General features: G+C 43.2%; 2 protein-coding genes across 2 annotated transcripts in view; one reads left to right on the top strand and one right to left on the bottom strand.

Annotated features, from left to right (window-relative positions):
* Positions 1-34,858: 34,858 nt before the first annotated feature.
* Positions 34,859-49,503, bottom strand: LOC136098825 (mycocerosic acid synthase-like). The gene is made up of 7 exons (XM_065832543.2): positions 49,488-49,503; positions 46,524-46,592; positions 44,660-44,813; positions 43,068-43,228; positions 41,307-41,510; positions 41,022-41,203; positions 34,859-40,735 (listed from the first exon to the last, which is right to left on the bottom strand). The coding sequence occupies exons 1-7, from the start codon at positions 49,501-49,503 to the stop codon at positions 35,177-35,179; spliced, it is 6,345 nt and encodes a 2,114-aa protein (XP_065688615.2). The 3' UTR covers positions 34,859-35,176.
* Positions 49,504-64,617: 15,114 nt separating this feature from the next.
* Positions 64,618-72,089, top strand: part of LOC136098304 (patched domain-containing protein 3-like) — a 7,482-nt gene continuing 10 nt past the window's right edge. Inside the window, exons 1-4 of the mRNA XM_065831590.2 lie at positions 64,618-65,469; positions 65,707-65,828; positions 67,625-67,770; positions 69,462-72,089. The exon at positions 69,462-72,089 is cut by the window's right edge and continues 10 nt beyond it. Of these exons, the coding sequence (XP_065687662.1) occupies positions 64,750-65,469; positions 65,707-65,828; positions 67,625-67,770; positions 69,462-71,068 (2,595 nt within the window). The 5' untranslated portion in view covers positions 64,618-64,749 and the 3' untranslated portion in view covers positions 71,069-72,089. The remainder of the gene's footprint in view (positions 65,470-65,706; positions 65,829-67,624; positions 67,771-69,461) is intronic.

The following is a 72,089-nucleotide window of genomic DNA, read 5'->3' as shown; positions in this document are numbered from 1 at the left end:
AATACTGCCAAAAACGGGGACTTATCTTTGTTCCCACTCTCAGCTCCATGCTCCCACTGCTGCCTGATCGTGTGGTAGGGGGAAAGCTCCAGTTCCTGGGTGAGAATAAACCTCGCAGAAGGAGGGTTTCTGTCAGTCTCACTGCCCCATGGCTGCACAATATGGGTAGATCTGGGCAGGTGAAGTGGCAGCAGCACAGCCCCAGAGGGGTGACAGGTTCCCCCACTCTCAGTGGTAGCAGCACAGCCTCAGAGAGGTGACAGGTCTCCTCGCTCCCAGTGGCACAGCAGCACAGCCCCAGGGGTGACAGGTCCCCCCACTCTCAGTGGCAGCAGCACAGCCCCAGAGGGGTGACAGGTCCCCCCGCTCTCAGTGGCACAGCAGCCGTAGGTCAGCTTGAGCCACTCCTGCAGTTCTCTCAGTATCACTCTAGAGGTTATGCAGGCAATGGGAAATTGGTAAGCTCTATGTCAACAAGAAAATACCTTTATTTCCAGCAGTCTGCTCACAGGGTAGCTTGCACTTCTCCATCTTAATGATGTAAATCAAGCACAAAAAATAACTTTTTATCTCTACCAATTTTCTTCCATTTTTACTGTAGCTTTATTTCTGGGAAAGTTTCTGCAAATACTTAAGTTTCTGAGCAAATAGTTAACTCTGAGACCTATCTTGATTCAGAAATAGAATTTCTGTCTTGTGACAAAAAGTTTAGCCATCTGCTTGGAGTACCGCTATTTTAGACTCAGCAGACAAGTGATAAAAACAACTTCTTCTAATGGGAGAGATTAATTCAACCACGCAAAGGTAATTTCAGCCTAGGAATTCCACCCACCAAAACTGAGGAAACAGGATAGAAAATTGCAAACATTACATCATCAAAATTAAATTGCCAAATGATACCCTTGTGTACATGAAACAGGAACCAGCAGCTTTGGGCAGTGGATGACATCTTCTCTAGACATCACATACACTGCTGGGCTCATTGCAGTGAGCAGATCATATTAATATATCCACAGGTGATGTAATCTGCCATTGTTTTTAAATTGCTTCAAGGGTATATACAACTCCAAGCTTTTCGTCTAGTTTAATTTTTCTTGAGTGGTGATGTGGACATCGATACAATCCAAGTAAAAACAGGTTTGTTTAAGGAAAAAAAGAAAAGTTTTTTAAAAAAAATTGTTCAAAGACTGATAAAATCTGACCACTTGCTAACAACACAGATCCTTTTCACCACTGTGTACTAAATCATTAACTGTCGTTTTAATAATAGATGTCAGAAGAAGAATTTCACATTGACTGTTCAAATATTTCAGGTTTAGCAAGCATCCAGAATTCAGAAACTTTGAACTAATAAACCTCTGTAAAGGATCACAGATTATTTTCTGCTACAGCAGAACTCCAAAAGTATTGGAAGTATAGAAATAGCTTGAACTTTTTGAACTCTTGAGGGGTAAATTGAGGAATGAATAACAAGTACAATCAAAATTGTCATCTTGTAGTGTTTTATTTATTGTTTCTACAGCTTTTGGACTTTGTGCTTCCCTTCCAAAGCTGGTTCAGCATGCATATTGATCATGCCACAGAATACATCTTCGATTGGTCTGGATATGTTATGGCTGTGTGTGTCTGAATGAATGACAGAAAAGTACATTGCCCGAAATGAGATGTGGTCTGTGTATAAATTCTATAATAATTCTTCTAAGTGAGCAATTAAGGGCTGAATGGACCTCTTTCCATAGTTCCTCTAGCTTCATTACAGATTCAATACAACACAAAATATTTCAGTAAAAATATATGGGCTTTTCCTCCTAATTCTGTGAAGTCTATGCTGCTTCCTTTTATCAAAAATATTGTCTTTTTCTACCCTATCTTTTAAAAGTCTGAGTGCATAGTCCTCACTCAGTGAACCTTTCACTGTATAAACAGTATCATCTTTATGTTTTTTTCTGCCCTAAACCTTTGCACATCTGAAATCCGGCTGCTGGGCACATCACCGTCCATCACATCAAGCGATACGTATGGATGTGTGGGTGAAGAAACCTGACCACATGCTGTCTGTTCACTCAGCATTCAGTCTAGTGGAAAACTGAACATGATAGGTTCATAAATTGTTTCCTATGATCTAAACTGATCTGTCTGAAGTCTGCTCTTTGGGATTGTTTTATAATTGCTGTCTGGAAGCTTCTTTCCTGTTTGCTTCCTCCTCAGCCCTGGCGTGAGCCCCGTTTCCTGACAAATGTCCTCCCAGTAGAGAAACATTGAAGAGTCTTTCACCTTTTTCTCTCAGCTTAGTGCTAAGCACAGAAGGTTGGCGGAGGCCGCTGCGGGGGAATAGAAGCCCTTTCTTCTCCCCGGTTGTGTCCTGTCCCTGCAGTGCTCCCACTGGCTGGCATCCGGGAAAAATCAATGGCTCCGCTGTGCATCATGGCACAGGGGTGCAAATACTGAGCTGCAGCTATGTGAGTCTAATCCTGTGTAATTTACCCTGTCTTCTCGCCCTTTTGTCTGCAGATCAAGCTAGGCTCCTGCAGACTCTGCATGCTTATAGTGTACGTACAGATAACCTCTGAACTCAGCTGCCAGGCCCCGTGCCTGGTTTCACACTGGCAGAAGCTTGGAGTCATTTTACTGAAGCTAAGGAGACACTGAGCAGCAGCTAAAGAGGCAGCTTGGGCAGCCACAAGACCTGTGTGCTTCTCTGGGGAGCTCAGTTCTCTGCACTGCACCAGGGCTGACCAGACAACCTGTAACACCCGAGTCCAGATGGCTAATTGTCCTCTACTGCAATCTCAGCCTGAATTTCCATAGATCAAAATTTTTTCTCTATATTAAGCATTCAGCCCTATGGGCAAAAATTCCACAAGTTCTTTATGCATGTGCTGGGCCCTCTGCCTTATGGAAATTCATGATGCATTATGAAATTACTAGCGGAAGCCATCCAGAATCAACAAGAACAACAGGTGTAACTCACTATTTCCCTTGTTTTACTGCTCTCTTATGATCTCTCCTTACTTTCGTGATTAACACTGCTATTGATCTCTTACTGGTTAGCATGAAGAAAACACTATTGGAGCTGGCAGGTTCTAGCGATATATTTGTCAGTCTGCCAAAAGCTCTGCAATAGAGCAAACCTACCAAGTTTGGGGTTCGTAGTGGTTTTTTACAGTGGTGCTACCCCATGCCCCATCAGTGTGGTACCAGTAGGACAATAGTAACGATAATGCTGGGGAAGAGCACATCGACTAGAGGCTAGAGTAGGAATCATTTTTATATCAGTTGCCTTTTCTGCAGTCCTGCTTGTGAGGTCCTCAGCTGGTAGCAAAGGGCTCTGCTGGGGACCTGATGGCAGCGGTGTTGCCGGTAGAGAGTGAAGCCATGGAGCTCAGCAGCAGTGGGTGCAGAGCTCACTTCTGCAGCACCCACTGGGTCAGCCCCCATCACTGCTCAGATAAATCTGTTTACAGGCTAAAACTTTGCAAAGTCCTTCTTCCTACAGGAAGGAGCTCAACAACTTGACGGGTGTGCACTGACCTTCATCTGGGGTTTTCTTTCCTGCCATCCTTCTGGTAGTTCAAAAAATCAAATGCCAAGACATAAATCCTTTTGTAGGATTGGAAGTTCACAGAAATCTGTGTTCTCCATACTCCATAATCTGGGTGTGATGGAGCTGCTCAGGCTGTGCAGGCTGCAAAACAAGTGCCATGAATGCAGGAAGGTGCTGTCAGAGCATGTTTTCAGGCAAGGCTGTTTGTCTCCTCGTGATTCCCAGGATGTACCTCAGTATCTCCCATTTCTTTCTTACATTCACTTGTGCCACAGAGAAGGTCTTGGCTGGGCCAGCTTTGAGATCAGGATGAGGCTTTTACACTCACTTCCTTGTCCTTCTCCATTGAGAAGCAGGACACTAGTCCAGCTTTTAAACAAGCAAGATGAAATTATGGCTCATTATCACAATTCTCAATATATTATTCAGTATAAGGTAACATTACTGAAGTTGTTGCACTGAGGAGGAATATATGTGTGATTTTTTGATGCCCAAAGCAAACCAAGACAGAGACACATGGCTGGATGATTGAGAACTTCTGCTTTCTTAGAGCAGCGGTGTCTTAAGCAGCTACTTCCCCCAGAACCATTCGTGATCCACCTCCCCGGCTACATTTTGGTGGTAAGGGTTTGTTATGGCTGACAGCTGACAGAAAGGAATGAGGAGAGGTCTGTGTAAAGGAAAAGCCAGACAGCACGTTTACAACACTGCTTTTAGAGTGCTACCTCCCTTATACACTTTCTGCATTGAAAAGGCCCAAATTTGCCCAATACAGCAACATCCAGCTAGCACCAAAAAAAAAAAAAAAAAAAGTTTTAGCCCTAATCATCAGTCATACATTATAATATTTACCGTCATATATCATCATCATACCTCTTAGAAGCTTGTGAATAGAAAAGTCCAGCAACATCATAGAAACCCTTTTACCACAGCAACAGGAAAACTGTTAATAGATGTGTGCTCCAGAAGGTTCTACAGACCATCTGCTCCACTATGTGATACAAGAACAGTACTAAGCAGAGGAGGCTTCCCCATCAGGGTGGCCAGGTGAGGGGTTACTGTGGATTTCTCCTGCTGCCATAGACTTTGTATCAAAGATGTTGTGGTATAGAATGAGGTCCCGCTGTCATCAGTCGGTCCCAGTGCCCCTGATAGCTTTGATAGCTTGCTGATGTCAGCTTTAAAATGTGACATGAAGGTGATTCCACAAGTGGTCCAGCCTGTTCCAATACAAACAGGTGGCTTCAAAGCACTCAGAGGTCTGGTTTCATCCTTGGCTGTCTCATAGATTGAGAGTGCCTTCATGAGATACTCTTGAAGTAGCACGGATTTGTGCACCAGGTGTGACATTCCTCAGCTTTTCATTTCACCCCTTCAGTGGTTCTTCACAAAGGCACCCTGAATACCCACTTTTTTCCAGAACGCACATTGTGCCAGGCCTCTGTGTTGCTGTTGGTAGAGATGAGTGGCATGGCGATCCTGGTAGTGCTCGCTGACAGGTTCGAGTGTGCTCTGATACGACGCTAAGAGCACACCACTGCCAACAGGCTGATCCGAACCCTGCACCAGCGTTTACACAGGGAACTGTCATCTGCTCAGCCTCACCTCAGCGCGGCGTTGGGCACAAAGGGCAAGCACATGGGGCAGTCCTGGTGCAACGCTCACGGGGCCAATCAGCAGCTGGAAATGCATCTCCTGAGCCAGGAAAGTTGGAGTAGCCTTAATGTGCTTTGAAAGATTAACATTAAACACATACTGCCTTGCCAGCTAACAGCATTGTGCTGCCGCAGTGTCATTTCAACACCGCAGAACTGGGCTGAGTACACCCTCTGCCACCCATGCAGGAGAGCTGAGGAGGTTGGCTTTGGAGAAGCTGTAAAAAAGTGCATCTTTGGAAAGGTGTAACAGATTTACTCATGATCAGCATTTTTGATATAGTAACAATTTGCTTGCATTTTTTTTTTACACTACTCAAGCTCTAATTCTCACAATTTGTTGCAGGCTTTTTAATCAGCTTGTAGAAATAACCAGCTCTGGACCCTTGGTGTTCCTCAGGCAATGAATGGCATTACAACAGAGACAACATCACTGATAAAATCTAAGCCATGATCAGCTTCTGACATACTACGTAAATGTTTGTCTATAGAAATATATTAATCTGTAGTAGTAAAACATTGCTTTGTACAGCCCAATATTCAGGATTATTTAAAAAATTCATAAAAGCAGGATTGATGCAAGGAGGAAAACTACACTCACTTCTTTGGAAATACTATGAAAGTTAAATTTTACTTTCCTGGGCTTTTGTTTGTTTGTTTTTTAAAAGACTGGGGGATTTTTATTCTTTATTTAGACCTTAATATTGAACCACAGAGAACCAAGGGATCAAGCCATTATTGCCTGGTGAATCAGTTCTGTACAGACAGATTTTTTTAATACAGTTAATTTTCTTTTTGCAGAAGCTACTTATGTCTCTCCTTGTGGGGTGTGTTTGGTTTTTGTTTTGTTTTGTTTTTTTCCACATTCCAACTCCCCTATAAACCAACTTTATTTGCCCAGTATTACTGATATTCTACTAGTTCTGCAGTTGGCCATAGCATCTCTCAGGAATAGCAGGACAACTGCATAATTCTATTTTGGATATAAAAGTATGCAGAAAAGATCTACACCAAATCAAACATTTTTGTATTTAATTGTCTGGCCATAGCTCCTATAGCCATCATAAAATTTTGATCTCGAAAGAAACAGCTGGTGCAATAACCTTTAACTAAGTTAGAAAGGGGGAATGTGGATGCAGCCTCACTCTTAGAAAAGATTGTGTGAGAATTGTCCTCAAATTGTACACAGTGTTAAGGTATTTTTTGTTTTCCAAGTGTGAACCAAGTGAAATATTTAATAAATGTTCTTCCAGTCTCTCATGAAATCTGAATTTTGTTTGGAACAATTGAATAGATCCCTTTCCTGACGTCTGCAGAAGGAGAATAATTCAATTTTCTGACATTATGAAAAAGTAGTCACAAGCCTTTGGGATCCTAGGAAGATATTTGTTTCAAGCAGGACCTTCTAAATCCTAGAAGTTTAGAGGGCATTGAAGTAGAAAGCTCTGGGCACGAGCACAGAATTCACCCTGTCAGTACAGTCAATTAATCCAGTGCTACCAAAAATCCTGTTTCTTTCCACTGACTTAAGGGATGCTCAGCACAAACATAGATGTCTACACCAGAGATGGTAGATCAGATGCATCCCCACTGCAGAGCCGTGGAACATGAATCGCCGACCCACCGTCCCGGTCAGCAGGTCCCAAACTGAGGGTGTGACCCCACGGGGGCTGCAGCAGCCTCAGGGGGAGGCACCAGCCTGGTAGAAATGCTGGTGTTCACACTGGTGTTTTGTGATTCTGAACCTGACAGAAGTGGAGCTGCAGGTGGAAAAGCTAAGTACTGTGAATCCGGTCCCAAATAGTTGGTTACCCTGATCAAACACAATTGCCCCAACTAAAATGGGAATTTTGTGGCTAACTTCGAAAACAAAAAGCCCCAATTAGATTTCATTGTTGTCCGCTTTGTTCCTCAATGCTTTTGTGGTCATATATTACATGGAAAGAAGAAAACAGTGGCAGCAAGATGTTGAAGTGAGCTTTTGTCTAAAGGAAAATGTCTCCTCACTAAAATATTCACGCAAAGAAAGGGGAGGGAGGCATTTGAAAGCACCCAGGGTACACTGAACATAGAATAATGGGACATAAATGGAAGAAAGAAAAGCCAAAGCTATTAAATTATGTTTTGTCTGTCCTTGATGTTGAAAATTGTTATTATTCAGCTGAGTCCAGTCCGTATTTGTTTTGTTTTAATGTCTGGAATACTTTGCGTTTCACCCTAATAATCCACTCTGTTCTAAATGTTTATACAGCATGATTTACTACAATGTGGATGTGTAATTATAGCGATGATTAGACAAAACATCTTTGACAAGAAAGGAAAACAGTAGTTAATAATGTTTTCCATCTGTTTGGTAAAACCTCGCTTAAAAAGAAGGAGCCCCTTAGCATATAGCAGGGTCCAAGGCAACACCTATGCGAGTACATGACAGCAGTATAAATGCCTAATGAATTCATTCTGATCATTGCTCACACATTTTTGAAAGCACTACCATCTGTTTTATAGATAAATATTACAGTAATTAATGTCAGCACATGTTTATATTATATCATTTCCAGAGTCTTATTTTAGAGTTAAGACCTTTTTCTTTTCAGGGAGAATAACAGCATATTTTAAACTATTGGCAGGAAATGCAATGTTATTAGGATAAAATGAGTGAATTTCAATAATGGCTCGCTTCTTTATTGGAAAACTTTAGAGCATTTAATGCTTCTGTTCTTCATTAAAGGCCAAATACTGGGTCAGTGCCTACTCATGGAAAGCCCAAAAGAAACTTAAGCACTGGTGAACGAGGCAAAACTAGAGTGGATAATACCATGAAACCCCTGAGCTCCTGAAACTGGTATTTTAAGTCCCTTTGGCACCCTCCTGATGAGGGAGAACCGAGGGTTTTTTGATGCATCGCACTGAGTGCTCTGGATTAGCAAATAGTCCAGGTTTAAATGAAATGCATGGGTTAGCTCTGGTAGAGTCACATCCCCACAGAGCTTTATAATTTCTTGCTGTTTATAAGGTCCTGGCATTGTTTTCTTCATCACTAACAATGCATTTGCCTCTGATCCATTACAAAACAGCAAAATATTTTCCTTAAAATGTTGCTACTAGGAAAGGTGTCTGCAACAGTGCAAGCCAAAATAATTAATCATCTGATTCTCATTTAAGGCTTCTGCTTACATGATGTGCCAAAGGCTTGGTGAAAAACCCACCAAAGTCAATGTAAAGGCTTCTGTTGACTTCTTTGAGCTTCAAATGAGGATTCATCTCTACTTGTACTCCAAGAAAAATATGTTCCAGTTGCACAAAAACACGGATGACAGTCCTGAAACATAACTGCTTTCATTGTGTTCATTATAACTTTGTCTCCAAGTGAAACTGAGTCACAGCTGAACTTCACTTGCTCTGTTGCCAATACTCCATGCACCTGTACAAGGACCTGCTATTTGAAAATCTTTACTTAGTGACCAACATTGGTGAAATTTGTTTCTGATATGCTTTCAGTTACATCTCTTGTTCCCTTTCTAGATTCCATGCTGCCAGTCCCACCTTTTGTATGATCATTCACATTTCACTTTTGCATGGTTTATTAGCATCTTACATTTATTTTACTTTCCTTTTTTTTTTTTTTGAGTTTTTTAACAAGAACCACAGCAGATGCTGCAGTTGCTGAATCTAGCTGAGATTTAACCATCTCTGGAGAGACTTAAATCTTCTAACACTACTCAGTACACTCTGAATCGCCAATAGATTTTCCTGGATGTCTTCCACCATGGATTCCACTTAAGCAAGGTTCCTAAGTACCCATCTAAGTTTCCAACCAAGTCATTGCTGCTAAGATATCTTGCAAAGAAAGCTACTCCATGCTTATTTCCATTAGAAATAAAGAAATAACTGAAAAGGGTGAAATAATCAGAGACTAAAAGGGGAATGAGAAGTAAATCACAGCCCTCTCTACTTGGAGAGTGAAACTGTTTTCCCCTGAATATCAGTTACCTGCTGGCTAAACTGTCTCTAATTGCTGGGTGCTTGGAAGGGCTTCCTGTGGGATTATGTTCTCCTGGAGGACACGGTGTCTAAAATTCAGTAAGGTATGGCTGAAACACACAGAACTCAATGCACTCAGTGGGAAAATATGCACAAGGATCTAATCTTCTATTCTAGAATAATCAAAAAAGTTACCATATTTTTTTTTTTTAAATAAAGGTCAAGAAAGCTAGCAGCACTCTGCCAAAGGCCACTGAACTAGCCCGTTGCTTTCATGCTTCTCACATGCAGTAAGAGAAAACAACCAGCTTCCTGTCCCTCTGTCTCTTCATTTCCATAGTGGTGATGGCGAGTTTGGAAGAATAAAGTCCAAAAGGACTGAAAAGCCAGCCTAAACTTCAGAGGGGCTTCGCTGTACAGGTACAAAGAAGAAACCACCGTTATTTTGAAGATCATTTTACAGTCAAGACAGTGTGATGTGGTTACTGGTGACACCATGGGACTGGATTCCACGGCCTAGGTGTCTGCTTTTATTATTCCTATATTTGTGTGCAGAGAGACCAAACCACAAAATTCACACTCATACCTAGAGCTGACCTATGTTATCCTCTGAGGGAAGGCAAGGGAAAACATCAAAGTTTCAGAAAATAGGCTTGTGTCACAACTGTGAGTCTTCTGCAACGTTCTGCTCAAGATTTAAACTGCTGCCAGCCATGAAAAGCATTCAGCTCTGGAGTTATGGAGCAAGCTTTTAAATACACAAACATTCACCTACCCTTTATGTCCTTCTAAGTCTCTTTCCTTTAGAGGAAGTTGAAACATGAAATATTAAATGTTAGACAGTAGCCACAAGAGTTAGGGACTCCCACCCCAAGAGGGGGTACAGCAGCTGCTTAACAATGAACAATTTTGAGCACAAGCTTAGAGTTGGGGTTAGAGAAGGGTGTCATGTATCACCAACATAGCTGGGGGATTTGGGTAGGTGGAAAGTAATGACGTGCATGGCTTTTGGCTACAGGACTGGCGTTGAGACTACAAAAGTAGTTTAAGCTCTCTGATAACCACAAGCAGGGAGGGTCTCAGTTTTAAGTAATCTAAAATACCGTGAGTGCCTTCCTCAGTACAGGGCTCCTCAGCATAGGCCTGGGATGCTCATTCGGGCTGCTCTGATGTTAGAGCTTGATCTGTCAAATCACCTGTGCCATTTCCTAAGCTTGTTCTCTAGAGGTTTTCCAGTTATGTAGTAACTTGGATTAACTCTGCCCATTGAAAAGGCTACTTAGAGACTGCATGTAAGGTCCCTTGGTTACAAAGGAAGTGTATTCCCTTGCTGAAATCAAACAAGGTGCATGCAAAATGTATCACAATGATCAATGAAAACGTTATGGCCATGTTTTGCAAACAGTGTATGCAAATGGAACAACTGTTATAACCTTTGGCACTCGTATGGTACACATATAAAATGTAAAGCAGGTTAGCTTTTCTGACTGTAAGATTTTGAGCATCTCTAGTACATTAAAAAAAAAAAAAAAAAGAAAGAAAAAGCAGAGAAAACAGGGGCTGTACTCAAATTTTAAGGAATAAAGGGTTACTTCTACAAGTATATATAAACACATTAGGCATGAAAGCAGAGTCTGGAGACCTTACAGTTGTTTTACATGCTTGCTTCTATTTCAACTTCATATTCTTTAATAAAATAAAGACCTGGGATTGGAGTCCTAAGTAAAAAGTCTCATTTAACAGAAAAGTCTCAACTATGAAAAACACTAAACGCAGCCCAAAAGAGTTGTCTTCTTGTTATTTCATTTCTCAAGTTAAAGAATGACAGGAGAATGATCCAGCAATTTCAAGGTTAGCATTACCAACTCTTCCTATATCACAGCTGCTCTCTCTTATTTTCTGAATAGGTTATGACTGCGCACTTGTTACTGTTGTACTTCTGTATAAATCTGTTGATTTAACAGTGCATTGAAAGAATAAGCAGGACATATGACAGTGTCTGAAGACCACAAATGTACTGACACCATTGATAGAAAGGGTATTCACGTTGGTGTCTTACCCTTAAGTCACAGAAATAGGTTGTCTCGTAAACACAGCAGAAAGAGATCAGCAAATTGATGAACACAGCAAATTAAAAGGCCATTTGCTGTAATCAGGTGAGAGGCTGTTAAAAGGCAGGTGTGCAGTGCCAGAAGAGTGGGGCAGTTTGGAGCAGTACAGAGTTTTTAGGGAAATACTTTTCTCTTAGATGTTATTATGCTGCTATTGTTAATACAAAACGATATTCAAGTAAAGCTGTCTGCTCACTCTGTTCCTCGCAGTTCCTGCACGACCGAGGGGAAGAAGAGGGCTGAAACCAGAGGTGCTGCACCATAAGCCAAGGGTGAGAGAAGAGCAGAAATTCCTTCAACAGAAGGGAGAGGAATCACCTCCCCAGGTCATCTGATCATCTGAGCCCAAGCTGCCTTGTGGTTCACACCACGTAGATGTTGGCAGGATGGTCTGGAGCAAATTAGGACACTCTCCAGCCAGGGAAAGGCAGGAGGAACTGCTTCAATGTTAACCTGATAGACTGAGTTCAGGTCTCCTGAACTCTGACATCTTAAATATTATTACCAAAGGATGGCTAAAGAGACCAAGAAGACAATGGAGTTGCTTCTGATCTTGTACGCTTTGTACTTATTCCTTGCAAAATATGGTATCATAGAATCACTTCGGTTGGAAGAGACCCTCAGGATCATTGAGTCCAACCATAACCTAACTCTGGCACTAAACCATGTCCCTAAGAACCTTGTCTAAAGGCCTTTTAAACGCCTCCAGGGATGGTGACTGCACCACTTCCCTAGGCAGCCTGTTCCAATGCCTGACAACCCTTTCCACGAAGAATTTTTTCCTAATATCCAACCTAAACCTCCCCTGGCACAACTTGAGGCCATTTCATCCTATCACTTGCTGCTTGGGAGAAGAGACCAACACCCTCCATGCTACAACCTCCTTTCAGGTAGTTGTAGACAGCAATAAGGTCTCCCCTCAGCCTCCTGTTCTCCAGGCTAAACAGCCCCAGTTCCCTCAACCGCTTCTCATCAGACTTGTGCCCTACTAAATTCATGCTGTCCCTGGCTCAGATGTCACAGACCTACTGTTTGTTGTAGAACTAGATAAACTTAGTCTCGCTACTCTCAACTACCCTGATGGAAGAGTATATTCAGTCCCCAGCAAGCCTTAGTATGCTTGTAGTATTTTAACTGGACTGAATGGCACATGCAACATCTATCTCACAATCTGTGTGTGTGTCTTTATCAGCAGTTTGAGCCAAAGGATAAGAAAGCCAAAAAAAAAGCCTTCTACAGAGCAGGCATGTCCTAGAGATGGCAACAAGTGTTCCTGGAGCCTGTATTCTCAGAAGGATGGATAGTAAATCATTTAAGCCATCAAGAGAAGAGCTGAGCCAACTAAATCAGTCGGGATGGTAATGCTCATATTATCAAGCAGCCAAGAAAAGAATAGAAGATTGTGATTAAGCACTTGATGAATAATTTTGCATCCTTCATCGTTAAAACAGACTTTTGAAATGGGGCTTTTCAAAACTTTTTTTGGGCGGGTAAATTATTTTTAGACTGTACCCCCTAAATTTTCATACATTTTCAGGCTGTTCCCTCTCCATCAGTGGAGATACCTCATCAGCAGAACACACATTCTCTTAATTCTCACTATTAGAGCGTCCAAAAGATTTATATTGCCAATATTAGCAGTTGATGTATTTTTTCCTCTTATACATTTTCATAAAAGTGGGTTTGTATTCTTCTACTAAGATCCTTTTCTTCTGCTGAGAGGAAGAGATTTAAGATAAAAAGGCTTAGTGTATTTTCATTTTCTGCAAATCACTTACTTAAAAAGACTTTGACACATGACTTTAAACTGCATGGAGGCATTCAAGTAATTTGTAGGAATTATAATCAGAGATATACATGAGCCTCAAGAAGAAAACGTGCATTATGAATACACAGTCTTGGTTCAATGGTGTTCTGAGCATCCAGAAAAAGCAGAGAGAGCTTTGTATCCTGTGAATTATGCAAACACCATGTACCTGCTCTGACCTCAGACAAAGCATACAGTACCCTATTTAAAAAGCGACTAATATTATTTAATATAAAAATACAGCTTTCGAACAGATTAAGAGTATTAGTGCTATCATTTTTTAACTAACCGGTTGCTTTGCTTGATTTTCCATTATTTTTACAGGCCTTCTGCCAATAAATCACTAGAAATAAAAATGAGGCACACTAGAAACCGTAGTACTATGGATCTATTTTGCCACTGTGTAGCAAATAGGTATAATCCATCATTTCCAATACCCCTTTCAATAGTATCCTTCATATTTCAAATAATTTAATAGTCCAAGTGACAGTCTAATTCTTTCCTTTGATAGTCAAGATATTTTCAAAGGTAAACTTTTTCCCCTCAGTAGCACTTTCTGGATTCTCTACTAAAATAGTCTTTAGATACAAAATGCCTTCCCTTTTTTTGGCCAACTTGAGGAATGTTGGAAAGACCTGGAAAAGACATTTTCATTTTTCAGGTCTCTCCCAAAAATCTTCACAATCTTCTTGTCATTTCTATTCCTTTTCCAATCCATCTGATACTGGATCCTCATCAAATGCCTGAAAATATTTAGGTAAAATGTTTTGTCAGTGGCAACCTCAAGACATTATTACAGATTGTGGGCTGATTCCTCCCTCCTATCAAGATCCATTAATGGAAAAAGAGTATTTTTACTAGCAAAAGGCCATGTATGGCTGATTTGAGGGATCTGGGTGCCATCATCCTTGGTGGAAAGCACATGGAATGAACTGAGCATATGACCGCATACTTGAGTAGTGTCAGGACCTCTGAATTGCAAAGTCTCACTGCTAGTTTGTATAAATAACATAAACCCCACTGCTTAGTTCTAGGAAAATAATCAAGAAAAGAAAAATAATTTAGCAATAGAGTATAATTTGCTCACTCAACACCATTTCAGCTCTCTCCTAGATCATTACTGTAAGCTGACCTACTTGAATCCTTCTGAACACATCTATGCCAAGGAGAAAAACTGGCCCTGAATCTATTGTTTGTAACTTCTTTTCATAGTGTAGGATGGTTTAATCAAGTGTGTTTGTAATTGTGTTAATAGTACGATTGCTTTGAAATGTTATACACAGCTAACATTTGTGGTTCAACACTGATACTCAGGGGACATAGAATGCTAAATACTTGTCATTCTCTCAGGAAAAGCAGATTCAGGACAGTGTGTGCTTCCCATCTGTGCCTTGGAGTAAAATTGCTTTTCTCTATCAGTCATCAGCTCTCCCATGCCTGATAATCCAATACGTTTTGCTGTTCTTCGCTTAGGCATGGTGATGATTGCAGCAAGCAAGAATTCAGTGAGAAAGTGAGAGATTTGTGTTTGTTGCTGTGGCACTTGATGTAGCTCGCCTTTATCTTCCTAGTGCTGCTGCCGAACGGCGATTTCACGTGGCAGCTCTTTTGAAACACCGTACTGGAAAAATCCTATGTATCCTATTTGTCAAGACCATTTCCTTTCTGCAGCTGTACAGTGTCAGTGATCCAACTGCAGGAATTGATGTTGATATAGCTGCACAGTGTATCGTATTTATATAATAACGGTTCAGTCCAAGAATCCCAATGATTCTCACAAAGGGGCAGCAAAGGAAAGCACTGGGAATTCGTTCTGAAGTTACATAAGTGGTCTGACAAAAACTTCACAGAATAAACAGCCCCTTTCAAGAAGGATGAGCTTGCAGTGCTTCTTGTATCAGATAGCAAAGCATTCAAGAGAACAAGAAGTTCAGCAGCACCAGAATGAAATATTTGAAAAGAAAAACAGGAATGGAAAATATTGCTGGTTGCCATGTGGAATAGTATTACTATGAAGACTGCCACTTTTTCACCTCTCACTTGTAAGCTAGCAGCTTTAGATTTAATCTTAGATTTTTCCATTTTGAATTCTGCACTTTCTGTGAAGAAAAAAAAAATACCCTTCCCTCAAAATAAAACGTTATGCTGTAGGAACTCAGGCTCCTCACAATTCCCCCACAGATATTGTAATATTCTTCCTAATATTTGTGTGCTATCATCCATTCACTCATGTCATCACTAACCAGGCTATTAACTATGACATTATAGTATGCTTTTAAAAGTCACTATAGGTATGTCATTTACATTAACCAAACACTTCACATATTGCCTGAGCAAGAGCTTCACAACAGGATCTGCACAAGGTTTTATACCACCCTTGGCAAGCAAAAAATTGCTGACCTTCTAACCAGTCATAGCATGGAGTACCCCAGAGTCCTGTTGTTTCCCAAAACCACCCTCAATATCGTAGGTGCCTGTGACAGAGCCCTTGAGACAGCCACACCAGCTTCCAGTGCTGCCGAGAGGCAGCAAAGCGTTCTCAGCGCCATCAGCGCTGGTTATTTCCCTCAGCATTCAGCGCTGTGAACATCGTGCTCTGTGCCCTCCTCTCTTCCCCAACACCTCCTGGCCAGCGGGATTTTGGAGGAGCCGGAGGTGTCAGTGCAGGGCTGGCAGCACTCGAGGCTCCCCCGGCGCGGCCTGAGCCGGATCCGCTGCCGGGGCCACCACCGGGCGGCTGCTGCCACCGCCCGAGCCCCGCGGGCACTGCAGGGCCCAGCGGCCTCGGCCGGGAAACAGGCCGGGATCACAGGATGGTTTGGGCTGGAGGGACCTCTGGAGATCATCTAGCCCAAGCCACCTGCTAAAGCAGGTTCACCCAGAGCAGATCAAACAGGAATGTGTCCAGGCGGGTTTTGAATGTCTCCAGAGATGAGACTCCACAGCCTCTCTGGGCAGCCTGCTCTAGTGCTCTGGCACCCCCAAAGTAAAGAAGTTTCTCCTCATATTCAGCTGGAACCTCCTGTGCCTCCGTCTGTGCCCATTGCACCTCATCCTGTTGTTGACCACCACTGGAAGGAGTCACTCCCACAGAGTCACATACTCTTCCCTGCACATAACCTCATTGCCCTGCTCATCCAAAATACACACCAGGCTGAACAGTGACACAAAAGAATGTGCAGAGTCCCCAGGAAAACTACCACAGGCACAAGAGTTAAGATACCCACCACCAGAGCAGCCACCTCTCCCAAGCCTGACTATTTATTAGTCACCTGTGGCATTCAGCCAAGGATACCTGTGATTGAGATCAGCTGAGCTACCTGTACAGAGCATGGCTTCAGGTGACGGGTGTTAGAAGCAGCCTTCCATCTTCTGAATTAAAAAAAAAAAAAAAAAAAAAAAATCACCATAAAGGACACTATATGCAGGATAACACTGAACCACCCAGAGACTCTTTGGAATAGATGAGCATTTGTAGGCCTGATTTAAAACTTGGTTTCCCGCTTGTTGCCTGAGCATCACCAGCAACAGTATTAAAAATTGTGATTGAAAATTTGGCTTTCTGACATTCATGTCTTTGTTCCAACTTTCAACCGTTCAGTTGTATGCACTAGAAACCTGTTATATTATAAAAACTAAAATTCTCATATATATTTACAATTTAAAGAAACTCAGGCTCTTAAGAAAAATAATGGTGAAGTGGCTTGATATTTGTGATAAAAGCATAAAAAGAGGCTATCTAAAGTTCAAAAATAATGGTAATTATTACGTATGCTGTATAGATATTGGGGAACATAGCTTACAAGTTCAAAAATCAATATCAGATCTTAATGAGAACATATTTTAAGCGCTTTAAGGAAATACAAAGATTTAAAGCACTATTCACCTTTCTTCCAGGTCCTCCAACTGGCTTCCACTCTCAGAATTAGATGTGAACAAAATAAATGTTTCTGAAATCTCCCATTAAGGACACCTGCTCGGTGGCACTCTTTCTTTTCCAGTGCCAGAAACAGAGACAACAAATCCTGTTTCACGCCATTTCTACCATCTCCTCCCAAATGATCCTTCTGTTAATGCCATTAATGGTCACTCAGAAAACACGCAAAGGCTTTGTAGGGTTGACCAGATGCTTAAAGGGAACAAGGCGAAGCAACCGTGGAAAGAGAAGGTAATGGTGTGCAGGAGGAGCACCTCTGAGGACTCTGGAAAGGGAATGGTTCTCCTCCACAGCAAGAAGCTAAAGGCAGGACTTTCCCTCTCCCAACTCCTTTTTGAGATGCATTTCAGGTCATATTTTAGACTAAGCTAATGCTCAAAAGAACCCCCAAGACCGTGACATCTCCAGTGCTGTAGTCTTGCAACCATTTAGAAAATCACCTACAAGGGAACAGTTCCTGCAGTTCTTGGTGGCACTTCTATTCATTTTTTCTCTATGGGCAGATGGCAATGGACGCACAGCACTTCAACCTAAAATCTCAACCAAGAAAATGAAATTAATTATTAGTCGCTACATTTCTCCAGGATTTTTGCTGTCTTTAGGGAGGCACATGTAGGAGGCACTATGCTTTTTAACTAAGAGTTGGATTGTCTTTGTTTCTGTGTAGAAGACTGAGCAGTCAGCTGAGAAATGACAGCTCTCTGTGTACAGAAGCAGCCAGCAGAGAAAGCACAATACCTTACTTGATGTGTCCTTACAGGCACTTTGTAAGCATTACCAATTTGACTTTTGTAATTACTTTCTGGTGAACTGTTATGGCAAGAAGCCCAGCATTTCCATGACCTCTGCCCAAACTGTGAATTCTCCCTGACCTCAGGAAGTGTTGGTGGATTTGGGCCAAGTTCTGTGACAGGATCTGTGCCTGAAGTTAAATCAGCCATTTTCTATTTTAATTACAGGCCATGGCGAGCTGTTTATGGATTCTGTCGTCCAACCATGCTGCTGCGGCTTAGGCCTTGAAGTGCTTCGTTGGGACTGCTGACAAGAAATATATTGCAAAATCCTCAGATGATCACAGGAGCGTTTCCTCAGCACTGGAAATGAATTGACTACATCTGGTCTAATTCACGCTTCCAGCAATTCTGGTTCAAAGCTATGTAAGGACAAATTAAGAGGCTTGACTTAATTTAAGGATTTTTTTAAAGTAACTCTAATTAAGTCAAGATAGGAAATTCTTACTCTGAGTGTTCGCACATACACTGAAGTATGTGCAGCTGTGAAGGAAAACAGATTCAGTTACTCTCAGAAAATAGCTCAAGATGGTGTCAGAAGCCCACTTCTTGCATCTTTGCTAAAAATCCTCATGCACCTTGCTTTCCTAGCGGAGGAGCACATTGGGGGGAACTTCAGGCACCATGACATGGCCTGGGAGGGGACATTTGAAGACAGTGGAGCTGGGCCCTTTCTCCAGCTGCTGGAAGCATTGGAGACAGGCTGGTCTCAGCATCTCCACGTTGACCCTGGGGCTGCCACAGACACTGGTTCTGTGGAGCCATGGGCTTGCAATTCGGCAGCCACAGAGGCCATTTGCTCTGCCTCAGCCTGGAGCTCCTGCAAGTTCCTGCACCAGATCAGCCGGGATGCCTTTGGGAAACATTCCCTGAGAGATGCTGTCCTGCCAGTTGGCTGGATTATCTCTGAGAAATATCTCCTTAGTTGGCAGGAAAGTACACATATTTCATCAGCCTAGTGCAATCAGAAGCTGTCAGCTTTGGGAGATTTGCTCTGTAAATAGATGACTTAGGCAGCAGGAATTAAGAGGGGGAAAGCCAGAAGTCATTGCCCCAAAACATTTGCTCCTCTCACTGTAAATCTCACAAAGAATTGTTTCTGTGTGGGAGAGATGGATGTATACGTATTTCTAACATTACTCTTGCAGCTTGACTACCATCATGCATACCAGGTGACTCAACAGCAGTAAAAGATGCATGAACTGAAAGCTTTGCATGAGTATCACCTTGTCTCTTGCCCTTTGGCATGTAGAAGTACAGACAAGACACCAAGTGAGGCTGAATGAAGCAAGGCATAAATACATTTGTCAATACAAACGTACATCTCTAAGTCAGTTCTGGCTTAGGGGCCCTAGTCACTTCGGCATGACTGAAAACATGACTCAAAGATTTACAGCTGCATTTGGAATGCTGAGGGTTGTGGAGCTTTTGGAAAGTATTGGCACAATCTTGATAGAGTGAAGCCCTTAGCTGTGATGTGGTCCCTTGACAATATGGCAGGATCAGTACTGACAATAACAAGAAGCAGAAAGAATAGACAGGCCAGAGGCTTCTGTGCTGAAAATTTTAAGTAGCAAGTGCTTACAAGCGTTGCTTACAAAGCCACTGCAAAGGTTGGAGCATGAGACAAAATTGATCTTTCCTCCCTGTGTCTGACCTGCAAGCAGCAGCAGCCTGGCAGAGACAGCAACATATTCACTCCTTGCTCAAACTGATGTGGAAAGTCCTCTGATTTCTGTTTCAGTTGGCAGCAGTTTAGGTCTTTTGCTTTAAAGCAGAAGCATCAAAGACACTTATTGTCCATCTAAGGTCATGATGCACTCCTCTTCCTATTCGAAACTAAGATTTCCATCCTCACCATAGGCGATTTCCAGGTATTTCCATGTCTGTCAGAAAGTGAGATATTTAAAAGTTTTCCACGCGTATCTTCTGTTTTGCTTTTGCGAGCCGACTGCAGAGAACAGAACCAGCATATTCTCTCTTTTCTTATGTAATGCCAAAGGGAATGTTGTTGCTCTGCTGTATAGAGAAAAATTGAATTCTGAAAATTTCACTTTACCATAGAGGAAAAAAAAAAGACTTGTCCTCTCCCACCTCATACTTTATCTTTTTAAAATCCAAAATCCAAAATACAGTGAAAAGAATTTGATTTCTGTTGCTTTTGCTCATTGTGCAAAAGTGTATTTGCTACTTCTCTGAAACGTCGGGATGAACATCTGGTTTTGGTGCTCACCAGCCTGCCAAGTCGGGAAGCTTTGAATATTTTGCCAAACCACTTACCCAGCCCTGAATTCATAATTAATATTGGGAAAATCACTAGGGGCAAATGCAAGCAACTGCAGACTATGTAACAGCCAAGGTCAATTCTTAAAGGATAATTTTTACTGTATTAGTTCTATCAATGTGGTTCACAGACAGCTGCCTCTGGTTCATAGCAGTATATTCATATCAATGAGCTGCAGCCAAATAGTTTCATAATGAATGTACATTAGTGAAATAATTTGGGGAAATAAAAACAGATTTTGGAACTGAGTCATCAGCAAGTGACAAATATGAAACAAAACAAGTTGCCTCAATGTTTTAAGAAACCAAATATAGAGCTTCAAAGCTTCCAAAGAGCCACATAAATTAAGAACAAAACTATTTCATGAAAACAGACAGAATTACAGCAAAGAGGGAGATATCAAGAAGCAATGCCATGCATTAGGAAAAGTTTTCTTTACCCTAAGTGTAATTAAGTGCTGAAGCAGGTTACTGAAGGGTGCTGTGCAATTGCTGTTGCTGGCATTTTTCATGGATCACGCTAAACAAGTATCTGCTAAGGAAGGTTTCAGGAGAATACATTCTGCTTTGGATTATCTTTTCGGATCTCTTCTTTGATTTTTCCTCAATATGGTAAACAGAATTAAAAATCCTGGAACAAATCTCTCCTACCTTCCCACGCGCTGTCCAGAGCTAACCGCACTTTTACTTAGAGGTTTTATAGTTGTTTCTCTTGCTAGCCCCTGTCAGCCTCCCATCTTGTTTTTGCTTCCCTGGTTTTGACGTTTCTGATTCTAGCCAGTGTTTTCCACGTTTACTTTCACATCTGGCTTGTCTGCTCATGGCAGTTACCTCAAGCATCAGCCATCAGAAAAAGTGCTGCCAGGGCTTCAGTGGCAAATAAACATCAGACTGTGAATTAAAAACAGAAAATGAGCCTTACAGAACTAAAAAAAAAAAAAAAAAAAAAAGGAAAGCAAGCAAGCTTCTGACAGCTAAAACGTTTTAAGAACCTGTTTCCTAGCGCCAGCACCTCACCATCCTTAAGCCCAGCTCATGGGCTCCCTAGTGTGGGGACGAAGCACAGCGGGTGTGACCGCAGCAGCGTGCCCGCAACAGTGCGACCGCAGCGGTGTCCCCGCAGCAGTGCGCTCGCAGCGCAGCCGCGGTGCCCAGCGCCGTGCGGGACTCGCCCGCTCCCGCCGCTGCCGGCCCGCGCCCGCCCCCTGCTGGCCGCGCCCTGGCACTGTCGCCGCGGGGGGAGGCGGGGGGAGCCTTGCGCAAACGGGTCCCTGAGCGGGACAGCAGCCGTCTGTCCAAGGTGAAGTGATGTGGCTGAGGTGTCCCCAGCGCTCTCCATAGCACTGAGCGGGATGTCGCAGCTGCAGCCAACGCGCAGCGCTTGCGGTCTCGCGCCACTCTTCCCGAACTGCGAGGAGGATCAAAATCCTTTTCTCTCGTACTTTTAGATTGTTTCATCATGGATGGTGACTTTTTGTCATTAACAAATGAAAATAAAGTGGGAGGGGAAGGGAAGGGAAGGGAAGGGAAGGGAAGGGAAGGGAAGGGAAGGGAAGGGAAGGGAAGGGAAGGGAAGGGAAGGGAAGGGAAGGGAAGGGAAGGGAAGGGAAGGGAAGGGAAGGGAAGGGAAGGGAAGGGAACATAAACCAAATGAAAGATAGCACTGAGAGCAGAAGAAAGATGGGGGCTTTCTGGCCATGCAGCTGAGACATCTGCCCCAGACCTTTTCAGGCAAGTGGGCTTGAAGTCAGAGATTACTTTAACTTTGTTTAATGTGGCACACAATGTAAGCTGGTCTATTCATCTGTCTCCTCACTCTCAGAGACCCAGCCTTTTATTGCATTTTGAACATTTCATTCTGTGGGTTTTGTCCTTTTCAAAGGAAGTTTGCCAAATACATTTTAGACAGATAATCAACCTATTAAGGTTTCAGATGCAAAGCAGGTTTTAAGAATTTGCCTTTCCTTGCAAGACAGTCCAGAACCATGCAGGAATTAAAATCTTATGGTGCCACGGGGAATATGTGAATTCCAGGGCTGCCAGAGTAAGTTTCCTTGAGGTTTCTGGGCAGTTCTACTGAGTACAGCTCAGGAGAAAGTAGTTCTCCAGCTGGTGTCCAGGAGAGCAGTAGAAACCTATGGGATCCCCCAGAGGAATGATGGAATCCTCACGGGTAGAAGGGAACATGCGCATGGTTGAACACATCACATTATGCTCCTTTTACATTCAGTGGGAAGTAACAAATATTTTAGTTTCAAGCCCTGGGCCCATTTCTCTATGTGGACTTTATTTATGGTTACTTGCCATACCTCTCCATTGACCTCAAGGGAATCTGGAAACCTGGCTCAGATCAGGAGATGAAAGAAAAGGAGAGGAGGGGTGGGGAGGGCCCTGGGAACTCCCCACTGAAAGGAATGGGGAAGCTTAGTGCCTTCAGAGTAAAAGAAAAACCGACTTCCTTGTCCCAGCCTTTCACAGAAATGCCTCAAATACAAAGCAAGATACAACCCACGCCACATGGTGCTGACTCAGTGAGAAGTGGTGACACGTGCACTGTTTTTAGCCTTGCTCCTGAGCACAGCCCCGTGCCATGCCCAGCTGAGCTGTGTACCCGGGGTTTCACTGTGCAGACCCCAGCACACCAAGTTAGCTCTTGCCCTAACACGTCCCACTTTGCTTCTTGGCAGTACTTGTTCTCATTGTCCTGTCCCATCGAATCTACTTGCTCTACTTGGTGGATACTGCAAAAGTTGCAGGGGCAAATAAAATTTTAGGAGACAGATGTAAGCAATGCTACAATTACTGGCAGCAGTCACTATTTTCAGGTTTCCGCTCTGTTCCATAAAAGCAACCCTAACCGTTCAACAGATTTTATTTTAATGTTTGGATGTTCTGCACCTGTTCTTTCTCTTTATTTGACAAATGTAGAAATGGAATTTAAGTTGAGCAAAATGCCAGTTTTTTTATTTAGCTTTTGTATTTTTGCAGCTGCAGCCTCTGACTTTGAAGTTCAGAGCTAGCGATGAAAGAGCCTTTGACAGTTCAAGAGTCTGTACTTCTCAGCAGCAGAAACATCCAGACAGGCCACAAGTTTTTTGCAATCAAACAGGTACTGTGGAATGGCCACTGGGACAGTCTCATAAATGATTCAGGTAAAGAGCAAATTATGCACAGACGGAGGATTACATCCCAGGTCAAAAAGACTTGTGGTTGATATTCAGTGTTAGTGCTCAAGGAGGAGTAACCCTCCTTTTCCGTGAAGTGTCTATTACATATCACTTCGGAGTTTCAGAGTTTGAAAGAGAGTTTCTCTTTGAAAGCGTGTTTCTACAAACTCTTGGGTTTTCTCCTATTTGTGTGCTATTGCTTTTCTGAAAACAACAGAACTTCAAGATTTTTGCGTACTGCTCTGTGACCTCCTCTGCAGACGCAGCTGTTCCAGGCAGTGTTGAATCCCTTCTGGTTCGTTTAAATTCAGTATTTTCTTTTCCGTAGTTTCTAGTACTGGATTCAAGCTGTGGAACACAACTAGGACATTTAAAAGATGAGGACACACATTTCTTCTGCTGAGTGCTAAAACCAATTATTTCTGAAAAGCACTAGCAAACTTGGCATTTCTATGGGCAAGTGACTAGGCAAGTCCAGAGAGAGCAATTTCTTTATTGCATTCAGCTGCTCAGCTGTGTCTTCTGTTGACAATTTGAGGTATTAATTTCAAGTGCAGAAAGGATAAAAAATTCCAGTGCTTCTCTATAGGGAGGAACAGCCTGTATTTGCATAAAACCTCATTTCTCCTAAACCTTGCCTTGTTCAATCCCGTACTGTCCCAAATTCACCCGCTTCCTCTTGATTGCATAGAAACTCTGAAAACTGGAGGTTTCACTTCTTCAAAACTGTGCCACACAGATATTTAAAGAGCTCAAATATTGAACGATCTCTTCACTGATGTGATGTACACATCCTCAGAAGCAAATTTAATTAACACCAGTTGATTTTTAACCATGAGTAAGCACTCGTGAAGACTGCTCAAGTCATGAATGATCAACTTGATGAATAGACAAGGAGTTTTCTTGTTTGAAACTGGGCTGTGTTTGCGACCACACTAGGGACCACCTGTTCTGATTTACCACACTAGCATTTGTAACATATAATCTATAAAATACAGCCATAATAGTCAGTCAGAAATGTCGACAAGAATTATCGAAACTGTTCCTACCATGATGGCTTTAACTGTAGCATTCAACAACTCTAGCATTTCCATAGATTTTAATTACTTCTGTGTATCTCAGGGGATACATGTCTCAAGTTGTAAAACACCTCTGTCTCTCACCCTGAGACTATTGACTTTATGACCCAAAAAAATATGGGTCTGTATGTTTGGTCCCCATGTTACAAATTCCAAATGTCTTGCTGCTACATGTGTGAAGAACACATAACTTCTACAGTATCTTCTGCCCATCAGAGAGTGCCCTGGGATTTGCTGCATATTCATATCTAGACTAATGTTATGTAACAGACTGCCTTAGCTTACAGAATTATTTGATATACTGTTCTTATAGAACTTGTTTAGAAACTGCTTTTATGGAATTTGTTTAGCATGAGTAGGTTTGCTTAGACCGCAAGTTGCGAACTTTTGAACTTTCTGCTTCGTTAAGCAAAAAAGGCCTCCGAGTGCTTCAAGCTATCAGATAAGGGGGACTGCATCTCTGGATATAAGTAAAGGAACAGAGCAGGTCTAAAAGAAGAGGAAACAGAAGAACGTTTTGGTTATTGCCAATAATTCCTTTTTCTCCAGTTGTAGGTGCAAAATAGCAATAGCAACTGAAAGACAGGACTTGGATTGATGTATAGACTGGTTGGACAAACAGCTACCCACAGAGATAAGAAACAGCCTCCCTCAATAAAATAACGAGATCCAATGAAGAATGGGGAGACCACAGACTCTAATTTTAGAATTGTCCTGGAGTGCCACAGGGGGAGTGGGAGGCTTGGATTGTAGGGGTATAATTGCCTAAGGTTATGTGTATCCAAGGTCCCTCTTCAGGAGTCACCCAGCTCTAGCTGCTCTTTGCTATACCTTGCAAATGAATTATTTATTTTAAGAAGAATTTCTGGAATCCATGCTTGAGTCTCTGCATCAGGAAACCTGGGGAAAAGAGGCTTCCTTAACATCTAAACATCAGCTAATGAGGAGCTCGCCTTTAAGTCAGAAACCTCTTTCTGAAAAACATAACATAACGTAACATAACATAACATAACATAACATAACATAACATAACATAACATAACATAACATAACATAACATAACATAACCAAACAAACAAAAGGACAAAAAAACCTTGTTGCTAGTCACAGGTCAGCTCTTGTGTTTCTAAATGTTAGGAGCCATCCCCAGGAGTTTTTACTCACACTGTTAGCTGTGAGTAAAAATCTGTTAGCTTCAGCAGGTCTACTCAGTTTAATAAAGGACTTCTGTCTGCTGTAATGCAGCTTCAGGCAGCAAATTGTACACTGATTTTTCTGTAGATGACATTTAAGGCAACTCAAGACCTCATTCACTGAAATTATTTGAAATAAGGTTTTTTGGAAAAAAAAATCATATTATTTATGGTACATAGCCTAATATGTGTACATGTACAGGTGTGCACACAAACAGGCACCGTTAATCTTTAAAGAACTGCTTCATCTTAAAGTCAGCCGACAGCTCATGATCAGCTGCAGTCCCAGCTTGCAAACTTCCAATTTCACAACCAGGTCTTGCTTAAAAGAATGGTGACACAGCAACTGCGGCACTGCTTAGAGGGTGGCTTCTAGATTTGGAAAAAGGACTGCAGCATCAACAAGTACATTAAATGTGGGTTTCAGCAATTTCCAAAGCAGAGTCATTCTGCTGAATTTGCTCTGTGAGATCTCAGCCTCAAAGGAACTCCATGTTGTCCCCTCAGCCACGTGAAACCACAGCAGCCACTGCAGGAGGTGAAGGCACCAGTGCAGTTGTTCTGTGCCCTTCTGCCCATGTAACAGAGGATTTTATCAAATAACAACCAAGAGGTGTGGAACTCTTAGTCTAGAAATGACATTAAAAAGAGATGAGGAAAGTTTCTAAAATCAACTGTCCAGGTAATTACACAAGAAAAACATCCTGTCATCACCACTGCTATCGATAGCACTTCCAGGATTTAAAGCCAAGGAGATTTCCCAGACAAAGCACAGGTTAAACTCCTGGAAACCTGAGGAACAACTGTCTATATGCTTACTGGGCAGGCTTCCCCAACTCGAGAAAGCCAATGTTATTTGCTTCAAGAAGAACAGGATTAGAATCTGCATGCTATTACAAAAATCTGATCTAATGTTTTAGATCAGAGTAACAGACTTACTCATTAAGAAGACAGCTCACACTGTGCACATTTTTCCCTGTGTGCATAATATTTTTATATTAGATCTTTCCAATAGTATTTCTATCCTATTAATTTTCTCTGTTTCCAGAAATTATCAGTTCCACCATCTATTGGCTTCATTACTTAAAAAGCAGAATAACCAGCTATTTTCTCCTCAGTTCACATGTGGAAGTAAAGGTACATTATGTCAATATGAAACGTTGCATTATTTGGATTTCCTAATGGTTTGGCACTAAATTGCATCGATGACAAGAAATTACAGTTCCACACAGGAACCTCTTCTTCATATTGTGAATATTGAGAAGAAATTCAATACCTGGATGAAATCTTCCTTTACTTCTATATGAGAAATATAAGGGTTTCTTTCTGAACCAGTACTGTGGCTCAAGTGGTTTCATCAGTTGCCACCCACGTCAGGGACAAGCTGCTCTTCTGCTGAGGGCTGATACATGTAGGCTTGACACAAGTAACAGCGTAATGGATTTTGTCTGACATTTCCTCTACTCAACCCCCTGCCCACGTGCACAGATTTCTCCCAAATGTAGGCCAGAAGGCTAAAGATTTCCTATCCATGCCTATGTAGGTTGAACTTCTGTGAATATTCAACAAAATCAGTCTGTTTGTCTCCAAGAAAGCCCTATCTGAGCTAACTTACCTGGATTCCTCCTGCTGCCAGTAGGGAAAGCAGGTATTTTAGAGAGGGGAGTCAAGTGATAGGACAAGAGGAAATGCCCTCAACTTGCCCAGGGAAGGTTTAGATTGCATATTAGGAAAAAATTCCTCACGGAAAGGGTTGCCAGGCATTGGAACAGGCTGCCCAGGGAAGTGGTGGAGTCACCATCCCTGGAGGTGTTTAAAAGATGTTTAGATGAGGCTTTTAGGGACATGGTTTAGTGCTAGAGTTAGGTTATGGTTGGACTCAATGATCCTGAGGGTCTCTTCCAACTGAAGTGATTCTATGATTCATTAGGCCTCATTTAAATTTGTTTAACTTCTTTTTTCTTGAATAGGATTTATTTTTCCTTTTTTGGGAGGCGGGAGGAGAGTAGAGAGAGGGGCATTAACTTCACATCAAGGATGTCACTCTCTGTTAAATTAATCCTTGACAATGATACAAGAATAGGCCACCTTATTTCTTCCAGAGTCACACACTGGTGTCAGAATTGTCAAAATTAACATTGCAGCTGAAAAGAGCAGCCTGTCTGCTCTGGGAGGTGTGTCAACCATTCTAATCTCTGCTAGGGATTTAATACGAAGTACAGTTCTCACCCCAGACTAATCCAGAATTAGTTGTACTGGGCTGAATAAACCAGCTGAAGAGGGCCTGTGTTTGAAGCAGTAGATTTGACTGTCATCTCTTGATGAATTTCAGGTCATATATAAAGTCACAGGTAATGACTGCATGCATGGAAATTGTGTTCTGTCTTTGACTGATGCCTAGGATTTGCTTTTAAGTTTGCAATAGAAAATGCTTTCTTAGAAGTATGAAAATGATGTCTTATAGTCAGATTTGAAATTGAATATAATGCTCTGATTTTTAACCAAAATACATTTAAAAGTATGCTGGAATTTCCAAAACTGGGTTACTGCTATGTAAGTATCATTAAATTAGTCTCTCTGGGTACTTCTTTTGAAAGTGTGGGATAGGTCTTCCCGTAGAGCATGAAGGGTGTTCGAAAGGGGCATAAGAGGTAGAGGGAGATCAGTCACAGACTTCTGCATTGATCACTCTTTTTCATGAGGTTCTGTTTAATGTGGTAGTGTCAAATGTTCCCCAAGATTTGAACTAATGGAGATGACCAAATCCATTTACCAAAGAATTTCATAGAATCACAGAATTGCAGCACAACTGAGGTTGGAAGGCACTTCCAAAGATCATCTGGACCAATTCCCTGCTCAAGACAGGACACCTACAACCTGTTGCCCCACATCATGTCCACAAGGCTTTTTAATATCTCCAAGGATGGAGACTCCACAACCTACCTGGGCGACTTATGCCAGTGCTTGGTCACCTTCACAACAAAAAAAGTGCTTGCTGATGTTCAGAGGAAGCATCCTGTGTTTCAGTTTGTGCTCATGACCTCTGGTCCTGTCACTGGGAAGCACCAAGAAGAGCCTGGATCCATTCTCTTTGCATCTTCCCTTCAGGTATTTATATACATTGACAAGCCCCCCGAGCTTTGTCTCCTCCAGGCTGAACAGTCCCAGCTCTCTCAGCCTTTCTCTTATGTAAGACTCTCAGTCCTTTAATCATCCAAACAGCCTCAAATGTCTGAAGAACTTTGCTGTAGCTCTCCAAGGATCCTGCAAAATTTTTGTCTTGTTTTGTTATTGATGCCACCATTTCTTATAACTCTCTCTGAGGTCACAGGTGCAAACACTAAGCAGCAGACTCAGGACTGCATTCCACCTGCACCATAGGAACAGCCTATCAAGTCAGATACATCTTAATCTGTTGACTACATTGATTAAAATATTTACATAGATATCCATTTAGGATACAGCATTTTAATTTTGCAGTGATAATCAATGTATCGTGCAGCAACAAGATATGACTGACGGAAGCCACTATCAGCAATATTGCCATTATCAACCAAAAACCTACTCTGGGATGTTGTCTGAAGAAGAAAACAGAGGTTGGCCTCATAAGATCTTGGGGTTTGGCTGTCTGGGCTCAGGGCCAAGGTGGTTTAGCTGGGGCTATGGGGAGAGGCTCTCAGTGCCACTGCGGGGAGGCCATGGCCACAGCCATCTCTGGTTTTGGGGAACAACTTGTAAGGTGAGGTTCCATCACCCCTGCTCCTGCCAGAGCGGCAGCCACCCCTGGCTCATGGTCCTGCCGCAGCCTGGCCGTGGCCCCTGATCCCAGTGCAGACCACACACGGTCAACACGTGTGTTACGGGGCATTAGTGATCCAGGCAAAACAAAAACCAGACATCGGTTTACTTGCAGGAAAACGAAGTTGTTAGTTCAGCCTGCAATCTCCTTTTATGCAACAGGGAGATGTTTTGATGAATTACCTGAGGCCGAAAGCAAAAAGTGCATCCATGAGCACGTTTTCCAAAGAAGCATTAGGGCTCTTTGCCATTAATTCTGTATTTATGTCGCTGCTGTTAGAACATATCCGACTAATTGCATTTATGCTTGTACTCAAAGAAGGCGAGACAGATGTTTTAGCAGTTTGGTTAAATGTTATATCACTTCAGGCTTTGACTGGAAAAATTAATAGTTTTCCAAGTACTGTGCCAGAGTCATGATTATCTTATTACAGAATACGCATCCTGCTAATGGGATCCTTCCTCTGATAACAGGATTGAGTTTGGAGACTGAGAACTCAGAACCTTTAAAAATACACCCCATGTAGTTATCTCTATCTGACATTAATTGCAAAGACCAAACAACGTTGTCACTAAAAGCCTTCTGTTAAATACAGATACAGACTTTTTCACATGTAATTTATCTAATTACAACTCACATTTTGAGCAGAACATCATTTTTCAGGAGTAAATGACAGCTACAGTTTTCTTCAAACAATCACATTTGACAGCAGCCGATGAAGAAAAAAAAAGCCTTTCATACCAATTCAGAGGCATAAGCAAGATCTGCAAGGTCCTCTTTGTGTGTTCCAGTTGTGATGTTTGGTAGTACAGAACAGCATTGAGGACTTTCTCACTGCTCCTACAGCTCTGTGGGTTGCTTCTGTGTTTTTACAGTTCATTCTGTTGCTTGTGGTGAATTTTCCATCTCCTCCAGCTGGTTCCTGCTTTCAAAATATCAAACATATCTCTGAGCTCCTGTGTCACCTGCGTGGATTTTCCAGATTTTTTCTCTCGTGATGTGTCCTATGTGTCTGTCAGACGCAAATGAAAGCATAGTCAGTGCTCTGCCATTGCTGCGTTACAAAGTGCTGCTGTCAGAATAGTCAATTCGAATTGCCCAGGCTGCAGCTGAAACTCGCTTTGTCAGAGCATTTTTCAAGATCGAGTTTCTCACCATACTTTTGGGGGCTGGCAATAGTCTTGTTTTTATTCAAATATTCTGGCTTCTGGGACATTTATGGCAGACCCGTACAAGCAGTCAAAACCAAAACACATAGAAGATATGAGCTTCTTCAGCAATACTGAGCAACCTGATCTGGTTGAAGATGTCCCTGCTCATTGCAGGGCAGTTGGACTAGGTGACCTTTGAAACTCCCTTCCAACCCAAACTATTCTGTGATTCTATGAATACCTCAGAATACAATTGCCATCAGCAGATTATGAAAAGCCAGCTTGCACAGCATTAGCAGAAAAGCGATTACTTTGGCAAGAGGAAGCCAAACAGCAGCACTGGCTGCAGCCAACCAAAGTTGTTGCTTCAGTCTCACAGAATCATACCTGTCTTTAACAAGACTAAAACCAATAGGTTCAGTTACAACTGCAAAACGCAGAGATGTATGAGAGATCCTCACCTCTACTTAACAACACAACTCGACTGCCTATATTCATCAGCATATGTACCAGCTGCAGTTGATGCTGGGGGTGCAAGACCTGGAGTCATCCTGCTTTGCATGACACTGTCAAACTCTGGCTCCCTTCTCTCTTTCCCACTTCTCCTCCAGTTTCACAAAATCATCTCGATTTCAGCTTCCATCAGCATAACGCAGTAGAGGCTTACAAAACACAGGGTGGATGCCTTCATTGTGGAATGACAACAGATCACTCTTTCAAATGTAGGTGTATGGAAATTGTGCAAGAATGGCAAGGAGGTTAAATATAAATATACTCAAGTGAAGAAAAAGCACATACATCACACTAATTGTTTTACTGACCTTGTGTGCTTGACAAGTAGAACCTCTGTGTTAGATAACATAGGCCTGTGAGAAACTGAAAGGTACCTTATTGCGCCTGAGATTCCTGCTTTATTGTGAGAAAGAGCAGAAGGCGGTGCCTGCTTGAAGCCTTGAAATACAGGCGAACGGAGCAGTCCAGCCATCTTCTACCAGGGCTGAATTCTGCAGCGCCTGCATCTCCGCTTGTGTCACGTCTGCCCGGGAGCTTAGATGCTGTTTCAGAGATCCTCCAGTAGCAAGGTAACAAAAATAAATTTGCTCTTTGCAATCACATTCGTGGCCTCTGTTTTCTTCTTGCAATGTGCCTGTGTTGGCTCACACAGTAGGGCATCATCAAACAACAGTATGTTCAGCATCTTAAAGCAGTAGTAAGATCACCTATATTAAAAAAATATGAAAACTTTCAACGTACTTCATGTGGTTATGGCTTAATTTTTAGATTATCGAAGAAAATATATGGTCAGAGTACAACGAGCACAATAGTAGAAGCTTATCGGGCAAATAAAATTATTTTTAGAGAAATGCATCTAAGGACCTTCAAATTTAAAAACTTGTCTTTAAAAAATCTAAACAAAATATTAAAAAGTCCAGAAACTAACAACTAACTAGCTTGAAAACATTTTTTTTTAAACTACATAGTAATGTGTCTCCTTACATAGTCCAGTCATCAGCTTTCATCTGCCCTCTACACAAGAGGTGTTTCTGTGTCTCAACCAAAGCCCTGGCTTCCTGAAATCCAGCAGGCAGGAAAAACCACCTCCTGCTGATCCTTTTCCAGCATCCAGTGTCAGCCACTCATGGGTCCCTAAGCCCTTCTGGGACTCCTCCCAACCACCTGCCTGCCCCATGGGTTGAACCATGGGTTGCTCCCTTCACAGGAGACCTCTTGCATGGATATCTGCCTCTGCTTTTCCCCTGGGGCACCGTGAGGTCGTCTGGACCAACTCCCTGCTCAAGTCAGGACACCTAGAACCCGTTGCCCCACATCATGTCTAGAAGACTTTTTAATATCTCCAAGGATGGAGACTCCACAGCCTACCTGGACAACTTGTGGCAGTGCTTGGTCACCTTCACAAAAAAAAGTGTTTGCTGATGTTCAGAGGGAGCATCCCATCTTTCAGTCTGTGCCCATGGCTTCTGGTCCTGTCACCAGGCAGCACCGAGAAGAGCCTGGCTCCATGCTCTTTGCACCCTCCCTTCAGGTATTTATGTTCATTGACAAGATCCTCCCTGAGCCTTCTCTTCTCCAGGCTGAGTAGTCCCAGCTCTCTCAACCTTTCTTCACAGGAGATGTGCTGCATTCTCTTAATCATCTCCATGACCCTTTGTTGGAGCCTCCCATATGTCCATGACTCTCTTGTACTGACGAGCACAAAACTGGACACAGCCTCACTAGTGTTGCAGAACTTTTTAGGCAAAAAGTTTGCTGTTTTACAGGTGGGACGCATTAATTACTCACATGAGCATTATTTCAGATGGGCAGGATGACACAGTGCAACATTAATGGTACCGCTGCCTCTGGCAAGTTGGGCATATGGTGCAGTACAGAAACAGTCACCTGAGGCAACGGAAGCTTCTGCTTCCTTCCGTTCCAGCGTTACACCAGCACGGACGTTGGCAGCAAGGGCTGTTCACTCGGGTTGCTTTCCTGGTTCACACATCACACTTGTCAGTGCAATTCTTGTGACTTACAGCCACATTTGAATTAATGGCAACTGGCCTTGGCATCACACTTTCTAAGGTGTGTCCCTCAAGCCATCAACTGAGCAGAGACTGGTGTCCTGAAGTGTCTTCCGGCCTCTGTGTCATAGTTACAAATGTACCACTAGTCTACCCCTCTTGTGGGAAGCAGCCGGTTTATGTTACTGCTGTGTCCTTGCCATCAGTGCTGCAAAGTTCCTTGTGCTTCTGCACAGCAACAGCACAGGCAACAAGTACAATAAATGTGCATTTCTCTGCTTTGTAGGTTGCCTGGTTATCGATGAGGTTCTGCCACACCAGAACTGTTCTGGATTTAAAATCCTCCCTGTGCATTTCTCCATGTGCATATGTATATATACACATATAGACTTAACTGTTTCTCATTTCATTACCATGCTCCCCTCCAAAACATTTGGGCAAGGCCATAGGGGTCTCTGCCCATAAAGAACCATGAACTCAGAATGATTCAGGCTGTAAGCAACCATGGCTGAAGAAGTGGTTGGGGACAACCAGCATATACTTTCCAAAGGGAAAAAGTGCCTGTCCACCCTGATTGCCCTGAAGAAGGAAAGGACTGGTTCTGCAGATGAGGAGAGAGAAAAAATGTTATTCAACTTGATTCCATCAAGGCTTTTAGCACATTTTCCCAATGTATCCTTGTAGTCAAACTGATGCGAAAGAGACTGGAAAAGAGGAGTATAAGCTGGGTGGAGTATTCACTGGACTGCCAAGGCCCAAAGGGTGCAGCACAAAGTCCATCTGGCAGAGAGTTAGTAGCAGCATCCTCCAGGCTCTTTATTAACAGCCCAGCTGACAGGACAGAGTCCTCCCTCAGCAAATTCATGGAGGACATCAAGTTAGGTGACAGAATCTGGCATAATGCTAGAGTTGGGTTATGGTTGGACTCAATGATCATAAGGGTCTCTTTCAACCAAAATGAATCTACAATTCTATGATTTCAGGGGGATCTCATAGTGCATGGATACTCCATCCACCAAACAATGCTACCAGATCTACAAGGGACATCTCAGGGTGGATGATAATTAGGTATAAAAGGGGGAAACAATACAAGGACCCTGTTCCCACATTAAGAGACTATAAACAAAGTTTCCTTCAGTGTCTTTGGGGAAAAGTCTGTATTTTCTCGCTGGAGTAAAATAAAGGCGGATGCTAGGATAAGGAAAATTTAAACCGCGAGAGCAGATGAGGGGAAAAAAAATTGAAAAAGACAAAGATACACTTTAAGTTTTGCTTTTTAAACTTTTTTATGATTCTTGATTATTTGGATTTCATAAAAGATGGTTAATTAATAAAGAAAAACAGTTGTTTACTAGATGCTTTACAGTTGATAAATTTTTAGCATTTTTGCAGACAGGAGGAAAAATTGTTTCATTTTTTGAGAGGAAACCTTTGAAATTCACAACATCTTGAAGTCTTTCAAAAGGACACACATATTTATACACATTTGATAATATTCAAAAAAAGAATAATACATTAAGAATATAAAAATGAAAAAACATTATAAACTTATGCTGCTTTACATGTACATTCATCAGTCAGAAATGCAAGCATATGATTTTCTTCAAGAATTTAATACAGTTCAAAAAATGCATTCTACATTGAACATAAAAATTTACCAAATTACGTTGTATATGTATTAACCTACCTACTTCCAGATTAAAATATTGAAAAATGAAAGTAAAAATATTGAAAGTAACAAGTCAAACAACTGACTGAAATTGAAACAGCTAGAGCAATGGCAGAAGAACCTGGTGTGGGTTTTTCTGTGTCGACACAGAAGAATGCTTTCAGCATCACCAGGTGTTCTACCCTCTCTGCAATGACATGTTCTGAGATACTATGAAGTGTCCAGGTGTCTTCAAAGTTCTGCAGTTCCTCAATAAGGACTCCTGTTAGGTTGGAAATTAGGAAAAGGTTCTCCATGTGGAGGGTGGTGGAGCAGTGGAACAGGTTCCCCAGGGAGGTGTCACAGCCCCAAGCCTGACAGTGTTCAAGAAGCATTTGGACAAAGCTCTCAGACACATGGTGTGAACTGTGGGGTTGTCACATGCAGGGACAAGAGTTGGACTCGATGATCCTTGTGGGTCCCTTCCAACTCCGGATATTTTGTGATTTTAGAGCCAGCTCCCATTTTCTGCACTTTCAACCGCAGCATTTTTTTCATCAACTATTCCATTTGCATTGCTTTTTTCTTCTAGAAGAACTACTAAACTTGACAGAGTTGCGTGAGGATCAAGCAGTTTCACAAGAGGTATGTCCACCTTCCTCTCTTGAAAGACACGGTTCTGAATTGTCATAGCTAACATAGAGTCTACGCCCAATGATGAAAGTGGTGTATTCATGGTTAGTTCATCTGGGCTCAGTCTGGTGAGGTCACTCACCAGTGAGGTGATAAAGTCTTCGGATTTGATTAAGGCAGTATCCTGGACCTGAGTTTCCTCAAAGGTTTCAAGCTTGTTCCTGAATTCTTCAGACATAAGTGACTGAAAGCGACTTTTGAGTGAAATAATCTGAGCAAAAACATGATATGATAAGGCTTCAAAGTTTAATTTGACAACAGCTTGCTGTGGGTTATTTGTAAGTAAGCTCTTCCTCAGATATTCATGAATTTCATGCACTTGCAGAATGTCTATGCCCTTGGATTCCAGAATATTCTGAATATGGTTTTGATTGAGCAGTATGCCAAGGTTCAAAGCACCCCAGTTAATGGATTGGCCGGAAAGCCCACAGTTCCTCCTGTAGAGGCAGAAGACGTCCAAGAAGGAGTTTGCAGCTGCATAGTTTGCCTGGGTAGAATTTCCCAGAAAGGAAGTAACGGAGGAGTAGCACACAAAGTAGTCAAGCTCCTGGCCTCTGGTAGCCCAATGAAGATTTAGGGTCCCCGCTACTTTTGGGTTCAGCACTTTCTGAAAGTCAGCCAAGTTCAGAACTTCAAGATGGCCATCGTGTAAAACAACAGCACTTTGAAACACACCTTTGACTGGGCTCCCTGCAAAGATGTTTGTGATGGACTGGAAAGCATTCTCAACGTCCCTGGTTGAGGTAACATCACACTGCACAAACACTACTTTGCTCCCTTTATACTGCTGCTGCAAAGCATCCATCTCTTCTTGCTTCTCACGGCTTGGAATTTTCCTGGAGAGTATTGCAATACCCCCTCCTCCATTCTCAGCTATGAATTTCACTGTTTCAAAGCCAAGTCCAGTGAGCCCCCCGACTACTATATAAACAGCATTCTGCTTAAACAACTTCTTTTGGGATTCGTACAACGGTATATCTGAAAGCACTGTGATGTCCTTCTGCCTTCTCAGTACAGCAAGTGGGACGGATTTGCAGGTAAAATAGGACATCACCGAGTTCATTCTTTCAAAGTTCTCAGTCTGCTGAAAAACAGAACCTGATAGATGTCTAAACCGTTTCATATCCATGGACCTGATCCACGCATGCACAGTCTTGTGCAATTCCTTTAGAGATGCTTTCTGGAAAATGCTGGTAAGTGTAAGGATATGAAAGCTGATATTTTCATGATCAATGTCGCTGACATTCTGGATACATTCAGACTGGCGACTGCCACGCACTATCACCACATCTTTAAGAATGTACATGTGGGCAAGGTCCTCCTGAGACAATCTGCTTACTGGAGGAAGAACAACAAGGGCATTGCATGATTTTATATACTCGAACTTATCAGGAGTGGGCCTTGCAAGTGCTGTTCTCCAGCCCATCTCTTCTGCTGATGCAGAAAGAACATGGCACAAAACTGATGATGGCTCTGTAGAAATAATACCCAGTGTTCTGCCCAGTTGTCCCTTGGGTAACCTCTGATTTAAGATTTCCCACGCAATGATAAAATATGACATACAGGGGACAATCTGAAAGCATGGGAATTTCTTTACATTGAAACAAGCTGTTCCTGGAATCCGAACTCTGGATGATGCAGCGGCTGGATAACATGAAACCACGTGATCTCCCACTTTAACTTTCTTCACATCAATGCCTGTTGCTGTTACCGTGCCACTGAAATCAAGAGCTAAAAGTCTGTGTTTGTCTACTGCTTGTGAATTCCAATACAGCGTATTGCCAAAATTATGACTAGAAACACTGATGGGAAAATAATCTTCTGAGTGGAGACATATTTTATCCAGTTGAATTTCAACACTCCACTTGTCAAGCTGAGTAGCAGGGCTGGTGGATAATTCAGCAGACAAATCTTTCGCTGTGTACGGATCAGAAGTGTGCAAAGTGAATGTTTCTGACTTCTGGAGAGATCTTACAGGTTGGCTGTGGTCCGAATCTACAAAAGGTGTGCGTCTGATTTCAGCCACGTAAGTTCTTCCTTGACTGATGCAAACTTCTGGATAGTCCACAACTTTGTACTTGACAAGAACATCTGCTAGCACTGAGATATCCAGGGAACTGGAAGAGCTGAGGTCAATCATCTGAAATGTGACGTCTGGAACTTCAACAACGCAAGTTCTGGTCATGCCATACAACCCAAACCCACAGTTAATGTGGTCTACGTGTCTTTCTGTTGTTCTGTAGGTGATAACTCTGACTAAACAGCGGCACGCTTTCTCTCTTAATGCCACAATAACTTGGCGATAGGCTTCACAACACTTTGCCAATTGGTCTACCACTTTGCTTGGGAAATCTCCATTTAACTTTTGAATTCCCCACAAAAACAGAATTTCATCATAATCCTCAACATCTGCTCTCATCTTATTCTGTGCGTGGCCTTCCAATAGGGCTTCCCAGTCTTCATACATAACATACCTTGAATCAGGATGCAAATATTTTTTGAGCTGTTCAGCTATCCCAAATTTGTCAGCAAACACTAGGACTCTGGGCATAGTCCCCAGATGTCCAATCATCCGTGAAAGAGACACTTCTTTCCACTTGTTTTCAAACATGAACTCATTGTCCCTGGAAGATTCTTGCTTTGTGAAAATGATGGCAACACGCTTGAGTTCAGCCAAAACAGAGCCATGTTTGTCCATAAAGCATCCACAGACCTCTAGGTAGTTCCCAATGGATTTGCTTGTTCTCATGTATATCATCATTTCTTCCTCCAGCGGGCGGAGCACCACCAGGCTGCCTATCCCTGAAGGAAACCCTGCTCTGGACTGGAATGTCCTTGAGGTCACGACAGTGGTCATTTGCAGAAAACAGTCGAGCAGCACTGGATGGATATGGTAATTGTACATCTCTCTGATGGTCTCCTTGCTCACCTTTATGCTTGTTATAGCTTCCTTTAGTTCCTGGCAATAATGCACATCACTGAGCTGCCTGAATATGGAGCCATACTGAAAGCCAACACGAGACAGTGCTTCATAAACTGCCTCTCTGCTAACCACTGACCGGCATCTTCGATAAATGTCTTGGCAGGAGATGCTGCTTTCTTCCACCACAGCTTCAGGCCCCTTTGTAACTTGGCCTGCAGCATAAACTGCGTTGGAGGAAGAGAGTATCTCAAAGGCTGTCACTGCTTTTTGCGGACTCAACTTGATTCTCAGGACTTGGGAACTCTCTGTGAGAACACATGGTGCGGAAAAACTGATACTCATCCGGCAAGCACTCAGAGGCACTCTAGGTCTTGAGCTGCTCATCACAGAGGCCAGACCAAGCTCCACATAAAAAGCACCAGGGACTAAGGCCACACCATTGTTCTTGTGCTCGTATAAGTATGATGTCGTGTTCTGAGACAGCAGGCAGCCAAACTCCGTGTCGTCACTGTTTATGTCATAAATCAAAGGATGACTGCAGCTGACACCTCTTTGGTTTGCTTGTTGGTGGATATCCAGACGGGCCATGAGTTTTTTGCGATCAAATTGATACCGTGGAATGGTCACTGGAGCACTTTGATACCCATTATAAAAGTGCTGCCAGTTGGGATTGTATCCCAGTTCAAACAGATTTCCTACCAGCGTGAAGAGTGTCTGATACTCTGCATCAGTTTGCAAAGAGGAGAACACTTGGGTGCCTTTTCCTAGAGATTCCATTATGCTTCGTTGCAATGCTCGGTGAGGACTTATTTCCACAAAAACCACATTTTCCCTGTCTCTAGCTGCCGTTTTGATGGCTTGAGAGAAAGCAACAGGCTCACGAGTATGCTGAGCCCAGAATTTGCCCTGAGAATAGTCATTTTCAGAAGCAGCCACCCCAGTCAGAGTTGAAATCACTTCAATTTCCCCCTTCTGTTTCTCTAAAGGCTGTATGCTGTCTTCCAACTCCCCAAGTATCATATCCATGCTGGGGCTGTGGTATGCAGCTGGGACATTTAAAACATGAAGAAAGATGTTTCTCTGGCTGAAAACTTGAGCTAAATCTCTCTGCACAGCATCCACAGAGTCTGAATTTCCCGACAACGTGCAGGAAACTGGGCTGTTGAAAGCTGCAATGCACACCTTTCCCGAGTAGCGATGCAAATGTTCAGCGATCTCTTGAACGGGGATTTTTCCAACCACCAACATTCTCCCGCCGGGAGTCTTCGCCTGCAGCCTGCTCCGGTGATAAATCACTTTGACTGCATCTGCCAGGGACAGGTACCCAGCAAAATGTGCTGCAGCAACCTCCCCTACCGAGTGGCCAACAACAGCAACTGGTTTAATGCCCCAGTATTTCAGAAGGGCAGTTAAGGCAACTTGCACGGTAAAAAGCAAAGGCTGGGAAAGCTCTGGATTCAACAAATCCTTTGGGCTGTGGCCTCTTGCTGGCAGGAGACTGATGGGAGCGTGTTTCTGAAAAAGTGCTTCTATTTCCTTGCACTTGTCTCTGAACACTGGCTCTGAGCTCAGCAGTACCTCACTGAAGTCCTTCAGCGTTACGCCGTTGCCACAGAACACAAACACCAGCTGTGGTTCCACCTTTGACGTGGCAAGTTCAGTGCTCGCTGCCGACATAATCTCTTGCTGCAAGTGTCGCATAGAGTTTGTGACAAACGCTTTTCGGTACCTGCAGTTGGCATGGCTTCTTCTGCAGGCAGACGTATAGGCCAGGCTGGGGAGAGTTATAGAGTTTCTTGTGCTCAGCTGGTCAGCTGTATCAGCCATTGTCATCTGAAGGGACTTACTTGATGCTGCTGACAGCAGAACTAATTCAAGGGGCCTCTTAAAGGCAGGAAGAGGCTCTGGCTGCTTAACCTGCCTGACTACGATATGCGCATTGGTTCCTCCAAAGCCAAAGCAGTTGACGCCAGCTACTCTTCCATACTCACTGGATTCTTCCCAGGGCTCTACAGTTGTGGGAATTGCGAGATTTAATTTCTCTGTATCGATGCTGCTCATCTCCTTTGAGTAATGCAAGGATGGCACAATCTTTCCATGGTGCATCATCAGAAGCACTTTGATTAACCCTGCTGCTCCAGCAGCTGACTCCGTGTGGCCAATATTTCCCTTCACTGAACCAATTTTCAGAATGGAAACTTGGGAAGACCTGTTTTTACAAATGACGTTACCTAGGCTTTCAGCTTCGGTAGGGTCTCCAGCGGCAGTTCCCGTACCGTGTGCTTCAACGTACTGCACAACTGAGGGATCAACATGAGTTTCATAAATACTGCGCAGTAACTTCTCTTGCTCTGTTCGAGACGGTCTTGTGATTGGAGTAATGGACCTACCATTCTGATTTACTGCACTGATGTGTATAATACCCCAGATTTTGCAATAGTCTTCCTTTGCCTGTTTCATAAAAAGGTAAAATTATCTTTAGTAACCTGATGCTTTTTCTGTATAGGAGAAAACAAAGCAACAATACGCAGAACAAGACTGACTATAATGCTGACTTTTAAATGCATGATCCCTTTCTCATGCTAGGGGAAGTGCACCAATGCTTAATGCTTAATAAACGCTTTGTTAATGTTCAACTTGAACTGGAAAATTATTTCTGGAGTAATTATTAGAACTGGAGACACAAATTCAGGCCAGCAACCAGTCTTATTTTAGGCTGCCTCACAAGCAATCTTACCTTTTTCAGTGGTTTGAGGAAAACAACACCACAACCTTCTCCCCTTCCATAGCCATCTGCCTTTTTGGAGAAGGGTTTGCTTATTCCCTCTGGAGAGATCATTTTTGCTTTACTGAGAGACACAAAGGTGCGGGGATCTATTATGCAGTTCACTCCACCACAGATTGCTGCCTCACAGTCTCCTGGAGTGAAATAGAAACATGCTCATGCTGAGATGTCTAAGACGACAAACAGAAACAGTACCAATCCTTATTTCTTTCTGCAGCGTCTCTTCAGTCCCATTACCTGATTTAATTGCTCGCCAGGCATAGTGCAGGGCAAAAAGAAAAGACGAACACGCCGTGTCAATAGCCAGTGATGGTCCAGTCAGATTAAATGTGAATGAGACCCTGTTAGCAGCAATGCTCATGGCTGTTCCGGTACCATCATAATGATTTATTTCACTTACTGCTCTGCTTGTTACGATTTCATAGTCTCGATTCATAAGACCTGTAAAAATATCAAATACGTGTCACATGAACCCGAGCAAAGAAAGGGATGTACAGCTCTGAATGTGCCAGCATGCAACCCTTGAAATTCCTACCTGCACAGTAAGTGACAGCCCTTTCCCAATGGCTGAGCTCACTGTATGATGCAGTTAAGCTCTGTGTAGCCTGCTTAGACCCCTCTATCTCAGTTTGAGAGTTTTTGGTTTCGCAATGGGAATATGTATTAAGAAGTTCCAATGAGAGTAGCAGGGATATAAATGTAGAGGACATTACCTTCAATTCCTCAGCTGTTCCAAGTTAAAGGCCACAGCACAAGCCACATCCAATGCTTTTTATTTATCTTTGGTTTGGTCACTGTGACCCAGTAAGACAGAAATAGAAAAGAATAACAGGGTCTGTGAGAGGAGTTGTGTTCTCTTTCTGAGAACACATGCTTGAAATATGGTGGATACCCAAGTCCATGGGCATGTGTGAGAAATGCAGTAGATCTACTTGGAAAGCAAGGAATAGCCTGATCTGTGAAAGAGGAGCATGTGTCAGACTAAAAGTTATTCTAAAGAGTTTACCCCTGTAGTTGCATTAGCCAACTGCTCTTAAAAGAGACAATTACACCAGCAAAAATGTGCTGTTATTTTATCTCCTTGGCAAAATAGACTGGAATGGCATGGCATGGCGTGGCGTGGCGTGGCGTGGCGTGGCGTGGCGTAGCATAGCATAGCATAGCATAGCATAGCATAGCATAGCATAGCATAGAATAGAATAGAATAGAATAGAATAGAATAGAATAGAATAGAATAGAATAGAATAGAATAGAATAGAATAGAATAGAAACCTGTTGCAATGTTTAACCACTCTCTCTGTAAATATTAATAAATGCTTCTTGGCATTGAGTCTGAACCCCCCCTGGCGCAGCTTTGAACCATTCCCACATGTCCTGTCACTGGATCCTAGGGAGAAGAGCTTGGCACCTCCCTCTCCTCACCCCACCTTGGGAACTGTAGAGAACAAACTTCACCCCTCAGCCTCCATCTCTCCAAACTGGACAGACCCAGAGACCTCAGCCGCTTCACACAGGACATTCCTTGCAGCCCTGTCACCAGCTTTGTTGCCCTCCTCTGGATGCCTCCTTTTTAAATTGTGGGGCCCAGAGCTGCACACAGTACCTTGGCAGCACACTAATATCTGCATGAGGATTTCTGCCACTTTAAAAGGATCTGAACCCCCACAAAACCTCAACCAGTGTTATATCAGAAAACAGTACACTGGACAAAAGTGTAGGCCTGGCTTGAAGCATCATTCCTTGGAAGGGTTGCATAGGGTAGACAGTTTAACTGTTTCCTGCTTCAACTTCAGTGACTGAAGACACTAAGAGGAGCAACTAAAATAGATATATGAATCATTTAACGAACTCCTAGAGCAGCAAAAAAATAACCTGTCGTGTCATAGCACAGCAGCCTTAGATCTCCAGTGCTAGATAGATATGTAAAGTTCATGAGGGAGTGCTTCAGCTTTTGTGAGGTTGAAGTGTCCTTTCTTTACCGTGAAATCTTCATCTTACCAATAAAAACACCTGTTTTGGTGCCACTGACAGCTTCTACAGGGACTCCTGCATCCTCCAGGGCTTTGTATGTGCATTCTATCAGTAACTTCTGTTGTGGATCCATACGTTCAGCTTCTGTATTATTAATCCCAAACAGGTGGTTATCAAATGAATTAAACCTAAAATACACAGACCAGAAAATTGTACAACATAAATACAACATGCATTTACTTCTAGACTCAAAGTACACCATTTTTTTTTGCAATTTCATTAAAAGCAGAGCAGAAACTGATGCTTAGGCCTCAGTTGCCATTTATGAAATTCAGAATCAAAAGGTTATAGGCCAAAGATGTTTTACGTTCCACCACAAAGGATGTATGCTTACAATTATTCTGCATTTCAGAGTTATAAGCCCACTCCTAGAATCTCGTATTCACATGGTTATTCCACTAGTACCAACAGGACTCCTCAGATTATGAAAATTTGCAGATGAGACTTCCTCTGTGGAAATGTGGTCTTAGTCATCAAGTCTTTTAAAAATATCATCTCCTGAATTATTTTAAGGCTGTATGGGCCAATGGCTTTACAATTTAAAATCGTTAAGTGGAGCATAAGCTCAGATACTTCACAGAGATACCCACACTTTTCAAATAATAAACTTAAAATATTTCATGTGTGCGTTTGTCTTTAAAAAAATCTTCAAAGTATGGCCACAGTTACAAAAGAACCAGTCCAGGCTTAATCTTGTATCCCAAGATCAGATTTTTACGCCCTTCTGTCATTTCTTGATTTCAGTGGAGAATTCAATATCTAAAATGGGACTAATCACTGAAGCAATTCTGGGTCCTACAATTCAGACCTGCTAAGTATTAATCTCAGGGGACAATAAGATTGCTTCTGTGCATTTGAACTTGTCATCTGAATAAAGGTCTACAGCCTGAGGATTTATGGTGAATGTGGACTTGAAATAAAAGACACCTATGTTGATCTTACTGTGATTTGCATTAGTCACAGCCCTATACAGCTGTACTCATATCTCCCATATCCCATATCTTCGCCTGATACTTGTGCATACATAATCCGTCAGAATGTAAAGGAGTGACTCAGAATAAATAAAATGTTTATTATTTAAAGGCATGGGAGTATAAGCCTAGAGAAAAGCAAAATCACTGTGAAATTATGAATAGTTAAGTTTTACAAGCACACCCAACACTTAAATTATGCACAAGATCCCCTTCCTGACTATCTAGCAAAACCTGACCTCTCTACTTTGTCTCTAAATTGTCACACCTGCACGCGAACTAGAGCTACTTGTTATCTCAACCAACGGTGTGTATGTACATAGTAGTTTGATTATGTAATCGAAGGTCATATGTGTTCTCAGCCATGTACATATGTGCTTAACATGGCCTGTGACTAAAATTGTTCATCGATGTCACACACCAGAAATTCCCGCAGTTTGACAACTGCGTGTTCATCATGCGACATAACGGAAGCCGGTTCCTCGGTGACATTTATAAGTTCTCCCTTTGGCTTGCACCCTCTGAAAGACTGGACACACTGGTCTAAGCACAAAAAGAATCAGCGGCACGGCAGAGTATTGGACTCACTCATCGAGAAGAGCAGCTCGTGTTGTACATATTTTTCCTGGCTTGTTATCATCTGGATCATACCACTCCTTGGCATTAAATCTCTCGGGGGGGATTTCTACTGTGCAGTTTTTGCCTTCCTCCAGGACTTTCCAGAAATTGTCAATTCCATCGCCTGTTGTACAAAGGTTTCAAGTAGATTAAATTATACGCTCCCCCTCCCCATGCTGCATCAGAAACACACAGTTACAAGGAACTCCCATGTATAAATCTAGGTTGTAAAAGGAGAATCACCAGAGAAAGAAAATATCTTCTTTGGTAAGAGGAAAATGGAAAGGCGTGATTGATCCCCTCGCTGCTTGCCTAAAAGCAAAGGAACTCCACAAAATCCTTAATCTTCTGCTGCCTCTGTTTCCATGCCATGTCACTGCATCCACTACACATCTGCATCATGCCCTTAATGACCACACAGATGTGATGAGGTCTTTCTGTACCCGTACAGCACCACTCCTCAGGCAGCTCCACTGGCTGCAAAAGGTCAGCTCTGGATACTCACTCTTTGAAGACAGACTGAGCTTACAAATACCAGGAAAATGCCAGAGGCATTGTCCTTTGTCCCTGACACTAAAAGGACATCTAAATCAAAAATAAAGCTGTGTCTATATTCTCTGTTGACACAGTGCAACAGCTCACCACTGGAGTGTCAAGGTCTTTGTCCTTGCTGGTTGAGATCCAGAGCTCCAGCTCCAAGAAGTGACGATATGTCTACACCCTCTTCTTAGCCCTGAAAGCAACTAACATGGCATCCACAAGTGGCCCACATTCCTCCAACACACGGCTTGCACCAAAACAGTGTTCAATGCTCAGGCACGAGCCTGCTGCTACATACTTCCTAGCACTTCACTACATTCAGAACCGTTCATGTTTGCTCAGTTAGCTGTGGCCCACACAGCTATCGCTGTGCCACATAAACCTACTGAATCTTGGAATTAATGAAGCCAGGAACTGAAATGTGGTGAGGGCAAGAAAGAACACAAGAAAAGGGAGAGACCAACATGGTCACCTTTAGGGCTGAACACCGACTTCCAAGGACAGAACTGTATTCCACTCCCTGGATTACTTCTGCATTTTTTAAATCGGAATCTACCTAATGTAAAGAGTACGGACAGTTTAAAGGCAGCAGCCAGAATCTAGAAAGCTCTCACAGCTCTCTAAACATCGCCACCCATCTAATCTCAATCAACCATCTAATCTCAAAATATAAAGTTAACCGTCACTTTCATAAGGCCTAATTGTAACTAAGATTGTAAATATGAGGCTGCTGTCTTTTATCATGGCAAGCAATATCTGTTCTTTACAGAAGTCGGCTTCTCATCTTGTACAAGAGGCAGTATTCAGGTGTGTATATCAGAGCTGTATTTATTTAGCTCTGCTCTCTTCCGGGAGCTTTCAATCTGATTACTGTAATAAAGCAGGAAGCTTGCTTTTAGTAAGACTCAATCTATTTATCCTACAAGCAGAGCTGGTGATCTGTCCTGTCCCTAGAGATGCACAGTCCTGCAATCACGCGCAATCGTCCAGCCAGTGCGTGGGCAGAAACCTCAAACCATCCCAGACCCATCCAGTTCATTTGTATGAGTTCCACGCGTGCACCCCAACGCCCTGCCCACAGCCAGCACCACAGGTTTGTCTGTCAGTGCACAAATTGGAACCCATTAGTTATCCCCATAGCATGACCTTTTAAAAAGATCCTACAGGTAGCAAGGCAATGATTTCTACAAAAGTAAGAGACGAACGTGTGGTTTTCCTCCACCTCACCATGAAGGAGTGACTGTGCTTTTCAACAGTCACTCAGCAGCCTGCTTTGCTTTTACCCAAAACTTACCTCCAGGGAAGTTGCATCCTATTCCCACAATAGCAATTTCATCTCCAGTCTCCATCTTCATCTCCTGGGCTGCACAATACAGATATAAGTGTCAGCCAGTTGAAAAAGTTATGCATTTATCATTAAATAAATATTAGGTTAAAACGTCAACTTCCCACAAACACATCTTGAATGCTCTATTGCTGGATGTGATGAGAAATGACACTCCCACAGGTGGCAGGAGCTGTGCGGTCTTTTTCTTGTTGTCTTGACTTTCAGAGGAAAATCCCTGACTAATTCCTCTGACTCCCTCATTCACAAACGCTCCTTTTTACTGTCAAGCTCTGCTACTGCTGCCACCAGCTGATCTGCTCTTGAGCCTCTTCCTAGATCAAGCCTGCTTCTCTTCTTGCCTACAGAAGTGAATTGTACATTGACCAAGCCACACACTCAGCTCTATCACCTTTATCCTATTCATAAAGCAGATCTCCCAGACTCTGAAAATTACCAGCTGAAAACAGACCATGTAAAGAGGCAACAGAAAATCAAGTACCTGAAGGAAGAAAAGATGCGTCTTCCACACACTGGAAAAGTTCCTGGAAGGAAAACCTTATTCCGAGCTCTGCTTTACTGGATCCACAGGCTGCTTAGCTTTTGTTTAAATCAGCTTCCTCTGTAGTCAGAGACCACACTCTACTAATAGGCTGAGTTTCTGCAATTCTTCTGTGAGGTTTCTTACTCAAATCCGCATGCTAAAACTAAAGAAGGAAACGAGTCAAGGGATTAGTGGTCTCAAAATACAAAACCACTTCCTAGAAGCAGTAGCTTTTTGACTAAATCAGCTTTTACACCAGGACAAGAGTAAAATCTCCATCTTATCTAACTTTTAACATTTAGCAAAACAATACATTGGAGATAGCTTGGCATGAAATAGTCCATAAATGTTTTATGTTCTTAGGAATATGATTTAAAAGACTGTCTTTAAACAACTTAATTTGGTTTCCTCTTAATATCAACAAATCTCAACTAGAGCGTAAAGTCCCATCTATTTGTTGGAGGCACCATTTATGAAAACAAAGCACAAAATCCCTATAAACTTAAAACTTGAGTTTCATGTTTGATTCCACTGCTGCCTTCTTTTACCAAGCAGGAGTGTTTAAATATGTAAGTATAAAAAACCTTGTCAAAAGACAAATAGTCCCAACAAATTTCTAAGTCCACTAGGACATTAAAAGCAATATTGAGATTTCCTTCTAAAGACTGACACCTTCTTAAAAGCCAAACAAACAGCAGAATATTCACAAGGAACCTCTGAAGGGATCAAGACCAGCAGTCTCTGCTAGATGCCTTTTTAACTCTTCCTCATCTGATTTCATCCCAACAACCCAAACTCATCTTTCTCCTCTTCTTACTCTATAATGGAAACAGTGTTGGATGAGCCAGGAGAGATCATATCTGGCTAATATTTTCCCTTATTGTGGGTCCCACTGTTCCCAAAAAGGCAGCAAAAAAACACTGTGCTGAGAAGAAACAAGTTTTACTGGCACGGAATAGCTTTATAACCTGCTTGGAAAAGCTCGGATTCTGCTCTCCATTTCATAAGTTGTAAATCTCAGTCCCTCACTTTTCTGAATTCTGAGGTCATTGGGAGCTATTTAATTATTTTTTAACTAAATTATCCCACTTCCCTGATGTCATTACTAGGCTGATGCACAAGATGGCTGGCCTGAAGCTGACTTGAGAATCCCCATATTTTACATGTGTCTAAAGAGTCAGTGCTGGTACCATTAACATCCCCTGGCAGAGCAGAATGTGGGTTCATCAGGTGAACTAGGAATACACTGTGGAATCTCCATTACATTTACCACCTGAAAGCAATAAACGTTAAGCCATATCTTGAGGTATTGGAAAGAATATTGAAATGAATCCTGCACAACTGTAGCCATTAATTTCAATGCAAGTTAAACCAATCTGAACCCCAGTGACCCAAATACAATACGAACATTAGTGCAGGACTAACTAAGAAAGTGCTGTTATTGTCATTGGTTCAAAACATAAGACTGGTTCACAGTTATCCATGCGTTGCCTGGCTGTTGATGACTTGCACAAGTCTCATCACAACTGAAGTATATTCATAAACCAAAAGTAAAGCAACGATTGCTCAATCCTTCTGAGCAATGCCAGCACAGAAATACAAACTAAATACGGAAGCACATGTAGCAATAATGGACTATCATGGACATAGGCAACTATTTATAACTGAATTACAAGAAGTTGGTTTGTCATCAAGTTCATTACACATTTCATCTAAATTTAAAGGTTAAAGTCCAAAATAGAAACAACCAAGACCTGTCATACGGGCAGCACTACATTTGCTTTGTCTCCCATGTCATTACAGTGCCCATCTCTGAACCAAACCTTTGGTTTGTTCTAACCAAATCTATATCAAATAATTCCTAAAGGACAAATAAAATATATGTATATTTCCCCAGGTTTTCAAGCCAACCATTACATCTTGCCAAGACTCAGATATAGGAGAAATAGCTATTCATTTGTCTAGTATTCATTACTTCAGTGAAGTTTTTCCTGTCTTCTGGTGGGAGAACATGCATGAGCAAAGTTCCTGTGGGACTGGATTTATTTCAGAGACAACACAGAGAAAAAGCAACAAAGAAAGTATTTTGAAAGGTTTTTAGTTCCAGGTAGATATTTGGACAAAAATACTTGTGGGTTCTCTGCTTCTATCAAGACAGAAGGGTTACTATGCAAATCACTAGAAACTGTTTTTTCACTGAAGCAGTGCTCTGACCGGCTACAAGGTGGTGACACAAATATCTCATTCTGCATTATCATGAAAACCTAGTAGGAAAAGACATTGACTCTTGGGCAAACCATTTTTTACTAAGTCATATCTCAAAATTAGCTTTGTACATAATGATAATGAATGGATATTTATGTGTCATTGAATGAGGGAGCAGTATTTACCTTTTTCATTATACATCTACGAGGTTTTCCAGTACATCATTATTATTATTATCATTACCATTGTCATTATTATTGTTGTTGTTATTGTTATTATCATAATCACTGTTGTTATTGTTATAGCATTGATAATGACAGCAAGCACAGCAGGGCTGTAGGCCAGGAGCTGTACAAACCCACAGGGAGAAAAACAGCCTCACCACAAAGAATAATGTGTGTGACAACCCCTAGTTCTTTGTATCCGTGCTCTGCACTATGAAGACAGTCAGGAGGAACAGAAGGAAGGGGAAGAGCAGTTTCTGACCTTTAAATTATCTCTCTTGGATTTTTTTTTCCACTTTAATAGTAATCTATGACTGCAAAAATAAGCCTTCTATGTGGCAGTAAATGATGCAAAGCTGCCTGCATGAACTTACTGAGAGCCTGAAACAATAACATTTCCAGGCCCTGCCCCTTTCAGTCTAACTGTGGAGAGTCCGGTGCCATTGCTGATGGTTTGAACACGGACAAAAGCAACTATTTTCCTGGTGATCAACAGGTAGAAGAGAAGACATGAGATCAGAGTGTGAAGATGTTTGCCTAATCTTCCTAAAATGTGGACAAAAAGGAAAGAATGGAGCACAAGAGGATTCCTCATAGTTTCCTAGAAATGGAATCTGGAATCTATATGTATTGAATAAACTCTGAACCTCTGAGTCACACTAGAACAAAAATTACCCTTAAATTAACACAGGTTTTGGGCATCAAATGTAATCTGTTGCTCCAGGTGACAGTAGCAGTCCTACTACATATACTTTCCCCAAGCATATGAAAACAATATTGCTATTAGCAGTTCTGTCATTGGTCACCAAACAGAAGAGATTAGCACCTGCCCCTCCTCCTCCCCTTGTGGAGAAGCTGTAGCCACTATGAGGTCTCCTCTTCTCCAGACTGAACAAACCAAGTGACTTTAGCCACCCCTCTCCAAACCCTTCACCAACTTTGCAGCCCTCTTCTGGACACTGTCTTGTACCTTTATGTCCTTTTTATCCTGTGGTGCCCAGACCTGCACACAGTGCTCCAGATGAGGCCGCACCCATGCAGAACAGAGCGGGACAATCACCTCTGTGCCCAGCTGGCCATGCTGTGCTGGATGTACCCATGACACGGTTGCCTTCTTGGCTGCCAGGGTCACTGCTGGTTCATGTTCAACTTGCCATTGCCTCTCTGCAGGGCTGTTCCACAGCCTTTTGTCCTCCCTATGCAAACTGCCACCCACACTGCTACACCCTGTTTGCCTGTCCCATTCACCATGCCTCTGGTCTCTTGCACTCCTGAGGGTTCATTTAAATCTCCCACAGTTGCTCCTGGCAATGCCCCTTCTGTGTCAGCCCCACTTGCAAGATCTGCCGCTGCCCAGCAGGTCTTCCTGCATGCCCATGGGTTTCCCCAGCTTCAGGATCCCCCCGCTTTTTTCCTCAACATGTGCTCAGCCAAGGAACTTACCATACCCACCACTGCGCTCCTTGATGACTGAGTGTTGCTTTCAATTTTGCCACGTTCAAATCTCCTGCGATGTCTCCTGGCAGCACCCCCGCTGCATCAGCCCTGCTCACGAGGTCTGCCGGCCGCTGTGCTCCTCGGTGAATGATGTATGCAACAGAAGAATAATTTCACTATACCTACTCAATATCCTTCTTTACACATGCAGGGATGCCATCAATTCTTCTTACCATCCACATAATCTGACACCTGAAATAAGGTGATTATGTAAAAAGACTACCAGTTTCCTCTTCAGAACCACACACAGCTTCTCAGAAAGAAATATCACATCCTGTCAAGATCCCCAGCTTTCTCTATTCCTGATGTTGCATTTATTTATTTCGAAACATTTCTCTGGCAATTCTACTATTAAGTAATAGAATCTGATATCAAGGATTTTTTTTTTTAATAGAACATAACTGTGAATAAATCGGTATACTTAGAAGAAAAACAACCCTTGAACCATTTGGAAAAACCACATGTAGCCTTCATAGTAAATACAAGAAAATGGATTTTCCTTAGTATTCAAGAGCAGATAATTTATTCTTTTCTCCAGCATTAAATTATTGAACAATTAAGATTTTTAATGCAAAAATAAATTGTGTAAATTTAAATCTAGCCTGTAATCAAAACAGTAACAACATAATTACAACAGAAGCTCTCAATTTAACAGTAAACAAATAGTAGCTTGAGGCTCAACTAACAGCTCAATAAACTGAAAACTGGTCATGGTTTCACCCCAGCTGGCAACTAAGTGCCACGCAGCTGCTCACTCCACCCTGGTGAGATGGAAGAGAGAATTGGAAGAGTGAAAGAAAACTTGTGGGTTGAGATAAAGGCAACCATGGACTTCAGCAGGCCTAACTTTGGCCTCTTTAAGGTCCCGCTTGGAAGAATCCCATGGGTTAGGGCTCTAGAAAGATGGGGGGTGAAGAGAGCTGGTTAATATTCAACCATCACTTCCTCCAAGCTCAAAATTGAGGCATCCCTATGAGGAAGAAATCAAGGAAAGAGAGTAGGAGGCCAGCATGGATAAGTAGAGAGCTCCAGTCAAATCTCATGTGGAAGAAGGATGTTTATGTAATGCGGAAAAAGGGACAGACCACTTGTGAGGAATATAAGGGGGTTGTTAGAGTATGCAGGGATGCGGTGAGGAAACCTGAGCTCCACTTGGAATTATATCTGGCCAGGGATGTCAAGGACAACAACAAGGGCTTCTTCAAGTACATCAGCAGCTAAAAGGAAGATTAGCAAAAATGTAGATCCACTGCTGAAAGCAGTGACAGAGGACACAAAGAAGGCAGAGTTACTGAATGCCTTCTTTGCTTCTGTGCTTACTGCTAAGACTGGCCCTCAGGTATCCCAGACTCTAGAGACAGAAGAACCAACATAAGTGGCTTATTTCAAAACACAGCACTGATTACATCCATTTAGCATTGTTCTGGTTCACATTGGAGATGATGACACTCATTTTCAGCCATTAGCCAAAGAAGAAAAAGTCTGGCAAAAGGAAGACTTTCCCTTGGTTGACAAGGATCAGGTTAGAGATTGTTTCAGCAAACTGGACACCCACAAATCCATGGGCCCTGATGGGATGCACCCACGAGTGCTGAGAAAGTTGGCAGATGTTATTTCTAAGCCACTCTCCATCATCTTTGAAAGGTCTTGGGAACACGAGAGGTGCTTGAGGACGGGAAGAAAGCCAGTGTCACTCCAGTCTTCAAAAAGGGCAAGAAGAAAGAGAGCTTTCACAGAAATTGCTTCTTCTGGCAATTCATAAGGGTCTTAGTAGAGAGACAACCACATAACTCTGTTTAAATACATGTAAGTATTACCAAAGGGATTTTCTAACTGGCCAAATGTACAGGTTGCTTTGCCAGTCTTGTAGGCAGCAATATCATATTTCACTATTTTAAGAAACTTCACATACGTTCACACACAAGACATGCACACATGTCCCAAACATACACCAGCTCATGAATTGAGGCATATGCTAGCCAACAGACAGGTAACTAATGTCAAATGAATTTAAAAATTCACTTGCAGGATCTCAGAGACACCAAGGATACACATTCATATTCACAGCTTAAAAAAACCGCCGTCAGTGAACATATAACTAGGCATGTAGATAAACACTCCACTGTAGTTACCTCCGGGACTCAGCAGCAGGCAGGCTAAGAAAGAGACAGAGCTTCTTGCTAATAAAATAATGCCTAAGATGTATTATCTATTGTAGTCTCCTAGCAAAGTAAACTAAGATCCACGTCAGACTTCTGCAGTTCAGGGTACACTTCCAGCATTTCTTTATCATTCTTATCAGCATTGTCTCCAAAACAAGGAACAAAGAGGTGAACAACAGCCCAGGGGAAAAACTATTGATGACTCCCCTTTCACCTGTGGGCTTGCCTCCCTGATTTCTGGCTTCCCTGCAAACATGACTAAATGGAATGTCAACAAAAGACGTAGAAAATGCAAGTTTTCATAGGATCACAGAATGGTTCCGTTTGGAAGGGACCTCTGGAGATCATCTGGTTCAATTCCCCTGCTCAAGTAGGGACACCTAAAGTTAATCAGCAGAGTGCTATGAAAACAGGAAAGTGGAAGTGAAGCTCCAAAACACATCAGTAATGGGACTAGAACAAATTTGACTTAACTAAAACACACATTCCCTGATATAAATACCTGCATGCAATGACCCTTTATTTTCTATACTCCATGTTGAAACTCCATCTCACAAAACATGCGTTCATGTACCATTGTCAACAAGAAGACAGCACAGACTGGATCCAAATTAAGATACCAAGAGCTATTTCAGGAAACAAACAAATAAAAAACTTGCTTACCCAGCAATCATCTGATGTGGGAGTTGAACTGACAAGATGCCTCTGTCTTCAACGTAGAAGATCCCTGAGCCCTTGTTGCCATCCTCTTCACAGACAGAAGTGCTGTGGGCTGAAAAAGTGAACAAAAGATTCTAGACTAGACACTCCTATGAGTTCAATTTGGCTTAGCAGGCCCAGAGCACACCTACCTCAACCAACATGAGAGGCTTATTTCAAAACACAGCACTGATGACATCTATTTAGCTTTGTTCTGGTTGACACTGGAGATGGTGACACTCATTTTCAGCCATTAGCCAAAGCTAATAAATTGTTCACCATAATGAGGTTCCAAGTCATCTGTCCTACAATGCTCTCCTAGGCAGCAGGGAATCACTAGGAAGTGTTTTGTACCTTCTACCTCAAATTATTTTGCTATTTGAGTCAGTTAATGTTTCAGATAAAAACCTTAGTCTTGACTGGGAACCAGAATAAATCAATCATTGCTCTCTACAACTACCTGAAAGGAGGTTGTAGCATGGAGGGTGTTGGTCTCTTCTCTTGAGTAGCAAGTAAGAGAACAAGAGGAAGTGGCCTCAAGTTGTGTCAGGGAAGGTTGAAATTGGATATTAGGAAACATTTCTTCATGAAAGGGGTTGTGAAGCATTGGAACAGGCTGCCCAGGGAAGTGGTGGAGTCACCATCCCTGCAGGTGTTTAAAAGACGTATAGACAAGCCTCTTAAGGACACGGTTTATTGCTAGATACAGGTTACAATTGGACTCAATGATCTTAAGAGTCTCTTCCAACCAAGATGGTTATATGATTCTATGATTTTAACCTCCCAAATGAACACCCTGGCCTCTAGGTTGTAAAGCCAAGCTCCTTTGTGCTTGCCCTTTTGGTGGCCTCTTCATTCTCCTTATGCAGCCACCCAGCTAAAGGGACTCATACCTGTGCTCTCCCCTTCCTGTACAGGGACTGTAACCAACAGGATGTTCTTGAAGAAGCTGGCACCTCTCTACCTTCTTGCTGTTCACCTCTTTATAATTCCAGCTACCCATTTGCAACCTGAAGTTAGGTATGCAAAACATGAGATAATTGTTGCCACTCAGAGTTGTCATTCCCTTTTGTTTACTGGTAGGTAGGACTTCTTCCCATTCCTTAAACTCGGCCTTTATTGTTGTTCAGCCTTCTGAGGCCGCTGTCTCCTCATCCCACCGAAGGACTGTAGCCACCTGCCGTTAGCTTCTGGATTCACTGCTAAAAGCTTTAGAACTATCAGCAAGGTGAGTGCCTGCCACCAAAGTCTTGAAGTTGACCTGCCCAGCAAATGACAGTTTATCCCTGTTTCTGCCCATAGTCATCCTTACAAATGCACAGTTCTCTTCAGTGAGCAAGGTCAAAATGACACAGGTCCCAAAGGTTTTGACTTACCCTTCCCTTCTTTCAGTAGAGTCAGTGGGGTCTACCAACAGAATTCAGACAGTGCTGGGAATATCTGGAAATTTCTGCTGTGCTGGGACCCAAAGTGCAAGACATGATTATGTTCTCCTGCCCCATATACAGACAAGTTGTATACACATGGCAGAGGGTTCTGAACAGGTACAGCTAGGGAGCAATTCCTCTGAAAATTCCCAGTTCATTGGGCTGGATTTGCCTGGGATGGAGTTAAATTTCCTCACAGTACATTTTAAGGGGCCATGTTTTGGATTTGTGCTGAAAATAGTGTTGAAAACACACTGATGTTTTAGACTACTGACCAACGTCCCTTCTGAAGTTACGACAGTCTGACAACACTCAATATTTTTCAAGAGTCGACCACAATAAAGAAATATCTCTCTGTGTCAGATTTCCAGAGTGGGCAAATAGAATGGAACTGGCCCAGCTGTGCTCATCATAATCTGAAATTGCAGAGCTCAATTCCTGCTGCCATGACAAAGCTAGACAGTCATTTTTCTTTACGACTGGTAAGACTCAAAATACAGCCTGACAGTGACGTGCACCAGCACAGAGCTTTGCACAGAGCACAAAGACTTTTAGACAGAAGATGGGTAAGCAAAATGCTGCATGTGGCCTTTAGATACGCAGTAAAGGGGAAGATCTGGGTGCTTCCCTGTTTGTTTTTAGCTTGGCAGTCACCCTGCAGTGGGTGGTCAAGGGGTCTCAGGCAAAATATGCAGCAGTTCAGCAAGTTTGGCTTTTGGCTTGTTAAATAAATGTTCTTGACCCCAGGTTTCCAGTAGCACAGACTCAGACACCTGTGCTTAAAAAAATAATGTCACAGCAGGAAAACAGCTCGAGCTGAGTGCCTCTGGGGGAGGGACGCCCAGACAAAAGAGGATTGGGCTTATAAACCCTTACAATCTATGCACCTACTCTTCATACACTGTCCACATTGGTCCCATGAAATGCTGGGTCTAAGGCCTTCTTTTTTTCATATTGCATTCTCTTTCTCTGTCTTCCAGGGGGCTTTTTACTCTTCTTATCTAGAAGGTTTGCAGCCTCTGCTGACAGAGCTTCCTCTTTATCTCCTGGTTCTGGTCTTCACAATATAGTTCACAATAAGTTCACAATATTCAGTCTGGAATTCTAACAAGCCTGGCTACTCATGCTAAGTTTGGCTACTCATGCTAAGTATGTTATTCAAACGAAAGAATATATTTAAAATAGTACAATACCATTAAAGACTTAATTACATTTATTCAGCAACATTTTTGTTCGTAAATATGAATCCTCTTATGGCTCAAACCTCAGCTGATACCAATGTTTTTCTGTATAGCATACCACTTAAAATAAAAGAACTAACAGTTTCCTCAGAGTGTCAAGAATTCAAGGGCAATTCTCTGTCCCAGTCTGTGGTGGGGCTTTTTCTGGGCCATGGTTATGAGTGTGACAGAGGCTGGACTGAAGACAAGCACTCTTCCTGCTGCAGTAGGAAAACACAAAGAAATCACATTGTGTTGCCTTGAAGACCTGGGTCTGCCCTAAGTGAAAAGCTTTCTCTTTGAACGTGAAGTTGTACCACAATTTGGTTTACAATTCTATGGGGCATAACCTTCCAAAACATTAATAACATTTAGTGTTGATACAGACAGATTTAAAATGCAAAATGTCATAAACTTACAATTGCCTCTGACCATAAATACAGACTTTATACCAAAGTCACATACAATAAAAGAGATTCCCAACAAGTTAGTTGATTGTTTATGATTCAAAGTGTCAAGTATTGGTATTTCTTGATAAGTTACATCATAGAAAATTATCCTAAAAAAAGTCATGACCTATTCTCCAGCACCCACATATTTTCCTGAATGAAAAAAAAAAAAAAAGAGGAAATAAAAAGTCCCTTTGAAACTCCAAAAATCACAGAGTAAATCCCATTCAGAGACAAAAGAAAGCATAAAGAAGATGCTACACACTTGAGTCAATATCCATCCCCCTAAGGAAGGATTACCTTGCTTATCCCTCAGCAGGGAACTCCCCACCAGGTTATGTTATCTTGTGCATTGTGCATGACAAGAACTTTCTGAGAAGAGCAATCACAAAGCTGAGAAAGGGAGACAGATAATTACAGCTGTTCAAGGAGGCTCTGGGAGAGGAACAGTAACATATTGCTGTGCCAAAACTAATCACTACTTTGCTCTGCCTGCCTGCTGCAGTTCTGTTTCACATCAAAATACAGTCATCCCCCATAAGGAAGAATGGGTAGGTTTATTAGTCTTTTGCTTATTGTTTTTGTTTGGTTGGTTTTAACTTGGCCCATTCACATTAATGCATGAGACCTCAAAGCGATTTGAAATAGAATAATAGAATCATAGAATGGTTTGGGTTGGAAGGGACCTTCAAAGGTCATCTAGTATAACCCCCTGCAATGAGCAGGGACATCTTAAACTAGATCAGCTTACTCAGAGCCTCATCCAGCCTGGCCTTGAATGTTTCCAAGGATGGGGCATCTACCACCTCTCTGGGTGTCATGGTTTAACCCCAATCAAAATTACGATAGCTGATCACTCACTCTCCCCAGTCCAGAGCAGGGGAGAAAATTGAAAGGGAAGGGAGAAATCCATGGACTGAGATAAAAACAGCTTAATAAAATGTCAACGAGTCATCCCAGTTTAGGCAAGCGATAAACTCCACACAGACTTTATTCTAGCCAGAGCTGTTTAGCAAAGAAAACCAACTAGAAACAGGGTTATCCAAAATTATTCAGCACTCTGACAACATTATAAAACACAGGTACCAGTTGAGGATAGTGTTACTGTACGATCACGTAAGAATAATGATGATCGACAGTGTGCACACACTCACAAAAACAAGAGACCGCTTTCACTTAAAGATACCCTGAAGAAATAACCACTTGCCCAGGGTGGGCAAGAGCTCACTCAAGGATATAACCAGAAGAAAATCACTCACCAAGAAGCAGGTGAGGGCACTCAGTCCTGGGAAGGCTCCTTAGACGGATCCCTGATCTCGGGAGGGCTCTGTTCACAGCCCCGCTGCTTCGAGAGCAACACCCAAAGGGGGGCTTCACTGGGGGCCTCGTTTTACAGCCTGGTCAGATTTGTCTTTGGGCATTGCAAGCATAGTCCAGAAGCTTCTCAGCTTCTCTGGGCCTCAGCAGCTCCTTGGCTGAGGACCCTGACTAATGACCGAGGGTCCCGCTCCTCCTGCTCCCCAAGCCAGGGTGGGGTGGGGTGTGGAGGGGGACGGTGAACGTGAGGAGTCACCCTGCCCGGGGTGGGGAGACGTGACTGTCAGCACCGACCAAGGTGTGTACGTGAGGACAGGCACAAAAGGTGCTAAAGACCCATCAGCTGCCTTATTGCAAGCTCCGGATCTCAATGGGAAATGTGCAACTGCCACACAGAATAACACAAATGTAGTAATAATAATTTTATATATAGATACCTATTAAATATGTATGTATGTATATATGTATATAAAGTAAGTAATACTCAATGCAACTTTTCATGAACTTTGCCCATGCTGAGCAGCCCTTCCCAGGAAGAGAGCACCCTAGTCCTGAACAGCCGATCCCAGGGAGAGAGAGAGAAATGGCCAAAAAGGCAGAAAGGCTCAGAAGCTGACTGCAAAATGGCAAAAAGCTGAACTAAAGGCACTCCTGAATGGAACTCAACCAGAACAGAGCTGACTCACAATGGGTCTAACAAACCAGAAAACCTCTAATTAAATATGAAGCAGGATGCTATAGTTTCACAGCAAATACCAGTCTCCTCATTGAGCAGAGGAGCTGCAGCCACTCATCCTGCCAGTGCTCAGCAAATGGCTGTTTCACAGAGTCATTGTGCGCTCCCAAAGCAAGGAAGAGCAGACCTTCCATGTGAATAAATGTCTGTTAGTTCTGGGTCCTGGTGCCAGGTTATCTTAGGGATTTTCTTTGGAACTGTATGCTATAAACAGATAACCAGGCCTGGAGGAAACCAGGAACTCACCTCCCATCTGGTTGCCATCATCAGCAGGCCACCATCATTGTTCCTTTTGTGTGCATTTTTCTGGAGGCCCCAGGACATGCAATTCTTTCTTGCACACTGGCTAGTGAGGACATAGAGGGCACAAACCTTCCAGCTGACAATTAGACTGTTCACTTTGGATACAGGGGTTTGAAGCACTGCATTCCCCACGCCATCTGCAGACATGTCACCTCAGGGCCATGGACTGTCACTGCCTGGCACAGGTAGCAAAGTCCAATTGTTTCACCCAGGTGTGCAGGCAAACAAAGGCAGTAGCCAGGCACCCACAGAGCACTCCTGCCTCATCCAGATGGAGGGGTAGGATAGGATAGGATAGGATAGGATAGGATAGGATAGGATAGGATAGGATAGGATAGGATAGGATAGGATAGGATAGGATAGGACTTTCCTGTCATCGTCAGGTTATACGGCAGCAACGGTAAAGAACAGGTTAGTCAAATTTCCTTTAGAAATGGCACAGACATATCTTACGCTGCATTATGGTGGAAGGAATGGAACAAAAGATTTCTCGATCTCCCTTTTTTATTCCAGGGTCCAGTGCATCTCACACAATTGGCAAAGCACTTTCCATGGGCAGTCTGTGTACAGAAATGCCCCTCTGTCCTGGTGTTCCAACAAGAGGGGCAGGAATAAGCCATATCTGCCTTGACTGAGAATTTGAAACTACAAACATTCATCCATGGTGTAAGCACAAAGCTCTACATTTTGAAATTTAAAAACACAGCGCTTTCTGATACTTGGTTGCGTCACACCTCACCACACAGCACTGTCTACCACTGAGCTCAAAGACTTTATGACAATAGACAAGAGAATTTCAGTCCTGAGCTTCCTGAGAGGTCACACTCACATTCAGAGCGGGGGATTAAAATTTTTCTAGTCTACCCTTATAGTTGTAAGAATCAAATTAAAACTTTTTTACAGTAAGGGTGGTCAGGTCCTGGAACAGGCTGCTCAGACAGGTTGAGGAGTATCCATCTCTGAAGACGTTCAAAAGCGGCCTGGACAACATCCTGAGCAACCTGCTCTAGTTGATCCTTCAGCCGGGCAGGTTGGACTAGATCTCCAGATCTCTCTCCAACCTGAACTATTCTGTGGTTCTGTGAACTTAATTTTACTTTACAAAGAATTTATGACATTCCAGTTTCCCCAATTTTTTATGAAAGCAAACAGCTAAGCAAAGCAAAGCAAAAACGTCATTTCTTGTTTGTGAGCTAAATGTTCCAAACGATGGAACAAATAAGCTAATTTCTGACAATGTTTTCAAGAAAGCAGGAAAACTCATACGAAATGCTATCTCATGGTATTCTATTACAAATAACATGATTCTAAAAGATCTTCGCAGTTGTACCTGGAAATCACTCTAGGCTACAAGGATTTCTTGAAAGGACAGAAATCACAGAGATTAATTTCTGCCTATGAAACAGAGAGCAGAGAGGGATTTTCATTAATGCATGCTGGAAACAAATGCTCACAGAGTTAAGAAACTAAAGTGTGCTGAGCTCATTGACACCTCTTCCACCTTATTTCATAAGAATCTACATGTTAAAGTCTGCGCTCATCACCTAGGCAACCAAACATAAGGCAATGGTGTATGAACCACAGTGTTGACAACACAGCCTTGTGGTGGTGATGGCTGACCACACAGGAGGCTGAATTAGCAAGAGTGTGGCCAGCACTTCAAGGGAAGTTATTATCTTCCTCTATTCAGCACATCAGACTTCCTTGGCAGTACTGTGCTAAAGGCTGGGTACAAGAGAGATACCAGCCTACTGGAGTGAGATCAGTCAAGGGCCACCATGATGTCTGAGTCCTGGAGCACACAACGTACCAGGCCAAGAGAGCTACATTCAGTCTGGAGAAGACCAAGAGTGGGGAGGATCTTCTTGATGCCTTCAGCTATGTGATGGGAAGGTGCAGAGAAGACAGAGCCAGACTGTTCTCAGATGTGCTGGGAAAGGACAAGGAACAACTGTCACAAGTTGTATCAAGAGAAATTCCAGTAAGATATTAACACAGGCAAAAACTGTTTACTGATTCAAGGAATTTCTCTGAATGTAATTTATTTCCCAATTAACAATGTACGAATTACTGATTCTGGTATCAAAGGCGGCTAAAAACAACCAAACAGCTCTTAGGAAAAACACCCCTGCTTCCTTCCAGACACCTCTTTCCCCACCATTTTTGCTCCTCAGCCCCTTTGGTGAGGCAGTGGGCAGCACAGGAGAATGCGGCCACCAAGAGCATGGTGGTTCCTTCACTGGCAGCAGCTTCTTTGGGCTACACAGCTCAAGCAGCCCCCTGGCTCCAGCCCCTACCAAGACATGGTTTTCTTTCTTTCCTCCTTCCTGCTTCAGCCTGGGGTGTTTTGTTGTTCTTTTGGTTTGTTTTTTTCCTACTTCTCCTTCTGCTATAGCCTCATTTCTCCTTTTGCTTGGTGTTTACCATCCTTGCGCTAAGATGTTTTCACAGAGGTGCCACAGATTCCGCTGGAGAAGGGCTCAGCCATGCCCTGCAGTGTGTCCATCAGGGCTAGTTGGAACTGGCCATGACTGGCTCAGGGCAGCCCCTGGCCTCTCCTCACAGAGACCACCCCTGCAGGCCCGCTACCAAAACCCTGCCAATTATGAGGGGAAAAAAATCACTATGAAAACAGTCAGACACTGGAACAGGTTGCCCAGAGGCTCTGGAGTCCCAGTCCTTGGAGGTTACTCCACACTCAGCTGGACAGAGCCCTGAGCAGCCTGGCCTGATACCCATCATAGCCCTTCTCTGAAGGGGACCTGGATGCCATGAGTGTCAGTGGGCCTTTCCAAACCAAATTATCCTGTGATCCTACAAAATTGTTTGAATCACTTCCAGTCTCAGTAAATGTTTGGAAGAGACAGGAATACAGAGACAGACTGAAACATGCTTGTCTCTGCATTACTGAGGACAGCCTACCATTCGAATGAAATCATTATCATCACAAAGTTTCTGAGCAAAAATGACAGGGAGACACAGATAGAGCAGGAGACAGATCCTGTTGTCAGCAGAGTGAAGAGGAAGCTGAGGAGGCAAACTGAAAAAAGGCTTTCAAACACAAAAGGTTGCAAAGCAGGGTGTCTCACCAGCCAGGCACACATTGTTTCTTGATTTCAAAGCACTGTGCAGAAAGTCCCATGCACCAGAAACTGTATTTGCTCTCCCTGCCCTGCTGTCTCTTCACCCAGGAGCTGATTCAGCCCTGGGGCCATCATGACATTCAAGCCATCACCAAAATCTTGTCTGCACCTGTGAGCCTGAGCTGTGCCTGAGAGAGATCTGGGTTTAATTCTCCTTCTTTCTCCTTGCGGGGTACAAATGGGTCAGTGGGCCCTCCTGTGGGAGAGAGAAGGCTCTAGCACCTGGCATTGAGGGAGGGGTTGAACCCAGTTCTGCCCTCCTGGGAATGGTCTGACCGTGGGTGCTGTACAACAGGGGAGGCAACGCAGCCACCTGAATGGGACTCATTTGCTTGTCTGCTGGCTTCTTAGAGCTGCTCTTGACTGGTTTATGTAGGCCTGAAGTGGATGATGTATCTGTGTTAGGCACATTCTGACACCACCTAGAGCTGAGGCTGTTGAGAATATTAGAAATGAATTGATAGTATTTTTTGATCCCCACAAGTCTTGCAAAGACGTTAAGTACAAGCTGCTTAAATGTGGGACACCAGCGATCCCTCTCAGCTTTCTGCTAGGCGTCTGGCATATGTCTGCTTTGCTTCTCACCATTTCATTAAGCACCACGAAATACAGAGAAGTGTGATATTGTGAATATTTACCTATGCAACAATATGGGCAAACAGTAATTCACCGGAATGTCCAAGAAACAGAACATATCCATCAGGAGAAAGCTTGTGCTTTCATCCACAAACAAAGCTTGACTTGCTGGAAGTCCTGTAGTCCTGTTCCTGGCCCTGCCCCAAGTAGTATTTCAGATTTTATCTTACTAGAAATCAATATAAAATGCATGGACAAGAACCCAGATTGTTGGAGAGAAGTCTGGTACATACCTTCTGCTTGAAGATGACTCTGAATTGAGAGTTGGTGGAGCCATCTTCCCATGCCATTAAGTCAGACCCCCAAGGCTCAGAAAGTGTTAACCTAAAAGCACCGACCTGTGCCCAATGTACAGAGTACCCTGACTGCAGAGCTGCTGCCACCATCCCATTTCCTGCCTCCTGATCATTACCAGAGCTTGTCTCCAGCTCCCAAGGAGCCAGAAAGAAACTGGACATGACAATTGGTCCATTTTTATTTTTTGCCTGGTTAAGCTTAAAGAAGTCAGTAACTGTTTTTCAGTCATTAACTGGTTTTTCACAGTGAAAGCATTTAGCTGGACAGCATCTCTTCATGTTCTGCTGTATCATCCACAACCTGATCCACTGCAAGGTTATCCTAAAAGCCTTCTTGGTGTCTGGCCATTGGGATAGATGTGTCTCTGTAGCTTATTCCCAGACACAGGTCTATTTTTCTCTGGAGTTTTCTCCGTGTAAGAGAGGCTACCTCTTCCAGCTGGGTGACTCCTTGACAAGAATTCATCAGGTATCTACAAGACATCAAATAGCTTACCCCTTTTTCTGAAGACAGATTCTCCTATGTGAAGAGCTCTTACTCTAACATGATATAAATCCATTCAAGGAAACAGATAACAGAATGTGGGAGATGCTACGAGTTTAGTGTCAGATTCATTTAAAAACTGTAATTTTGACAAGTTAGTAGCTACAGGAAGTAGCTTCTAAGTGCCTGTCTTCCACAGAGAAATGAAGAACTGACATACCTTCCTCAGAACACCTGCACACAGAAATGGGAATCAGCAGGATCCAACCTGCAGTAAATGCTGGGCACAGCGGGAGATCTGTAACGCTGCTCAGAGCCTGGCTGGCTGGCTTCTGCTCATGGATGGCAACCCTGTCTCCTTAGGATGAGAGAGAAGGAATACCTGCAACTTTTCTTAGCAAATACTGGCAGGAGAGTAGAGAGTTGCTTCTTTCACAGAAGGGCAAGAAGTGACTTGTGATGAATTAGCTAATTGGCTAGACACCTCTCCAGAAGTATCACACCTGAACTTAATGTTATCCTCGGCCACAGGACACTCAGATCACTGTCACCAGTGTCAAGAACACCAGGCTGCAGGGTATTTATTTGCCGGCTTGCAGAACGGCAGAACCGGGGCCGGGCAGCGCCCAACACGACGGGCGCTGTGACGGCACCGAGGCCTCGGCAGGACCTGAGCCTCGTGCCCCCGCCCGCCTGTGCGGGAAGCGGCGGTGGCCCCGGAGGGTCAGAGCAGGGGAGGGCGCGGCCACCTGCCCGCCGAGCAGCGCTCATTCGCTCCGCGGCCCCCGCGGGCACAAGGCGGCTCTGCCCCGGCGCAGGAGCTGCCGCCGGCAGCCCGTGTCCCCGACTCGCCCATGGCGGAGCCGCCGCATCCCGCCGAGCGCTGCTCCTGCCGCAACACCAACTGCCTGGAGCGGCCGCTCAGGCGGCTCTTCCGAGGGCTGGGGGGCGCCGTGGCCGCCTGGCCCTGGCCCTTCGTGCTGCTGCCGCTGCTGCTGTCGGGCGGGCTGGGCGCCGGATTCTTGTTCCTGCGGCAGCGGCAGGCGAACGACATCGAGGAGCAGTTCACGCCGACGTGGGGGCCCGCCAAGGCCGACCGCGACTTCGTGCAGCGGTTCTTCCCCACCAACGACTCGGAGCGCTTCTCCGCCGCGCGCCTGCCCACCGAGGGCACCTACGCCGCCTTCATCGCCGTGGCGGCGGGGAACGGCTCGGTCCTGGCCCCGGCGGCGCAGCGCGACGTGCTGCAGCTGGACGCGGCGATGCGCGCCCGCGAGTACGAGCAGTTCTGCGCTGTCAGCAACGGCACCTGCGCCATCCCCAACCTGCTGCAGTACGATGGGGCGTCCCTGGAGAACCTCACCTTCCCCTTCAGCGGCGGCTTTTTCGTGGGGGCCCTGCTGGGCGGCGTGCAGACGGACCCCGGCGGGCGGGTGCTGTCGGCGCGGGCGCTGAGGCTGCTGTATTACCTGCGGGAGGACGGCCCCGCGGCGGCGGAGAGCCGGCGCTGGCTGGAGGACTTCTTGCGGGAAATGCCGACGCAGCTGGACGCGCTGGGCATCACCGCTATTCAGGTGAGCAGGGGCGGGTACAGCTGTGCCGGGGCCGCCAGGTCCCGAGACGCACGGGCTGCCCCATCGCCGGAAAGAACAGGAGATGGTGGAGGGAGGAAGCGAGGAGGTCCCGCAGGTTGCGAGGGCCGTGGAAATGCGTTAGTGCCAACATCATGTTTAGCGTTGCCTGTGTGTGTGGATAAAGACTAAGAAAAAAAAGTAGAAATGCTTCATCTTTTGTTGTTGTTTTAATAACAGGTGACTTACTTTACCTCGCTGTCCAGACAACAAGAGTTTGAAGGAAATACCAAGAGGGTGATCCCACTCTTCTCCATAACCTATTTATTGACAGTAACATTTTCAGTCATCTCTTGTCTAAGGTAAAATGTCTTCTAAGCTGTAGATCAGTGAGAAGTGACTTCCGCTCCTCTTTACCTTGCCTAAATTGGTTCCTACTTTTGTCAAGTGAAGTCATTCTTGAAGCTGCAGACTTCAGGGGACATTTAGTAACAGACAAACAAATGTATTTCTTTGCTGTTTCTCTCCTATTTGTGCATATTTCCCAACTGCTTAAATGGGCCTCATGATAAGTACCAGATGAAGACCTGAATAGCTGTTCAGTTCAGACATGCACAGCTTGAATGCTAGTGTTGTTTTGTCTGTTCTCTGAAGCCATCGGTCATTTCTGTAGTCCCTGCCTCATAAGAATCCTTTCTGTAGTTGGTGGGTTTGAAACTATTTAAACAACTGAAACAACCCCCTACTCTTCATCTTTTTAAGATGTCTGGGGTGCTGTTGCTTTGGCCCTGAAAAACACTATGCCAAACACTTGTGAAGGGTTAATGAACAGGTTCTACTTTACCCTCTGCGAGAAAGGGGCCAGAAGCATGATCTAGGCAGCCTGGCAGGAGCAGAATTCTGCACAAGTACTTCTGTTGAATAAACTTACCAACTGAACTCACCATATCCAGTGGAGACGCTCACGAAAAATCGCCATTAAAGTCAAACAGGGAAGAAATTTTGACGGAGGGAAGAAACAAATGGTGCTATTGCTAAGGTTTTTCTACCACTTTCTTGCTTCATTCGTAGTTTCTGTCTTCATCCTGCCTGCAAGATGCTATAATAATTCTTTGTAAAGATCAGTTTTAAAGGGGAAGGAAGCAGGGGAGGGAGAAAGAAGTGTACCTATTAAGATTCATTTGCATTTGTTTCTGCCACTGCTCAGTTAAGGTTCAGATGGATGATCACTGGCTTCAGAGATCACCACATGTCTGGGTACAGCTTTAGGTGTTCTTCTTGCTAGTAGAGTCTGAGCCTTAATTGCTGTCCACAAAGACCTTAGCCTGCCCCTTTCTTTGTGCTGGTGGAAGGGGAATCATTGTACATTTGACAACCATATGGCAGCGTTTGTGTGCTGTGCTTGAGAAAGAAAGGTGTACTCCAATGGTGGGCTTGTTGGTTTAGTGTTTGCATCAGGCATTATGCCCATCAGGCCACATGATTTCTGAATATCAGCTGTCTCACGTACAGTCATTTGTGAGCACAGTCATAGCAAGGGTATTTCCACAACCCACACTTCTTGCCTTGGAAGCTAGAGGTTCTCTTAAAATTCAGAAACAATCTACAGCCTGGAAAATATTGCTTATCAGTCAAGAAGCAACTCTTAGCTGCTTCTGTTTCATGGGGAATCCTTGAGCCGGCTCTTGAGGGTGTCTTGGCAAACGGCTGGCAGCCAATCTGTCTGCTGAGAAAGCTGCTCTGCACAGCACTTACTGCCTGGGAGATGCTTCCATACTACACTGATACACTACACCAAGAACCTGTGTAAAAGTCGAGAGCTTCTACAAATTCAGCATTTTTTGGGTCACCCTAAATCTAGACTCTCAGGGGTAGAGCTGATGTATCTTCATCTTGCCAGCTCTCTTTGTTATTGAAGCCAAGATCAGTACACATCTTTACGCTTATGGATGTAACTGGCCAGCAGTAATAATGTATTTACCACCTCCTATGTAAATTAATCTAATTCTGACAGCTGGGAGCTCTCCTCGCAAACAGCAGCTTTCCTCAACAGCTCTTTTCACAGACAGGCTGTCCTTGTTATCTGTGCACTTCTCATGCCAAACACCTTGCTGAAATATTTGACGTGTAACTAAGATGTTCCTTAAAATATTTTCAGACTGAGCTGTATAAGAAATAATGTCTGGCTTGTGTGCTGTGGAGTGGTCTCTGCCGGTTTAGCTGTATTAAGCAGCTTTGGATTAATGCTCTTCTGTGGAGTCCCATTTGTGGTCACTGTAGCAGGCGCGCCATTTCTTATCCTGGGTAAGTAGAAAAAGCGAGTTGGATTCAGATACCAAGACTGAAGTGGAGTTAAAACAACCTGGCACTGTTAGTCTTTCATGATGTGAGCATCAGATCCTACACAGTTCCATCATGTAGTAAGGAGAGGAGGCGCTTGGAGGTGCAGGCTCCTCTGAGCTCCCACAGGCGGGTGAGCCGCTCAGCTCAGCGCACCCATGCTGGGGCTGGAGCCGGGCTCTGGCACAAGGGCAGCTCCTCCCTAAAAATAGTGCTTGCTCTAGCTCCATTGCTGAGGTATGAGAGCTATAAATGAGAGGGTGGTAAGGTGAGCACTTCTGGCATTGTTCTAACATCCCTGGTAATTTAGCCATGGTGATTAATCATTTGTTTAACTGGTGCTAATACAGCTCAACTGGCCTTTATCACTGCATTCCCCTGTATTCCTCCTGGGTTGACAGAAGCTGTGTGTCATACCAGATATCTAATGCAAATGCTCCTTAGGCCATGCATTGTTTCTTTGTTTCCTGCGTAATTCAAATGCATTTGTATTTGCTTTTGTTTGGTCATCAATTGCAGAGGCACTAAATTTCAGAAAGACCCTTTTGTATACCTGGGAAAGGGCTTAAGCCAGTCTCTTCAGATCTTTATCAGGAACGAGCAGACTTTTGTCCTCCCTGCATTAGACCAAAAAAATTATCAGCCTGCTTGGTTTCCAGCAGCAGCTCGGCTCACTGCCATCCAGCAGCAACTTTTGACGTGCTGCTTAATTAATCTTTGCACACCTACTGGCAATTGCCTCTTGAGGCAGCAGGCAGTGATTTCATCTGTTCTTTTATGCTCAGCTATATCATCTATGCTTATTCTACTATTCACACAGTCTTGCTTCCCCTTTTTATGTGATTAGTTTTCAGGGAATAGAAGAGCCCTTGATAGAGTAACATGTGCAAAATACTGAATGGTCTCTGATTAAAATGTCGAGAGTTAGCAGAGCTGAGAGAAGCACATTTGCTTTTCTTTCTAGAACTTGGGCTCTTTTACTCTTGTACCTTAGCAAAAGTTATAGCCTAGGATCCAGTCTTCCTGGCAGGGTTTCCCAGGACTCTGATGAGTAGTACATGCAGGCACATCAATACAAATGTGAAGATAAATGAATAATAAATCATGAATAAGTGCTCAAAGATAAGCTGGATAAAAGATAAGTGGAGAGCGTGAATCACTGGACAAGTGGCATCAGTGTTTTCCCATGTAATGGCAACTGTTCTCCCTGTCTACTGAATGCAGAGCAAGAAATTATTGGTCTAATTTGCTGCAGTGATGAAGAAATTCCAGAGATAATGGGGGATGCTTCCAGTGATAAGGATAGTCACACATCAGAGTAAGCAATGTACATAATCACTGGACAGCTGGATTCCAGAGACAGTGCAAGTGTCAGAGATGCACTTGCTGTGCTCAGTCCTTCAGCACAGCAGGGTGACAGATCAACAACCCATCAGCTCACCAGGAGTTTCTGAAATGTAATAAATTTGGCTACCCACAAAGGAACTATTTTCCTGTATCTGTTTAACTTGTATCAACACTACAGCAATGTTAATAGCCTAACTTTCTTTTTCAAAATTTTGTGCAGACTTAAATGCAATTCATTTTGCAGTTCTGTTGGGTGTTAGTGCAAGCTGCCATTTGCCATGCAGCATTAACTTTTTGTCCTCCTGCAGGAGTTGGTGTTGATGACATGTTCATCATGATCGCTTGCTGGGAACAAAGCTCAAGAAAAGAAGGTAAATCAAGTGTTAAGTCTCGTCTGGCTGAGACCTACGCCGAAGCAGCACTTTCTGTGACCATCACCACTTTCACAGATGTTTTGGCTTTCTTCATTGGAATCTGGACTGCCTTTCCATCAGTGAGATCATTTTGCCTCTACACAGGCACTGCTTTTGTCTTCTGCTATATATATACCATGACCTTTTTTGGGGCAATTATTGTATTAAATCATAAAAGGGAGCAAGGAAACCGACACTGGCTAACTTGTATGCCTGTGGGAGATAAAGATCGGGCTGAGGCGTCTTGCTTGTACAATGCTTGCTGTATAGGCAAGTGTTCTGGGGAATCACCTCAGCCAGAAAGTGAACATCCAATGAGCATATTCTTTAAGAAGTATTATGGTCCTTTTTTTACAAATAAATGGATCAAGCTACTTGTGGTGTTGCTGTACGGAGCATACTTGGGTGGCAGTGTTTATGGATGTACTCAGATCAGGGAAGGCATTGATCTTCGAAATCTGGCGAGTGATGACTCTTATGTTATTCCATTCTATGATGACCACGACAAATACTTCTCAGTATATGGACCCAGGGTCATGGTTGTCATTACAGAAAGTGTGGATTACTGGAATGAGACTGTTCGTCTTGACATTGAGAACTGCATGCAGAATTTAGAGGACATTTCATATGTAGATAAGAACCTCTCAGAGTCATGGCTGAGAGTTTACACAGGACTTGCAAATGCTACTATGATAAATATAAACGGTCAGACTGTCTTCATTAATAACTTACTTATGCTGTTCCGAATCGTTCCTAGTTTTGAGTGGGACATTAACAAGACTCAGGATAAAATAGAAGCTTCACGTTTCTTTATCCAGACAGTGAACGTAACCTCAGCCATTGATGAGAAGAATCTTCTCAGTGAGTTGAGAGAGACAGCCAAGCAGTGCAGTGTTCCATTAATGGTGTATCACCCAGCATTCATCTACTACGATCAGTTCCTGGTCATAGTGCAGAACACCATTCAGAATATCATTGTGGCCACTGGGGCAATGCTCATTGTCTCCCTTTTGCTTATTCCCAGCCCATTATGTTGCTTGTGGGTGACTTTTGCCATAGTTTCTGTTATAGTTGGTGTTGCTGGTTTCATGACATTTTGGAACGTCAATCTAGATGCCATATCCATGATCAACCTGGTCATTTGCATAGGGTTTTCAGTAGATTTTTCTGCTCATATTTCGTATGCCTTTGTGACAAGTGGAGAGTCCTCAGCCAATAAAAGGGCAATTGAAGCTCTGTCCTTGCTAGGTTACCCGGTATTACAAGGGGCAGTTTCTACTATATTAGGAGTAGTTGTCCTGGCTGCAGCAAAAACCTACATTTTTAGGACATTTTTCAAGATCATGTTCCTTGTTATTTTGTTTGGGGCTCTTCATGGTCTTGTTTTTATTCCGGTGTTTTTAACCTTTTTTGGAAATTTTGGCAGATCACCCCACGATACTAAATCTAGAAAGCTAGAACTTAGGTTTATGAATGAGAAAGATTGTCGAAGACTAAGTTAAATGTAATATATATTTATTACATGTAGGCTAAAATTCAGTGACTTTCAGGGAATGTAAGAAATTAAGAAAATGAAGAACAGAAAAATAAATAAAACAGGGAAGCAAAGGCTTCAGAAAAACCAGGTGAGAAAAATAACAGAAGAAATAAAAACATACAGAATGGATTTGCATTTCTCATTTTTGTGTGCTTGCTTAACACTTAATATTTAAATCCTTTTTTTGTGACTTGTTTACTGAATGTATTAAGATTATTATGAGCACTGACCGCTGCACCAGTTTAATGGATTACGTTACAGGTCTGTCAGGCAATGTACCCGGGGGAAGGACAGCTCCCAGGGGTTTGCATTTCCCGCCTGGTGACCTGGATGCTGTAACTCAGCCCACGCTGAGCCTGAAGACCATTTTCCCACAAGAGGCTCAAACCTGGAGGTTGTACAGCAGGATTACAAGTGCTCAGAACCACCTTGACTGCAATGATTCCTAAGCCTTCAGGAGGCAAAGTCTGCTAATGAGAAACCCTCAGGGATCACAAATGGACTCAGGTTTTCTCTTCAGATCTTTTTCTTGGTGTCCTTTTTCCTCACTAAGATTAAATATCATGTAAGTTTAAGAAGACTGTGCATAGCTTGTGTTGGCTGCAGTTTGCAAAGGGATATGCTGTAGGTGATGGAACTTGTGTGGAACCTCCTGAGAAGACACTGTGGCAGGGCATGACAGGGCAAGAGTTCACTAGAGGGAATCATACCCTGATTTAGGACAAAGTGAAAAAGCAGCTCAGGTCTAAGCCGTTAGTCCTAAAACTATAAACCTATAAATTCTATTGTGTTCATCAGAGACAATGCATCCTGTGAAGCGTTGATAGAGCAGAGGACCTTTCACTGAAATAACAGCTAATAGTGTATTGGGTGGTCTTTGAACCTGTAGGGACAAGACACTGTATGAGAAGTCAATTCATAATTTGTTTCCAGTCTAACGAGCTACCTGTTAGAAATAAACAAATGGTGGTAACTGTTGTTTGTAA

This window comes from Patagioenas fasciata, chromosome 2 (assembly GCF_037038585.1).
Source record: "Patagioenas fasciata isolate bPatFas1 chromosome 2, bPatFas1.hap1, whole genome shotgun sequence".
NCBI classification, from domain to species: Eukaryota; Metazoa; Chordata; class Aves; order Columbiformes; family Columbidae; genus Patagioenas; species Patagioenas fasciata.
This window is presented reverse-complemented; position numbering and strand designations above follow the sequence as displayed.

Excerpts from the sequence above, each read along its gene's own strand:
- LOC136098825 (XM_065832543.2), bottom strand. Across the intron at positions 43,229-44,659 it reads CGAGCTGCTCTTCTCGATGA|GTTTAATTCATTTGATAACC; the intron begins GTGAGTCCAATA and ends TGTGTATTTTAG. Across the intron at positions 41,511-43,067 it reads CAAAACAGGTGTTTTTATTG|GTCTTATGAATCGAGACTAT; the intron begins GTAAGATGAAGA and ends ATATTTTTACAG.